This window comes from Lepidochelys olivacea (assembly GCF_965140295.1).
Source record: "Lepidochelys olivacea isolate rLepOli2 genome assembly, chromosome: 6".
NCBI lineage: Eukaryota > Metazoa > Chordata > Testudines > Cheloniidae > Lepidochelys > Lepidochelys olivacea.
In genome coordinates, this window is record NC_140416.1 from 69,536,141 (window position 1) to 69,608,229 (window position 72,089).

At 43.1% G+C, this 72,089-nt stretch overlaps 1 protein-coding gene across 2 annotated transcripts; it reads right to left on the minus strand.

Annotated features, from left to right (window-relative positions):
- Window positions 1-8,224: 8,224 nt before the first annotated feature.
- Window positions 8,225-53,671, minus strand: BUB1B (BUB1 mitotic checkpoint serine/threonine kinase B). Of its 2 annotated transcripts, none has more exons than XM_084631459.1 (23): window positions 53,580-53,671; window positions 50,536-50,686; window positions 49,383-49,442; window positions 48,968-49,112; window positions 46,465-46,661; window positions 46,182-46,360; window positions 44,948-45,147; window positions 41,398-41,492; window positions 38,591-38,817; window positions 36,261-36,373; window positions 34,936-35,081; window positions 34,556-34,608; window positions 33,666-33,750; window positions 33,138-33,240; window positions 29,711-29,997; window positions 29,007-29,185; window positions 24,511-24,654; window positions 23,494-23,606; window positions 23,062-23,223; window positions 21,817-21,959; window positions 14,407-14,578; window positions 13,720-13,826; window positions 8,225-8,797 (listed from the first exon to the last, which is right to left on the minus strand). In XM_084631459.1, exons 1-23 carry the CDS (start codon window positions 53,635-53,637, stop codon window positions 8,608-8,610), a joined length of 3,309 nt encoding a protein of 1,102 aa, XP_084487585.1. In that variant the 5' UTR covers window positions 53,638-53,671; the 3' UTR covers window positions 8,225-8,607. The 2 variants fall into 2 exon arrangements, with proteins under 2 accessions (XP_084487585.1, XP_084487586.1); XM_084631460.1 differs by lacking the exon at window positions 53,580-53,671 and adding an exon at window positions 51,886-52,023.
- Window positions 53,672-72,089: the final 18,418 nt, after the last annotated feature.

Sequence of the window (72,089 nt, forward strand, 5' to 3'; positions counted from 1 at the left end):
GAGCTGCTAGAGGTGCTCACCAAGCTGGGCAATCAGGAAAAGAAATTTCAAAAATTCACAGGGCTTTAAATGGAGTGGGGGGGCTTCCAGTCTCTGAGAGCCCTGGGGGCTGTGGGGTTCTGTGACCAGAGCGGTCAGTGTAGGGCACTGTAGCATAGCTGCTGGAAGACAGGGCGCCATAACTAACCTTGTGTTTACACTCACACTGCATCAACCTAAGTACATTGACCATGGCATTACTACGTGGGCATAGCGGGGTGGTTACAGCACTGGGAGACCAATGAGTGTCGGCACATGCACAGCTAGGTTGACGTAAGCTGCCTTGTGTTGACCTAACCACGTAGTGTAGGCCAGGTCTTAGTGTTGTAGCATAGAGTGCTACGCATCAAAGGTTGGAGCTTAGCCCAAAGCCAGTTAGGCCTATTTATTATTTGGGAAATCAGCTGTAGCGCTGAGGATAGGCTTAGAATCTTTAGATAGTTGCACAGGCAGGGACAGAAGAGCATTGCATGGGAGGTAAAGCCCCCGCCCCATTTTATAGTTTTCATAATTTTATAAACTAAAGAAACCATTTGATTTAGGTCCTATGGTTAGATTTTTTTTTGGTATTTTTTTTTAATATATTCATAGTAGGGTTTTGTTTTGTTTTTTTAAATTTCAGGGAAACCATATTATTGTAAACACACCGTGATAGTGTAATGAACCAAAACAGAGCAGTGCTAACGCATGAGAAATGGAGGTTACTTACTTGTAACCAGTCTGCTTCAAGATGGGCTCTGCTGCCTAAGCCGTGGAACATTCTTGTAGCAGTGCCTGTTAAGAGTGCTCATGCATCCCTCCTGCTCCTTCCTTTGGCATTCCTCAACGCCCTGACAGCAAAGCTATAAGAAGCGCTGTGATGCTCCCTGACACCTCAGTTCCTTTCACCACTTCCTCAGTCAGGATTTTAAAGAACTCTGAATAAAAGAGAAGGTGAGCAGGGGAGTGGGAATATGCAGAATTCATCTTAAAGAACTCTGGTTACAAGCAAGTAACCTCCAGCTTTTCTTCAAGTACCTTCTGCGTATTCCTACTCCTGGGATGGTTTGGCAAGCAGTACTCCACCATCTAGTCATGGGGCATAGACAGCCCCATTCCCCAACTTAGGAAAGCATCCAGTGTGGACTAAGCGTCTCTATCCCCCAAAGTAAAAAATAGAGACACTTCACATTCTATGTGGTTGTGAAGAGTTCTATGTCCAGAAACCCACACAGGATGAAAGTGTTTTATATCACTGACTCCTTTAGAGACCATACATGTAATTGTAGGAGATCTCTGATGACATGATCTACTATGTTGTCCTTGCCCGCTAAATGCAGGACAATTGGGATGATAGTGTAGTGGATACTCTAATTCCATATAGCTATTGCTTCCTTGCACAGCTGGGATGAGTGAGCTCCTTCCTGCTTGTTTAGGTAGTGCCCACTGCAACCATGTTGTCTGTGATGACCTGCACTGCTTTGTTCTGAATGTGAAATAGGAAATATTTAAGAGCTAGGGAGACCACTCAACTCTGGTACATTCATATATAGTGCCTTTCTTAGAAAATGTCAATGATCTCAAACAGATAGACTGTTCAGATACACTCTTCACCCCTTCTTGGAAGCATACTAAGCTAAGGCACTACTAAGCAAAGGATAAGATCTAAACAGGCTTGTGCCCATGTGCTGTTGTGGTTGGAAGGAAGTGAGATGACAGGGAGTGCTATGCTGACACTCCCTTTTATAGCTACACTCTCAGAATGGAGGGGTAAGAGGTGTGAGTGAGTGTTCTAACAGCACTACTATAAGAATGTTCCCTTATGTAGGCTGCACATCCCATGAATGGAAATATGCAGAGGGCATGCAAACCACCACCACAATTAAAAGGGCCAGTCTAGTTTCATTGACCAAACTGAGTGACATGCAAAATGTAAATAGACAGTGTAATGGATGAAAAGTAAATTTTACAATTGGTTTTAGCTTTAATCTAAAAATGAGACTAGTAACCCACCTAATTTTTTTTAAAGGTTTTTATCTTTACTGTATCCCTGCAATTAAGATAGCAAAAATTCAGTGGTGCTGATGAATAGACTGTGCTCATACAAAAAGACAATTATTGTACAGTTTGCAAAAAGAAAAGGAGTACTTGTGGCACCTTAGAGACTAACCAATTTATTTGAGCATAAGCTTTTGTGAGCTACAGCTCACTTCATCGGATGCATACCGTGGAAACTGCAGTAGACATTATATACACACAGAGACCATGAAACAATACCCCCTCCCACCCCACTGTCCTGCTGGTAATAGCTTATCTGGGTAAATGAAACTCAATAGGTAGGAAATGGAAAAATAAGGAACCAATTAATAGTTAGAGATATAAAATTGTTGTCTTAGAGAGAATAATGTCTTTCTATTGAACTCAAAACCTTTTTACCACACAGACTCAAATAAGTACCAGTATTTGTGATATCCAGAATGTGTCTCTTTTAAAACAATAGAAAGCTGCCTCTAGTAGATTTATCCAAAAGGTACTCATTGAGGCCCTGATCCTGCTAAGTCTTAAATGTGTGTAAAGTTACACAGGTTCTTCAATCTTTGCAGGATTGAGGCCTGAGAGAACAATGAGCATAGCAGTCATCTTTGGTTCTTGGCTTGAAATGATTTTACTGATCACCTTCGTATATTTCATAAGTATATATGTATATTTCGTATATATATTTCGTATATTCTTACAATTTAGTCAACCGAATTAAATTAAGTTAGCAACAGATAAAGGTATTTTAAATTTTTACTGAATAGACTACTGGAGTTACAAGAATCTGTAACAGAGTGTATACAATTACATCATTCTATAAAAAGACTGTACATATGTGACATGGGATTTTATGCATCAACCCTCATAAAATGCCGTCTCCTTATCCATCAATAGAATTTATATACTAGGCAACGATTTAGGTAACATAGGCGAATAGGCACTGAGTCTAGTTTTCCTAACCTTTTCTAAAGCTTGTTTGGTAACTAATCTGATTTATTCCACAATACCAAGCATGGTCACACCTGACGGAGGGATAGCTCAGTGGTTTGAGCATTGGCCTGCCAAACCCATTGTTGTGAGTTCAATCCTTGAAGGGGCCATTTAGGGATCTGGGGCAAAAATTGGGGATTGGTCCTGCTTCAAGCAGGGGGTTGGACTAGATGACCTCCTGAGGTCCCTTCCAACCCTAACCTTCTATGACTGAATTTTCTATAACTGACAAAGTACCAAGCAATAGCTGCATGTTTCTGCTGCTGAATTGCTTCATTACCTTATACTCCTACTGAAGATCTCAAACACCAATGCTTTTAGATCACTGAGTTTGTGCATATGACAGAGGGACAGAATTTGCAGCTTTATCGAGATCTGAGTTTTTGGTGTGTGTATTACACATTTGAACTATACAATCTCTTTTCAAACCATGCAACAGATGAGTACTACTAGCTAAACAAGATTTTTCTGTTTGAAGGCTTCTGGGATATGAAGTATTAACTATCTAGTTTCTGGGGTTGCTTGCAGGCTGTCTTTGAAAAGATCCATTTCAGCGCTCTTATAAGCAAACTTTCTGTTAGACGATTTCTAAGCTCTCCCACCCTGTTGGCTTAATACAGCTCCTTTTAATCTCTTTTCTGTTCTGCTCCTCAGTAACTGTCCGTGTTTTTACTCATTCATACTGAGATTATCAGTTGGAAGTCATAAATACATAATACCATACTGGGATTTTCTGCAATATTTTATGTTGGCAAGCTAATCTTTTCAACATCATTTCACCTGGTTGCAAATACAAGGCTATAACCTTGATAGGTCCTAGAAAGGGTGAAAGCAGCACCTTTTAACTCAGTTGCAACTGCCTAAATTTAGGACCAACTCTTAAACAATAGCTGAGCAGATTCAGAGCACAGAGTCCAAATCAGTTTTCAAGAGGAAGCAACAGCTGCAAGACAACTAGCTCAGCGATACGGTATCGAGACTGTGGCAGTCATGTAGTTTCAAGGACCTTACTAAAGCATCAAAGTTCCAGGAAAGAACAAACATCCTTGTGGTTTTAAATACTGAAGTTATTTTGTACTCTTTCTTAAAGACTTGGCACCAGCTCTTTAAAGCCTTGTTCAAATCCACCAAAGAAGAAAGTTTTGAAGAACAGTTTTTGCCTTGCAATAACAGTTGGAGGTGTTTTGTCTATGTGGATCCGACTTATGGGGCATATATGCTTTAGGCACTCTCGATAGGAATCTTTTGAACTGCAGTGCCTATTGGGGCTGTGCCTGCCTCTGCCTGTCCTTGTGCCCTCCCACTAAGGACATAAAGGGTAGAATGGCTCCAATTTAGTTCCCTCATTAATTCAGAATCACTGCAGAGAGGGACTCTGAAGGAACAGGGATGGAGGGTGGGTCATGGGATCCACATGGACAAAACGTCTCAGAGAGCCATGATTACTGAGGAGTAAATGTTTTCTTCGGTCTTTGTCTATGTGGATCCCACTTTGGGTGACTAGCTAGCAGTTCCCTAATCAACAAAGGGGTTGAGCTACAATTAGCTAAATATGGACTGCAAAAGTGCTCTCCTGAATTTGGTCGCCAAACTCGTCACCAAATCCAGGGCATAATGCTTGATAAAGGTATGGTCTGAGCTCCAAGTGGCTGCCCTGCAGATCTCTGATACAAGAATATTTCTTCAGCATGCTGCAGAAGCTGACTGGGTTCTCATTGAGGAATAGTTGGGAGCACATTGCAATGCATTGAGTGATCTATTTGAAGAACTGCGAGGAAGGGATGGCTTATCCTTTCACAGCCTTCCCTAATATGGCAAACAGGATGATTTCCTGAATGGCCTTGTCTTGCCTAAGTAATAAAGGAAGGCTCTGGAGGCATCTAAAGGAGCTTGGGTTTCTCCAGGTTTGTGTGTGATTTGGGAAAGAAAATAGGGAGTTTGGTTTGAGTGGAAAAAAAACAAATACTATTTGGTGAGGAATGTGGTCTCAGCATCATCTTATTCCTGTGGAAGACAGTTTGAAGTGGGGGGAGGGGGAGGAGAATTGATGTTTGCCATTAGTACTTGAATTTCACAAACTCTCCTGGCTGAGGCGATAACCATCATGAAGGCAGTTTTGCTTGCAATATGCAGAAGTGCACTTAGAGAAGAGATCAAAGAGGGACTCCATGAAGGCCCAGGAAGAACTACAGTAAGGTTTCAGGATGGGGGAGGTTCCTGAACAGGGAAAGGCACCAACCAATTCTTTTAGAAATTTAAAAAAAAAAGTCAGATGAGAACACACTGTATACATTTGAATAAGAGGGTGGCAAGATGAAATGGCATCTAAATTGAGGCTGATAGAACTGATGGTGAAGCCTGATAGCTAGAGCTGGAGGACGTAATCCAGAATCTCGGGGATAGAAGCTTGCAATGAGTCAAGACCTTGTGAAGCCCAGGCGGAAAAATCTCTTCCACTTTGATCTGTATCAGGATCTCTCTGGAACAACCCCCCTGTTGTGCTCAGCCAGCCAAATTCTAGGTCGTCAGATATGAAGTTTGGGTGAAGAATTTGTCTTTAATTCTGATAGAGTAAATCTTGCAGATTGGGTAGAGAAGTTGGCAGCTGTGTAAAGAAAAGCCAGAATGCACCCAGGAATTACTTTGTGAGAGAACAAACAGCCTAAATGCTCCTCTAACATCAATTCCTTAGTCAGAGATTAGGGCTTCTGCTTCCCTTTGGGCTCTGGCTGATTCCTGCATGCAATATGGTGCAAGTTTATAGTGGACATGTACCTAGGCTGCTCCCTAGGGCTGTCTCCCAACCCAATAGTTCAGGTTCTATGCCTGCTGCATTCCTGCAGTACCAACACATGTCCTTTCCCTGACCCTGTGAAGTCTCCTCAGTAGCATTCCCAACCTCTAAAGGAGAAGAGCTGGCAGCAGGAAGTAAGGGTGGGATTTCCTGCTTACCAACCAGCACAGTGGAAGGGGAAACCTAGCTTCTATCTGTCCAACCTCTAACTAATCAGGGCTCTGCAGGTAGGGCCGGCATTAACAGCACTGCTACAGACATGTGGAGTAAGGATTCAGCATGAGAAATCCACTTGTCATTGCTCTTTCCACCATTGCAAATAATTCCATAGCACTAACCTGTTATGTCAAACACTTATTATATTGCTGAAAGACTTCGGGAAGTATAACAAGAAAGCTATGTGTAAATATATAACTTTATCATTGGCTAGCAAGGTAAACAGAAAAATGCATTAGTTAACTAGAATTTAATATACTACTATTCCAAATGCAATGTTTTGTAGGCTGCTCAAAATTTCTTCATATTGAAGAGTTCCAACTCACCTTCTGGTACTTAGCACAAATTCACTTGGACTATATTCAACCTAGTAAATTCAATAAAGAAAATTTGTTTTTTAGTATTCCACCTATTGGCACAAGTGCCCACACAAGAGCACAACTGTCTGAGGCCAGGTGTATATTTGTGGTATATAAAATCAACTTAATGAACAAGCGAAAATATTAAGATATTTATTGTAAAGTAAGCTAAGAAGCAGACAATTGCTACGGCTAGACTCTCAGGCAGACAACAACTTATTTTTCTGCAAACAACTCAAAGGAATTTTGCCAATTTTAAGCAATATTTTTGGAGGACCTTTAAAGAGTCAAAAATGTTACTTATTTTCCAATAAACTCAAACATTAGCATTGCTTCCATCAGCCTGTACTTACTGTGCAAGACCACAGACCACACAGAAGTCTTCAGATTCTGAAATTTTACCACAAATTTACCAGATCCAATGGATGACTTCTGCTTATGCAACCTTTCATCCAAGGGCCTCAAATCTGTTAAGCCTTACATCACATATATGCGCCTTGAGTGTGGCGGGGAAAGAGGAAGAGGAAGAGAGGTATTGTGAAATGAGTGACAGTGTCAATGACTTAGTTAAGATCATACAACGAGTCAGTCAGTGGTAGAAATGGAAATAGACCCAGAATCACTTTGAACACTATTTCACTTTCATGTGCAGCATACAATTCGTAGCTGGAGAACCCAACACATTACATTAAAACTCTCCCACGGAGTAGTAGACTAATTTACTTAACTAGGTTAGCATTAAGATGATTCCAACTCGGCTTGGTACTATTTTTTTTATTAGATTTTGAGGTCTTCACCTCACAGAGAAGGGTGGGACAGAACGAGGAATGAAGGGGAATGGTTGTGTCAGATTTACATTGTATGTTATTTTCCTGGGGTTATGAGTCAACTTTGCAACTCTAGTTGGAGGCCAATGGCATTAGTCACCAGTTTGCACATACTATTGAAGTATTTAGGTGGAAAAAGTTTATTCTTGCTGAGTGTGGCCAGACTGATCCACCTCCAATTCAGAGTCCTGAATCCTTGATTTGGACATTAGCCATTTTCTGCTATCTGATCCACTCAAGATCAAAACACAGCTGAGACCTTGGCCTCAGCGCCAGTCAAATGGGTCCTAAGTACTTCCAATCCCCAGGAGTTTGAGGCAGTCACCATAGTACTTTTAACTATTGATGGTGAAAGAGAGAACATGCCGGGATAGGTGCGTCACCAAGACACCACAGATCAACAATAGGGCTGGCTCAAAGCAAGAGAGCACCAGTTTTGCCAGTGATACCTTGGAGGCTGAGCAGGCCTCATACCTGCAAGGGGAGCAGTGGGGGGGTGGAGGAGCGGACCCAATGGAGCCAAGTGCCAAAGCAATAGCTGCAATGTCCAGGGAAGAGCAAAACATTTTAAAAGGAAACCTAACCATGAACTATATTAACTTTTAGATCATGGTAGGCCTCATTTTGCTGGGCATTCTACAAACATGATGAGAAGGAAGTGAGGCTGCTTTATAATAATTCATGAATTCTGTATTTTAACTTGGTTAGTGGGATGTTTACTATATGTGAGGCATTTCTTCTATTTCAATGATCCATGAGTGTTTCCGACTGGGATATCAGCTCAAGTTAAAAAATCCCTGGATGGTTGTAAAAGCCACCCAAAGGATAGCTATATGCATCTAGTAAAACCATGAACAATCCCCCAATTAGTCAGAAATGTCACTCAGACTCAGTCCTATGACTCCAGAAACCAAGTCAAATACGTTCTGAAGGCCACTTGGCAGTAAAATTTCACGAGATAGAGTTGATTACAAAAACATAGGTTTATTACTTAAGCAGTGATTAACAGCATGTGTAGAGAACAGAACAAAAAAACAGGACAAAAGTGGAGGAACTCATGAATGTGCTTTAGGTATTAAAACATACATTTAGCAGTCATACATGAGGCTGGCTGGCATAGAACAGTTTGGTAAAGAAAATGGATAAAACATCTTCTATATATATATCTAGTTAATGCACCAGGTTTAAGAGACATCTAGATATTATACAGAACTTGTTAAATGTTTATTATGAGTTAAAGTATTGAAGAAACAGTTGCAACCAATTTCCACGTTTAGCACTGAAGATATATTGCATACCCAGTATTAACAGCAAATTCCCCCTGAGATGGGTAAAAAGGGGCGGCTGGTTGCCTTTCTACATGGGATCAGAGGAAGTTCTTCAAGTTGAAAGTTTCTTCCAATTTCGCTAAGGCGCCACAAAACCATTCTTGCACAGAGCTGTTAAACATGCCACTCATTTCCTCTCTTAGTTCCCTCAGCATAGGCACTGTGGACTTACCATCTGCATTCAGAATCCTCCTAAAGAATTTATTCCACAAATCACTGTCAACAGTCCTAAAAACATACAAAACAGTTTTCAATGAGAACAGCATCCACCCAAATGACAGCTCCATCACGATTCCTGCTTCAATTCGGCTCTGCAAGCCCTGTGGAGGCTTAGCAGTCTAAAATAATATTCAGCTCCACTCTCCAATGAGCTTGTGTAAGGAAAAAGTGAGGGGTGCTGTGAAGCTTGTATATGCAGGCTCTTTACCCTTCACAAATGGACTTATGTGCAGGAACTAGACAGAGCCAACCTTAGCATTTCTGTGCATGTTAATGAAACACTTTCACCACCACCTACCCCAACATATCTAACACCTATTTACCATTTTACATAGGGCTAGCCTGAGGATTTTGGAAAAGGTTAGCAAGTAATTCCTTGATGCATCACCAAACTTAGCAGATCCCTTTCATGGAGACAGGCTGGATGTGGATATTGAAGACCCTTAAAATATTCCCCAGCTCTCAGTAACAGGAGCAGCAGAGCCCAGCTAGGTCTCTGTATGATTACCAGCATTTAAAAGAGAGCTTTGCAAGGGACAACTGTCCAAATAAGCTAATGGCTTGGTTGCTGCTAGAAGCCTCCATTCTGCCCATCTACCAGAACAATGTGTGTGCATTCTACGCAGCCAATTGTCTGTGAAACACTAGCTGTCAACTCCCCTATGGGGTAATTTCCCCATATGTAAAATAGATATTAAAAACAAAAAACAAAAGGCTGAGTGACTTTACTAAGGCCAAGAAGGATCAGTGTCAGAGCTATAATTCAAATAAAGGAATCCTTTGCTTCTCAGTCTTGTGAGGAAGTGAATTTTTATACCATGTTGTGGGGGACTCATGGGGATAAAAAACATATAAGGGCCCAGCGGGGGGGGGGCACCAAGGGGGGAGGAGGAGGAGGAGGAGGAAGAGAGAGCAGAGGAATGAACCCCCTGAAAAACTTAGAGCCCCAGTTAAGAACTGCTCTAGAGAATGCTGCCTCATGTGAAGCATTTCTTCCTTCAAGCTAGAAATTACATTGGCTGTTCAAAGGAGACGGCTCAGCCGCAAGCAGCTGGCTAGAAGAGAGTTTACAGCAAACATAGCAGCAGCAGCAGTCTGAACAGCACTATGTCATGCAACTGTGAATTGATATGGGGTCTTCCAAAACAAAAAAATCCATAGGCAGACTGAGCCCAGTAGGTAGGGCTGAGGAGATTAGATAACTTGGGATCTTTAGAAAAAGATCAGTGGCAAACATTCTACCCTAATGATCCATTTAACAGGTTTACACGACAACCAATATCAGCCTAGACATTTCCAGTTTCCCAGAATCCCATAGTGGGAGGACATGGTACACACAATTCTGTGAGATTCATGGGCCCCAAGGATAAGTTCCAGAACTAGAAATGCAATTGAAATATGCTTTTAATAAAAACAGCACCAACTGTGCTTACCATAAGGGCAGGAGATTTTAGTATGTTAATAGTCAGTTCAAGGGATTCTTAAAGATGACAGGAGAAGAAATGGTTTCAAGTCTATAACTCCTTATCTAGACAAACACTCTAGCAAAATAATAGATTCCAGCTTTTCCCATACCTTTGTTACCAAATCAAGTCAGCAAGTTAGGAATTCAAGTTGTCTAAGTTTTCAGAGATTTCTACTTTATGTTTCAATCTCATTTTTCCTCCAAATCTAAACTCTGCGTGTGGTCCTGGAATTTCAAACATCTCTGTACTTTGAGAAAGTAGCTCCATCAACTCAACATTTTTATCACCAGTCACTCACCCATTTATTCAGCCCAAAATTTTCTTCATCAAAATAGCTCTCACAGTGAATTTTTAAAAGAGAACTAAACTCTGAGATCTTGCAGGGCCAAGGTATCCAGCATTCACCACAAGCTTTTGTGTAGGTCATTTTCCCCTTTTACTTCCTACTCCCCTACATGCCCAGAGCACTTTTCCAGGAAAGCAATCCTCTAATTATTCCTCTCAAGTAGGTTCTAAAACCACTTATGGCACCTTTGGTAGGCAGGACAGAATAATGCCTTCTTCCTCAAAAAGCCACATGCAACTGGTAAAAAAGCACTAGCATAAGCTCTCTCCTCACAGGAATTACAAGTATCACTACCACAATGCTCCTGACCCATGCTTGAATGGGCACATGGGACCATACTGAACACTAACCAATATCCCTCTGCTGAAACTTACTAAATGGAAGTTTTTCCATCTGTGCAATATCTTCTGAGGGCAAAGGGTCCCTGCAGTGGGAAACTGGTGTTGTCAACAGCAGTCTGCAACCATAGGATGTGTTGAATGGCCCAAATAACCAGAGAAAGACTTACACAGTCTGTAAGAGCAGACTGTATGCAAGAGCAGGACACACTAAAAGCTGAGTCTGCCTTCTTTGGCAGATCCTAATATCCAGACTCACTGCAGATTCCTCACTCCCACACTATGAGCCACACTCCTGAAGGTATGCTGCTGCTACTGATTTAATATTTCATGTTAAAAATATATAGTTATACTAGTATGGTTTACAAAAATATTACTGTAATTCTTGTTCTTGGAAGATACATAAATGCAACAGAGCACTTGTCCACAAGTCTCTCATGGCAGGTCAGATTTAATTAGCTCAAAGATCTGAACTGCCAGAATGTCTGACAGCAGAGAGCAAAAGTCAACCTGCATCAATGATTCAGTCAGTAACTCCCTTTTGGTTCCTTTTGAAACTAAAGCACTCAAAGAAGTGAATTCCTCTCCACCTGAAGGAGCAGTGGGTGGGTAAGTGGCACCCATAGGTCCACAGTATGTCTCTCTCTTCAGAGAGCAAGAATTCCAAGTAATAGTCTCATATGAAAACTGGTGCAATAAATTGCCACTCAAGATTAAATAACTTCAGGAGTACAATGTGAAAACACTAAACACAATATATAGGAAAACAGAAGAAGTGTTTGAAATGTATCAATCTATTGACAAATCACTATATACAAAGTAAAGAAAAAACTTTTTTTCTGCTGTACAACTCAAAGGACAGATTTTTCAATGTACACTAAGAGGCATCACAAACAGAATCTAGGTGGGTAGAGGCAACTCCCAACCTGTGAACAGGTACTGCAGTTCCTGTAGACTAGATATCAATTGGCATGACAATACTGCATCTAAGCAATGGTTGTATAAACATATGCAGAAGCCCAAAATATAACTGATGCAATGAGCAAAGATGTACTTTCAGAACAGAGAAAGTGGGCAGATGAAGGAATAGCAGTCTGCCCACAGAAGTAACTTCTCCAAACTAGTCATTAAAATAATGTCCGGGAGAATGAGATATTAGGAGGGGGAAACTCAGTTCACCAAAATTTGTGGCATACTGGTATGAATGGCTACCTCTAGTCATCTTTGGAGTGCCCTTTGAAGATGCCCAGAAAAGGACACAATCAAGGTATAGCAGAAAAAATCCTTTCTGGATCCATTTTAGTGGAAAAAGTCAAGAATTCCAAGTGGATAGCTGCTTATCAGCAAGATCTGTAGAGGAGATAGTAGAATCTAAGGAAAAAGTTAGACTTAGACATCAGGCAATAATTTAAGTGTACACTTCAGTTACAGAAAACATTGTTCTGTTGCTGATTAGTTACAAGCAGTGGCAGTAGGGACATTAAGTCTTCTGCCCACCTGTGCCCAATTCTCATTAACAATTTCTAAAGCAGCAGGGAGATAAGAAAAAAGGGAACAACCATTACTGGTGGCACTACAGAAACAGAAAAAAAGAAACTTTGGGTCAAGTTGAAATTCAAACCCCAGACACGAGGAGGTTCAAATAAAGAAGACTCACTGTGAGCTGTGCATGAGGATCTATAGCTCCTCAGTGCTGATTAATTCATCTAATTCTTTGAAGGGTCAGATGGATTAGAATTCCACCAAAGGTCGGAGACCAAACAGTGACAAACTAGATGTTTACAGTATGGGAAACAAACTGTGTGTCTAATAGTAACCAGGCCCAATGTAGGAGGAGCAGGACAAGTCACTGAAGAACACAGACTAAAGAAAAACCATTATGGACTTTAGTTCAAAATGTTGAGAAATCTCTACTCAGAGACAGTACCTAGGCAGGAAACCATAGCTGATGCAGAAGATTGGAAGTGACAGCCTGGGACCAGCTCCAATGCCCATAAGACTGAATGGCTGGCTCAGCAAGTTGGAAACTCCCCTGAAGGATTGAAGGCCTTAGCATAAGCTGCCCCTTTCCCAAGACACTGGACTACAGGAGGTGAGGAGGAAAGCAGGTTCTTGCTGCCTGGAAGTTAACAGGTTAGTGTGCAAAGGGGAGCTGCCCATGCAACCTTAATTCTGCCCCTTTTGTGTATGCATGATGCAATCTTTAAATTTAATTATACTATTTCCCGCCCTGACAGGACCCCTGAATCAGTCTCTTTCATCCTGCCCACACTACAGCATAGCACACAGCACAGTGTGAAAAGCTGAAAAATGAAATGATTACAACACAGAATCATGCCCACTTATTAATGTGCAATCCCCTCCTGCCCCCCCCAGCTCCAAATTTGCCTGCTGACTCAGAGGGAGTCTAAGACGGTGTAACTCATATTAAGAGGACAGAAAAGGGGTATAAAATTATGTAACAAATTAGGCCACACTCTAATTTACACATTCTTTCAGCTCTTTGGTGAATAAGTTACTAATGTGTGAGGGAGTCTAAAGTGTAAGGGGGTGTAAATAGATGTAAGGGAGTCAAGAAAGCATCAATGAGTCCATCTAGTTCTATTACAATAAACAAGTCCACTAGATTCAAAACTGAATTCTCAATATAATGTAGCACTGCTGTTACCAACTAATAGCATTGAATTTATGCTCCAGCTTTGACAAAAGCTGCAACACAGAGGTGAGGGAGAAAGCTACAGCTGCCTTTACCTACCCAGAGATTCCTGATGAAACACTTACTTGGAGAAATTCTGACTGATTTTCCAGAGGGAATCTTCTTGATAAACCTGGAGGTGCTCCCCAAACAGCATCAAATGCACTATTTCTGCAATACCAACCAAGTCTACCTGAAACCACAACAATCAGTGTTAGAAAACTGCTTCTGCTGATCTCTGCAGCCATTTCGCCATTCCTCCACATCCATTCAATACAGCACTAAAGCATTTTTAATAGCAATAGTGCCACTGGAGATGTCCTACAACACCTTCTGTACCCATTAACCCTGTATTGTGGTGTTTGTGAGGATTTTCCAGCAAGCTAAATTAAGCTAATCAAAGGAAAGCAAAGCGAACTGCTATAGGAAGCAAAATCCTTGTTTAGCATTTCAGATTGAGACACAGTCTAGCCATTTATAATGAACTCTAACTGTCAGATGAATGTAGGTACACAACTGCCCCAAATTAACAATGCCAGTTTCTTCAGCTAATGTAGAATACACAGGGTCCAGCTGAAGGGTTTTTGTTGAAGAGTTATGGCAGTTGTGAAAGATGTTGCTTAATTAGATAAGATCTATAAACACAGGACACATATCCAACAACATTCAGCTTAAAATATTAACTCTCTCAGTCTCCATCTCGTTTCTTCAGATAAGGAAGACACTTGCCAAGGGGCATTCATAACAATCACCCTGGGTTAATATGTACTTACCTGATAAGGAAGAGAGCACTTGGCTAGGATCTGTTGTCCATGCTGGGTCTGAGCTATTGGGAAGCTGCTGAGTAAACTCACTCTAGGCTGCAACCTCACATCCAGGCTGTAAGAGAAGTCCACTATCTTCAAAGCAGTGGTAATCTCATTATTAGCAAATGGATCACAGATCCTAAGGAAAGAATTCCAAGGAAACATAAAAGACAAAGAAGCAGTACAATTTCCTTTTATTATCTTGTGCAGCAGGTAAGAATCTTAGCCATGCCAATGGCTCCCTCTAATGGTTAGTTTAGGAATGGCTACTAAAAAAGGCTCACCCTGATAATATTGGCCTCTCCAAGCTTTGCTACAGGGGAAAATTGCTTTACCGAGATAATCCTATCTTGATATATGTGCATCGCAGCTAGAGGGTCTGAAATAAGAGGTGCTGTGACAAGAGGAAAATTTAATATAATGCTTTGAACTTCTTTATCTCATTCTCTCCAAGGATCTCAAAACAATTCAAACATGAATGGGGTATTGTGAAGTTTAATCCATTAGATATATTCTCTGTTTTACAGTTAGAGAGAGACAGACACCGAGAGGTGACAGATTAAGTGATTTATCCAAGCTAACAATATGTAGCAATGCCAGGAATAGAATCCAGATCAAGATCCCTAGTCATTCTATTTCAATACTTGTACATTGTGGGCCTACTTCATAATTATGAGTCCCTTTTCTTTTTAACTTTTAATATTAATGCTGTTGTTTTAGCATTAAAAGGGGATCAGTATTTTCCCTCTAAAATCATGGATTATTCTGTGTTTTATATGCCGACAATATTGTTCTACTATCACAAACATCAGTGGATTGAGGTGTTTATTAAATGTGTTTGGTTTATACTGTCAACAGGAGGGCCTTTCGATAAATTACTCCAAAACTTTAGTCAAAGACTGAGGTTGCACAAATGCAGGATTTATGGGCAATATATTGAACAAGTTAGTTCTTTCCTCTACCTGAGTATCCGGTTCTCATAAAACAAGGGCTGTGAGATAAACATATTCAGGTAGCAAAAGAGAAGTCTTCAAATCAGTGTTACATTTCACCTGGCTCATGAAAACAACTTAATTGCACCAGCCCTTAGAGTGTTTGAGCCTAAGGTATGCGCTCAAATTCTATATGGTGTGGAAATATGGAAATGGAATGATACCACAGGAATAGAAGTGATTCCAAAGAGATTTCTTGGTTCTCTCAAACAACATTCCAGCTGCTCTCATAGAATATCAGGGTTGGAAGGGACCTCAGGAGGTCATCTAGTCCAACCCCCTGCTCAAAGCAGGGCCAATCCCCAGTTTTTACCCCAGATCCCTAAATGGCCCCTCAAGGATTGAACTCACAACCCTGGGTTTAGCAGGCCAATGCTCAAACCATTGAGCTATCCCTCCCTTAGAACAGAGACCTGCATAAATTCTATTCTGTCCAAAGTGCAATACTGTAGTATCAATTTTTGACTTAGTATTTATAGTATGCCAATGTTTGCCAAGGCTATGCCTAGAGAAATAGCTCAGAAGGGCTTTTTCAGTAAGTTTCATTGGTTAAAATTCCATCTATTCTCTCTAGGCTTCTCAGAATTGGAAACAGATTTAAATCCCTAATCAAGTTGAGATTAGGGGACATTAATAAGTAGCTAGACACAGCAGTTGTTTCCACTATAGATATGTCAATTTGGTTTCCCCTTGTTAAAAAGACTCACCAGGTACACCAGGTATTTAGAAAGATTTTCCAATAACAAGTTAAGGAAGGCTTTTACGTGCTCTGATTTCCATCTATTGTGACAGGGTCGGGCCAGATGGCTACAGGAGAGTTTTTTTTGTTTGTTTATTTGTTTTGGGTTTTTTTATGCCAGTAAGACTTTATTTTTCCTATTAATAAAGAAAGATAAAAAGACGACATGCTCGTCAACAAAGACTGGAAATGGTATTGATCATTATCTTAATCAAATGTTCCAAACAGTTATCCTTAATGAAAACAGAGAATAAAAATATAAGTTTAAATAATTGATTTTAAATCCTGTGCTTAACTGCCGCTTGCTAGTCAATCTTCTGTAGCTAAGCAAATACAGTAAGAATATAATCTTAAATTATTATACAAAAGACTGTTTCTTTGAGAAACAAGTTATAATCTACAAAGACAGTGAGAGAAAGCAGATATATTAGCTCCAGGTTAAGTAGGTCCCTTTCCCTTGGGTAAGGTAACAGGGAAGGTTCCAGAACAATTAGGAACTTTCTGGAAACAGTTAAGGCAGACAGGCTGATTAGAACACCTGCAGCCAATCACGAAGCTGCTAGAATCAATTAAGGCAAGCTAATCAGGGCACTTGGGTTTAAAAAGGAGCTCACTTCAGTTTGTGGTGCGTGTGTGCGGAGCTGGGAGCAAGAGGTACAAGAAGTGAGAGAGAGAGAGAGTGTGAGAAGGCATACTACTGGAAGACTAAGAAGTACAAGCATTATCAAACAGGAGGAAGGTCCTGTGGTGAGAATAAAGAAGGTGTTGGGAGGAAGCCATGGGGAAGTAGCCCAGGGAGTTGTAGCTGTCACAGGAGTCACTGCAGAAAGCTGCAATCCACAGAGCCCTGGGCTGGAACCCGGATAAGAGGGCGGGCCTGGGTTCCCCCCATCTCCCTACTTGATACTGGAGGAGTTGAACTGGACTGTGGGTTCCACCAGAGGGGAAGGTCTCTGGCCTGTTCCCCGATCCACTAGGTGGATCAGCGGAGGCTGTGGGGATTGTTCTTCTTCCTTTCCCCATGCTGGCCAGTGATGAGGATAACTGAGTGAACGGCAGATTTGAGCCACGAAAGTGGCCAAACTGAGGGCTGCCGTGAACCTCTGAGGTGAGAAATAAGTGCAGAACCCACCAAAGCAGAGGAGGAACTTTGTCACACTATGCAGACAGCTTACTTAGAAGACACATTACTGGCATTGAGAAATGTAACCCCCTCTTTCCCTGTGGCTCTGGGAAAGTGGAAGACCTACCCCACTGTTATATTGTAATTGCAAATGCCACTTGAAGGTCAAAAAGGCTTTCTGTGTTTTTGTCCTGGATATCTTTTTCCGATGACCGCTCAGAAAATAGAATATTTAAATATTTATTAGGAACTGACAGCATATTTGTGACCTAAGCAATTGCCCTGTTTGCATGGCCAGCCACTAAAATAAGGAAAAGGCAAGAGACAGTGATTATATGGTTTAATTGGTTTGGTTTTTTTTAATTTGCATTTGTGTATTTTAATAAAACTAAATCCAGAATTTTGAAGTAAGTTTTATTGTAATATATTGTGGTTTTGCCACATTGGCCTATGGCAATGTTACTATTAATAAACATGACTAGTAATTATGAGCTCACACACTTATCTTAGTGACTTATCAGTTGGAAGTGACAGTGGAGGAGAAAAACCTGGGTGTATTGATTGATCACAGGATGACTAAACCACCAGTGTGATGCATCAGGCGAGGTATTTCCAGTAGAAACAGGGAAGTGTTCGTACCATTACAGAAGGCACTGGTGGGACCTCATCTGGAATACTGTGTGCAGTTCTGGTCTCCCATGTTTAAGAAAGATAAATTTAAACTGAAACAGATGAAGAGAAGGGCTACTAGGATGAGCAGGGGAATGGAAAAACTACCTTATCAGAGGAGACTCAAAGAGCTTGGCTTCTTTAGCCTAACCAAAAGAAGGCTGAGGGGAGATATGATTGCTCTCTATAAATATATCAGAGGGATAAATACCAGGGAGAGAGAGGGGTTATTTAAGTTAAGCGGCAATGTGGACACAAGAACAAATGAATATAAATTGGCCATCAATAAGTTTAGGCTTGAAATTAGGTAAAGGTTTCTAACCATCTGAGGAGTGAAGTTCTGGAACATCCTTGCAAAGGGAGCAGAGAGGGCAAAAACTTAAGTGGCTTCGAGACTCAGCTTGATAAGTTTATGTAGGGGACGGTATGATGAGTCTGCCAACAATGGCATGTAGCTGATCTGCGACTGCTAGCAGCAAATATTTCCAATGGCTGGTGATAAGACACTAGATGGGGAGGTTGTGACACTCTGTACCCCATAGCAACACCCTGGCACCCCCAAATTAATCACTGTTATATAAATTAGGTCATTGAGGTGTCAATGGAAAAGCTATGGTTTGCTAAATATGATTATCCTATTTGTATGCAAGTATCATTTTTGTATCTGAAGTTATGAATATTGACTACATACCTGTATTTCAAATGTGTTCGCTCCTGTGGTAACTCCCACAAGGTAGTTTATATCAGGTCTAGCCAGCATATTGTGAATGGACTAATCAAGTTGACGGCCCATCAGTGAACACAACTGGCCATGGAAGAAGCTTATCCCCACCTGATGGACTTTCCTGTGGATGTTCTAGCCAGAATATGGATAATGGCTAAGGCTACGTTTCAGTCATAGGTATTTTTAGCAAAAGTCATGGACAGGTCACGGGCAGTAAACAAAAATTCATGACCCGTGACCTGTCCATGACTTGTACTATATACCCTTGATTAAAACTTGAGTGCTCTGGGGCAGAGGGTGGCCCAGGGGCACCGTGGGTGCTCTGGGGCAGGGGGCAGCCTGGGGGCGCTGCAGGGGCATGTGGCCCAGGACCTGTGCTGCTGCTGGATGCGGGGGGAGGGGAGCCAGTAGGCTCCCCACCTGGCTCTGCATGGCTCCTGGAATCTGCCAGCATGTCCCTGTGGCCCCTACCTAGGTGGACACGGAGGCGTGGTCAGGGGGCTCTGCACGCTACCCCCATCCCCGAGCACCCGCTCTGCAGCTCCCATTGGCCAGGAACCACGGCCAGTGGGAGCTGTGGGGGCCATGCCTGCAGGCAGATGCAGCGCGCAGAACTGCCTGGCCATGCCTCTGCCTAGGAGCTGAGGAAAGGATACGTTGATGCTTCTGGAGAGCCCCCCCGAGGAAAGCGCTCCCGAGAGCCCTCGCCCCCTCCTACACCCCAACCCTCTGCTTCAGCTCTTAGCCCTCTCCTGCACCCAAACTCCTGCTGCTGCTGCATCAGGGAGAGAAACTGCTTGATTCAAATCCTGTCTAGTTTATAGAACTCAGATTGCAATTTTGTTTCATTTTAGGTAATTACATATAATCACTTAATCTATTTTTCTGTAATTAAAATAGTTTGTTTTTTACCTAAAACAGCGTGGTTCAAAAGGGAAATCTGCTCAGAAACAGGGGCTGGTGCATTGTCCTCTCCATATTGAGAGGGATGGACTGGATAATAAACTTACACTGGTCAAGCTTCTGACCAGGGCAAGATGGTACACCTCTGGGGTCCTAGGCTGGGGAGCTGTGGGGAATTGGCTGGAGCCTATTGTTGGTATATGAATGCTCTCACGAGCCACTCATGAAACTCAGCTTGGGGTGTCCCTGCCTGTGAATGTTTGCGTGAGTGCAGGACCTAGAGGGGTTTTCAACTTGTCACAATCACAGTGTGAGAGGGAGCCCAGACTGGTAAAACAGAAGCCTCAGTGGTATCCTAGTTCCAGGTTGTACCCCAGGGAACCCATCATAGAGGATTCTGAGTTACTACAGAGAATTCTTTCCCAGGTGTCTGGCTGGTGGGTGTTGCCCATGTGCTCAAGGTCTAACTGATTGCCATACTTGGGGTCGGGAAGGAATTTTCCCCAAAATCCAATTGGCAGAGACCCTGGGTTTTTTTTACCTTCCTCTGTAGCACAGGGCACTTGCATGTTTAAACTAGTGTAAATAGTGGACTCTTTGTAATTTGAAGTCTTTAAATCATGATTTGAGGATTTCAGTAACTCAGCCAGAGGTTAGGGGTCTATTACAGGAGTGGGTGGGTGATGTTCTTTGGCCAGCAATGTGCAGGAGCTCAGATTAGGTGATCACATGGTCCCTTCTGACATGAAAGTCCATGAGACTTGACAATGGTGGGGTGTTTTGGGGTTTTTTCTGGACCTAAATTTGTTTTGCCACTAAGGAGGTTTTAAAAAACAAAAATTAGTTGCATTTATGGGGTTATTAGTCATTGGGCGAATCTGATCTCCATTATATCAGTGTACATCCAGAATAACTCCACTGAAGTTGATGGAGTTACCTTCTTATTAGTAAAAAGAAAAGGAGTACTTGTGGCACCTTAGAGACTAACCAATTTATTTGAGCATGAGCTTTCCGATGAAGTGAGCTGTAGCTCACGAAAGCTCATGCTCAAATAAATTGGTTAGTCTCTAAGGTGCCACAAGTACGCCTTTTCTTTTTGCGAATACAGACTAATACGGCTGCTACTCTGAAAACTTTATTAGTGTAGCTCCAGAGTTACTTCAGTGCGTTGGTGAGCCTATTCAGGATTTATGCTAATGCAGACATCATTATCTGCAACCAAAAAAAAAAAAAGTTCCACCAGTTCACAGGTGAACTTGTGTTTAGGCAAGGACACAATCCTAAAGAAGCTGGGGAGGAGAGAAAGGGACAAGGACTGAAGTAGCTTGTATGAGTCATTATAAAAGTACAGATGTTGCTCCTTAGCTCCCTGCTTCTGAGTTTCATGTGGGATCTAGACAGCAAGGCCATTGAGGGGGATGAGCTGAGCAATGTGCAAGAAAGTAACCTCAGCAACAATGTGAAGGAGCTATACATTTGGAAAGAGAGGCTTCCTTCATCAAGAGCCTAAGGAGGAAAACTGATGTCCTCTGAATCAATGTCTGCATACTACAGTGGCACAGTTTACAACTCTGCTGCTGTAGCATTGTGGTATAGATACTTCCTACATCATTGGAAGGGGTTTTTCCACTGACTTAGGTAAATCCACCTCTCCGAGAGGCAGGTAGTCAGGTCAACTGAAGAATTCTTCCACTGACCTAGCTGCATCTATGTGGTGGTTAGGTCAACCTAACTACATTGCACTATGTGCAAAATTTTTCACACCGCTAAGCGATATAGCTAGGTTAATCTAATTTTAGGTGTAGGCCAGGCTTTAGAAGTTGGCTGCAAAGAGAACTGACTAATCTATTTCCAGACTAGAATATTCATGTTTTTAAACCTCAGCCTTCTACATTTCTTTTCAGATATTTAATCTCAATGGCAAGTTACTTTACTTTCACATAATTTGATTTGTTGTAGCGTTCTAATACATTTGTATGTGAACTTGCTAATTTTAAAATAGTAACTATATAATGGAGTATTTTCTTCAGGAATACCCCCTTCCTTCATATATGCCTTTTATAGATTTCCACATCAACTTTCCGAGCCTGCTGCCCTCCTATTCCTGAAATAGTGAGCCATGTCACTATTCACTTGCATAGGAAAAAAGGAGTTACAACAGCACAAGGTTCAGGACAGAGCTTGAATATAATGCATTTTTCCAGGTCTCTGAAAAGAGGCTACCAACCTGTCTCCCAGGAAGAGAGCCTCTGGACACAAGTTTCCATGGACAATCTCCGCTTTGTGTAGCTTCTGCACCACATCCAGGATATTGTAAACAACCAGCATAATCACTTCCTCAGGGATGTCTTTACAGCACTGGATCATATCCTGAAGACAGAGAGAACAAATATAAACCACTGAGGAACCATTCTTCTGCCAAGAGACAGAGCAGCACACAGGAACAATCCTATGATACAAGCTTTCACTTTTTCTAGACAGCTCTAAGGAGAAGCCAGGAAGCTTCTCCAGTTCAGCCCTCCTTGGTCAGACACATACATGATCAGTTTTCCAACCAGACAACAAACCCAGCAGACTTTAAGTGAGTGCAAAAGTTCTCAGCAGATTCTACTGATAAATAGCTGAAGAATCTGTATGGAAAAAAGTTTCATTGAAGGCTGAAGTTGGCCTTTATTTTTTAAGCCCAGTATATGCTAAAGCTCAAACTGTGTAAGTCAAAACTGAATTTAAACATGCGTCCTTCCAGCAAGATGCTAACACTACTCCCCCAGGCATAGCAGACTGGAAATCTAGATGAGAGTTCTCAGGGCTGCAGTTAAAAGACGTGGATGACACTAGTTCTGGGGGGTGGGGTGGGGTGATTCATGCCTCAAGTCACTACTGATGCCTCTAGCAACCAAAAAGTTTTAGGCCACATCTACACAGGGACATTCAGGAAAGTTAAGGAAAGGTCAACTAAAGCCATGAAATTAATGTGCATAAATTAAAGTGTGATAAACCTTTGTGTAGATGCTCTGATTCAGGAGCAAAGTGGCCTTTGCAGGGTTAAGCTACAGCAAAACCCCTGGCCACTTTACTTTTGAATGAGAGCATCCACCCAAGAGTTTAATACACACTTTAATTTATGCACATTAGCGTCACACCTTTAGCTGACCTGGCCTTTACTTTCCTGAGTGTCCCTATGTAGGCAAGCCCTTTGAAGTTGTGGAACTCCTTGTCTCATACTGAAAAGCACAAAACCCAGGAGTGAGAATGCAGCTTAGATACCACCTTTATAAACTAAGAATTTTTATAGCAAACATACTTCTTGCTAACATACATCAAAATTGCATTTAGATAGGGCTCTATGTTTAATCTAACATTCCAGGCCCCTTGAATCTGCTTCACATCCAGCAAGAACCAACATCTCTAACTGCTAGTATCTATGCTACAGTTCATCTTCCTATATCATACATAGATTGTTTGCACTGACCCAGAGAGTAAAGCGATTTATCTCCCTATGCAGAATAGCACAGCCATCCAGGTATAAGAAACAGCTGCAGTTCTCACTGAAGCTTTGGTCAAAGTCAGTACTCAGACGCTCCTGCAACTGGAGTGCGATATAGAAATCCCAAGGCACAGGCTGAGAATACACCTATAAAAAGGTACATTTAAAAAAAAAAAAAGTTATTGTTGGAGTAAACCTAAATGCTTATCCTCACATACAGCTCAGGAAGCTCTTCCCATTTTACTGAGAAATCAGACTACACAGGGCCAGAACTGCTATTCTATTGCAAGAGCAAGGTGCAAGATCTTAAATAATTCTATACTCCAAATTCATTCAACTGCCATGACCAGATTTTACCCTGATGAGCTGATAGTTTTAACTCTAAGGTTCAGATGTGCATATGGTGACAAGTCTTACCTTTATTGCAAACCCCTTTGCATCCAGTTCAGCAAAGCTGGATAGAATACCAAAGAACATCTTGTAGTCTTCATTGGTCCAGTATTCCCGTTTGATGCAGTAAATCTCATTCCCTATTGTGAATGTTTACGTTTAGAAGAGATCACAGGAAGTACATATATGGAGAATGTGACAAATTTCTGTATCATCTTTATGAAAAACATGCATATTGGTTTCCCCACTCACTTTTGAGTTTTGACCTAATGGGAGTGAAGAGATTGGCCAGACTGGTGTTGGCCATGTAGGCATATCTGGGTTGGTGTGAAAAAACTGAACATATGAATGGGAGTTACAATGGAAGACCAGTGACAGGACATTAACCAAGGAAGGAAGAAAAATTCTTCCAAGCTCTAATTATGATGTTTTGGGTTGTCTAAACTGTATTTATAATTCTGCTGCCCAGTGAAGTGGGAGAGTTTTGAATCCTGGATGCTTGGGCAAGAAAGGCAGTTTGGACTGCCAGCAGAGACATGCACATATGTTTTGCTTTTTCATTTGAATTTAAGGACCCTAAAATACTGTATTGCAGTTGACTAATAAATATTGGCTTATTTTGAAAAGTGCCTTGCATTGCTGAAAATATCTGCTGGTTACATAGCTCCAACAGGGATAAGCCTCTGATAGTAGTCTAAACTCATTTAGACCTGCTGGAGGAGCAATGGTGACAAAGAGGTGTTGAAGGCAGAGGGCCCAGTCTAGATCTGTGGGTCTCTCTCTCGCAAAAAAGTGGGGGTGTAGAGGCTAGTGATAATGGGGCACTCTTCCAGAGAGACTGCACAAAGGACAGAAGCAAGCTTGCCCTTTGGATCCGTGGCATGTCCAAATTAAGATCTCTGGAAGCAACATGCTATTACATTAACTGCAATATCTAACTGCCAGGTTATTTTTCAAAATTTACAGTTTGGAGTCCATTCTGAAGGAAAAAACTTAAGCCAGTTTGAATAGAATGCCAGCACGCTAGGGTCTCTTACTGCTTACCCAGCTCTATTTCTTTCTCCAGCTCCATCACAGGCAAGGGCCCATTCTCTGAATAAAAACCTGGAGAATTACTCAATGAATCTGGCAGAGGGTCCAACAGCCTTCTGCGCTGCTCTGCACTCCATAACATTTGAGGTGGGTCATCTAGAAACAAAAAAGTAAGAGTTACAGATAGGCAGGATTCAGATGTGGATTCCGTCTGTGAAGCCAGCATGTGTGATTAGATTAGCATGTGGATATCATGAGACCTTGCTTGTATTCCCATTCTGCTACTGATCTTCTGCAATATCACTTTGGGCAAGTCCATTAACCTCTTACTTATGGTTTCTTCTTTTGCTAAGTTTTTACAGAGTAACATTTACTCACCTTTGAAGATTCATCCCAGAATCTGAAAGTAAGGTACTGAATAAGTGCAGACCATTTAAATTAAGGCTTAGTCAAGTTTTGTACTTCTTAAAAACCAAGATTTAAACTATAGGTATTTGGATTTAGGTGTATTTATCTAAATACTACAAAATCCAGTCAGGACATGTTCCAGTTTTGACCCATTTCTAGAGTAGATCAAACTTGTGAACTTTTTACTCAAAGACTTACTGGGAATGTAACCCCTCCTCCAGACCATGACAAAAATTAAAAGGTTACAGATGAACTCATCCAGCCACATTTACCCATAACAGCGTTAATCAGCTTATAGTAAAGTTGGGGCCACTAAACCACTTTGAATGGTCATAAATAAGGCTACGTTTTAGTCATGGGTATTTTTAGTAAAAGTCAGGGGTAGTAAACAAAAATTCACGGCCCGTGACCCGTCCATGACTTTTACTAAAAATACCAGTGAATAAAACTTGGGGTGGGGGACTTCTGGGTACTGGGGGAGGGCAGCCCAGGTGCTGGGGGCGGGGGAGAAGCTCCCTACCTGGCTCCATGCCTTCCCTCTCACCCCAGCAGCAGCAGAGCTTGGATGCAGGAGGGGGCAGGGGCATGCAACAGGGTGAGGTGGGCAATGGGAGCTACACATACAATATGATGGGGGCTAATTTAGCTACAACTAATCAGGAAAGATCTTGGAGTCATAGTGGATAGTTCTCTGAAGATGGCCACGCAGTTTGCAGTGGCAGTCAAAAAAGCAGACAGGATGTTAGGAATCATTAAAAAAGGGACAGAGAATATTTTATTGCCCTTATATAAATCCATGTACACCCACATTTTGAATACTGCGTACAGATGTGGTCTCCTCATCTCTAAAAAGATATACTGGCATTAGAAAAGGTTCACAGAAGGGCAACTAAAATGATTAGGGGTTTGGAACGGGTCCCATATGAGGGGAGATTAAAGAGACGAGGACTTTTCATCTTGGAAAAGAGGAGACTAAGGGGGGGGGGGATATGATAGAGTTATATAAGATCATGAGTGGTGTGGAGAAAGTGAATAAGGAAAAAAGTTATTTACTTGTTCCCTTAAGATAAGAACTAGGGGCCACCAAATGAAATTAATGGGCAGCAGGTTTAAAACAAATAAAGAAGTTGTTCTTGCACACAGCTCACAGTCAACCTGTGGAACTCCTTGCCTGATGAGGTTGTGAAGGCTAGGGCTAAAACAGGGTTTAAAAGAGAACTAGATAAATTCATGGAGGTTAAATCCATTAATGGCTATTAGCCAGGATGGGTAAGGAATGGTGTCCCTAGCCTCCGTTTGTCAGAGGGTGGAGATGGATGGCAGGAGAGAGACCACTTGATCATTACCTGTTAGGTTCACTCCCTCTGGGGCACCTGGCATTGGCCACCGTCAGTAAACAGGATACTGGGCTGGATGGACCTTTGGTCTGACCCAGTATGGCCATTCTTATGTTCTTATGAGCCTCCGCCTTGCCTAGCAGCTGAGCGAGGGGGATGTCGCCGCTTCTGGGGAGCCCCCCACGTAAGTGACGCCCAGAGCCCCAAACCCAAACTCTGCTGCTGGGGGGAAAGGGGAGGGCCACAGTGGCTTTAGACTACCCCAGCAGCTGCCGGTGCACCTGGAACAGTGGCTGCCTGAGTCTTAGTCATGAATCTTGACTTTTTCCATTCTACAGTGCAAGTATACAGGAGAAGTGCAAAGATATGGGCTGAGATTCCTCTACCCACTGCTATTTACTGGAATATAAAGAGTAAATTCTGAAGGAAAAAAAAAAGTCTATTCAATAGTTCTATTTAGCTGAAAGAGAGAGTTTTGAAACCATTTGAGAGAACGATGGAGAGAAAAATTGACCATCTGCAATTAGGAATAGTTCTATACAACAGAAGAACTAGACAGAACTAGACCGTTTTGAATACAGTTGTCTTTCCTGATAATCATGCATTGCCATACAGATCCAAACGGCCTCTGAAATATTACACTTCAGAAGGGCATTTAATATTTTGCAGTGCTCTACTGAGCTCACTGGCACCAATTCTAATTTATGCTTCCAAAAACAAACAAACAATCTTTGATCACTCTGAAATTAGAGTGTCATGAAGAAAACTATTGAGGCCCAATTTTATAGAAGTATTAAACTTCTATGGAAATGATTGGGTTTTTACTCAATAACTATTCAGCAATTAGTATAATTCAGGAGCTACCACACCTCAGTCATTTGGAGTAAAATTCACTTTTTGTACCTTCATTATAAGGCAGTTTTTCCAGTGGAAGATATAAAGATTTAGGCTCTGATCCTGCATACTGAATGTGCATGGATGAGCCCCTGTGCCAATTCAGAACCCCCGACTTCACCAGGGATTCCACACAAGTGGAAAGAACTGCTTGTGTGAATCTAATTTGTGAGTCTAATTTGCAGGACTGTGGCTTAAAACAGTATCTAGCTTTAAATTCTCAAGCAAGCCTTGCAACCTTTGCATTCCTGTTAATGTAAGTACAAAGGATTTCCTTACAAAAAGATTGGTATTTCATGGATCCATTTGAAACATTTCAAAAATATCTTATCTTGACAGGATTCTTTTCCCATCCACACTTTCATCTCACATCCTGGGGATACCTTTTAAACAGTGATGCCTAATTCTAGAAACGGACAGTTATCACAAAAGGCTTACTGGGAACAGATTTTAGGTATGCCTACGCTACAGTTAAAACCTGCAACTGGCCTGTGCCAACTGACTTAGGCTAAGGAGCTGTTTAATTGAGGCAGAGATGTTCGGGCTTGGGCTGGAACACTGGCTCAGAGACCCCACCAAACATACCCTAAATGACATATGCTAATGAAGTATCATTCCCAGTTTACAACTTAGCATGCTAGTAAATTTACTATCCACTAACTGAAGGGTAACAGTCAACGTACATGCTTCTTCCTGAAATTAAATGGGAGATATGGATGCTCAACACTTTTGAAAATATAGCCACTTAATATGGATTTAGGTACATAGCTCTACATACCCACAATATCGCAAATTTTGGCTTATTACAACATATGAGATTACTCTGACTCTAGAAGAAAAGTATAGTTGTAGACATGTTAGTCCCAGGATATACGAGAGACAAGGTGGATGAGGTAATATCTTTTAGTGGCCCAACTTCTATTGGTGTGGGCAGGGGAAGAGAGAGAAGATTTCGAGCCACACAGAGCTCTTCTTCAGGTCTGGGAAAGGTACCTGAAGAAGAGCTCTGTGTGGCTCGAAAGCTTGTCTCTCTCACCAAATAGAAGTTGGGCCACTGAAAGATATTACCTTATTCACCTTGTCTGTAGAAGAAAAATTTCTTTCAATTACAGCAGCCATTTCGACTAGAAGAGGAAAGCAATCGAAGTGACTCTATACAACCAGTCCTCATAGTTTGTGTTTTCCACACCAACAAGGGAGGAAAGACATTCAGAAAACAGGAAGTTGTGATTGCAAAAGCAAAAAGAAGTTGAAGCAGAACTTAAAGGGCAAGTTTAAGGCATTTCCAAAATCTGTTTAGATTTCAAGTTGGATGATGGCCTTTTCAATATCCCAAACTATGACACTTTGACTACTTTCCTGAGAAGACTGTTCTGCACCCATAAAGATCTTCCTGTAAGGAAGCTTTCCCTGCCATTCAAGCTAATGGTTGTCTACAGAGAGTTATTCCAGACTAAAAATGTCCACACAAGGAGTTAATCAGGAATAGTTAATGCGCTTTAAATTTAGACCCTATCTTATTCTGAATTAGTTTTGTGTGTGTAGAAGAGCCCTAATTTTTCCAATTTCTTAATTTCATCCAATTACTCTTAATTATATTCCATTATATTACCTTAAATGATCCCTCCATCCATTTAATATTAACATCCTTCAAATTTGTTTTATTTATATCCCTCACACTGTTGCTTAGCCTAGTTATAAGACAGGATATCACAGCTCACTGCATAGATTTAAGCATATAAAACCATAAAGCCAATAAGACGTTTACACAAAGTACAGAAGAATACAGGACATACATACTGAAGAGTCTGCAACTGAGCTCAAATCTAAGACACGTTGTCTCAAGTGAAATTCAGACTTGGTACTTACTAGTAGTGTCTTCACTGCCTCCAGTGTCACTAGCCATTTCAACAGGCAGGCTCTGAGCCAATTCCAGTTTCTCAGGAATATGCAGGTATTTAATAGTGGAGATGTGTGTAAGAGAGGAAGCTGAGGAAACAGATGAACCAGAGGAACGGGTGTCTTCCTGACTTGCTTCCATAATTGGGCTGTAAATGAGAAGACTATCAGCTACTCAACTTTCCAGCTGCTGTGGTGCCTGGATGCCAATCCCTTCACTACAAAAATATGCCAGACATCCCCAGTAAACACTGAATGAATTCACAATCCCCTTTTCATCCTGAAATGGAGACTGGACAAGTCCTCATGAGCCAAACCATTAATATATTAACAAGAGAGTAGGAAACCCTGAAATATAACAGGAATTGGTTATCCTCTCTAATCTTTTTGGCTAAAATTTTTACTCAGCTTTAATTTAGATACAGAGAGCATGAAGTTAAACATTTCAGCAATGCTGTGACTGATGGCTGAACACTGACTTCTATTTTATTGGTGTAACATCTCAAAGAATGGCAAAATGCAATCCAAATCCTGGACTGAGCTGGAAAAATGGTGTGCTAAGTACACCTGGCTCTACTAAGAATATTGTTACATCTAATCTTTGGAGAGAGACTCCCAGCAACCAAAGACTCAAACAGGAAAAAAGGGCATATGGTATTTCCACAGAGAATTACCTCAGCTTCTTAATGCAAAGAGTTTCATTGTAGATACCCTCACAAATAGGGATTTGCTGGCTCAGAGATGTGCTCTTAGGCTCTGGACACTCTTCCTTCAGGGTACTCTCTGGGTTGGTAGGAGGTTGGATTCTCTGTGCCACTACACCATGGAAGGGAGTGGATGCCAAGTGGGCAGCCCTAACAAAGTCACAGGTATCTTCTGGGCTGGGGCAAAGGGTTTTGTTCTTGTAGGAGCCAGTCAAAATTGCATCTTCAGCTAAGGGTTCAATTCCATGGAGCTCATCCTGAAACAAGTAGAAAGCAGAACAAATTAGGTGACAGCTACCACCCAGCCTCTGGATTTTGTTTTATTTTTGGTCTTGAACAGTTTCTATTAAAAAGCCTGTCACATATAAAAAACCTCTGAAGATATCTACCTCCCCCTACTCTCCAACACAAAAAGCACAAGAAGTAACATAACTTGTTACTCATTCTTAGCTTCCTTCCTGAAAACTTCCACATGGTAGACTACTGGATGTCCTTGGTATTTATGCTGATTAATAATGCAAATTGTATATCATTCTGCTTTCTGACAGTTTACAGTAGAACCTCAGAGTTACGAACTGACCAGGCAATCACACACCTCGTTTGGAACAAGTAGTACGAAAAATCAGACAGCAGCAGAGACCAAAAAAAAGCAAATACAGTACAGTACTGTGTTAAACTACTAAAAAAAAAATAAAAGGGAAAGCAGCATTTTTCTTCTGCACAGTAAAGTTTCAAAGTTTTGAAAGAATCACCGTAATGTTTTGTTCAGTTATGAATATTTCAGAGTTACGAACAACTTCCATTCCTGAGGTGTTCGTAATGGAGGTTATACTGTATACGCAAATTAAGATTAAAATTGGTCTTCACTTTTTAATTTTTAAACCCATGTTACTTCCTCCAGTGCTCTGTCCCCTTTCTCACTCCTTTTCCAGTTTATACTGTTCCCATAGCCAGTCGAATCATCTGATCATCCCCTTCTTCCCCCTGCACAATCATCAAAATTTGTACTTCTCTTCCCTTCTGGCTCTTCTGATCTTGGATAAAAGGTATCTCTCTGGCACAGGCTTCAGATGCTCCTCCTATATCATACTTTTAGTTTCAGTTGGGTAACTGAGTTCTGCCTACCTAGAATTATGTCATTTTCTTTCTGTCCTGAGCTATTGTTTAACATTGTGTTGCTGAGAACTATTTAAAGCTTACTACCATTCACCTGGGAAGCGGGTGAATTTCAGTGACTAGTAAGGTGATCATGGAATAAAATTTATTTCCATCTAAAGCTGTGTATGCTCTGTAGGCACATTATAAAAAGTTAAAAATCAAAAGTATGTCAAACATTAAAATCCTTCCCAACTCAAGACAGACAGCCCTCAAAGCCACTAATGACTTCCGCATTCCAAATCCCAAAGATCTCTTCTTAATAATCATTCACCTGCAACTCCCTGAACCTTTGACACAACCACTCTCCCCATTTCTCCTTGAGACCCTCAGTTTCTTTGGACTTCAGGACTGTCTATTCCCTGCTCTCCTACCTTGCTAACCAAGCCTTTGTAATTAGAATTGCCTCAGGAGAAAGATTTCCTCAGTCTTCACTTTTGGGCATGCCCTAAGGCAGCGGTTCCTAAACTTTTTAATAAAGGTGACCCAAATGCATTTTTGTCTTTTGAGGGCCCCCATTGCTCCTACTTCCTCATATCCCCTCCTCCTCCACCTTCCTTCACAGCCATCCAGCCCCTGCTCCCCCTCACAGCCCCTTACTCTCTTCATCCCTACCCCCTCCTGCAGCCCCTAGCTGGATCCCCTCTCTCCCATGGCCAGGCCACTGTTGCCACCAGGGTGTTGTCTGCTTGCTAGCTCCAGCTGCTTCCTCTGTACTGTTGCTGCTTCCCAGATCCTGCTCCCCACTCTGCTGCCCCTTGGAAGTGAGAACAGGATCCAGGCAGCAGCCACACGAAGGAAGCGGCCTCCAGGCAATGTGCAGGGCAGAGAAAGGCTGCTGACTGACTGCTCACTGGCTCTGGCTGCTGCCTCCATCTGGATCCTGCTGCCCTTGTCACTGCCTGCTGCTCAGGGTAAGCAGGAGCAGAAGAGGACACACATGACCCATGATGCAGGAAACACTGCCCTAAAGGCCAGTCTTTTCTCCTTTCCATTAGCCTTCTGGTTGCCTACATGTACAACCATTGTTATTTTTACCCTTCTACCTTTTCTGTACAGGCTCCCATACCTCCTCAGAGATGTCTCACCAGTTACACATGGCAAAAACTAAACTTCTCATCTTTCTTTTGAAGCTGCCCTGCCTACTTTCTCCATCACTGGGGACAAATCCAGTCTTATTCCTATCGCTCAAAGTTGCAACTTTGAGGATCTCTTTTACTCTTCCCTCCACATCTTGGCGCTCACCAAATCTAAATGCTTCTTTCTCTATCACACTGCCAAAAACACAAAAATGCTCCTACCTCATCCTCTCTTCAGCCAAGCCATGGTTCACATCATGATTATGTATCACATGAACTCCTGTAGTCATCTACTCCATTTTCACTGATATTCACCTTTCTCCTCTTCAATCTATCCAGCATTCACCCTTAATCACATCTCTGGCCATCCTAATTTATCTTCCTTTCTCAAATCCCTTCACTTGCTCATTACCTACTTCTGGATAAAGTTCAAACTCACCTTGACTGCTAAGATCCTGCTCAACTCTGCCCTCTGACTTGTTATCCCTCATTCCCCAATTTGTACCTTGTCTCTTCTTGCTTTTTTTTTTTTTATTACTGTTTCCCGTCTTGCCCTCTCACCTTAATGCCTTTTCCATTCTGTTTCTAACCACGCATCAGTTATCTTCACTATGCCCACTTTTATAGCCTTATTTTCTGTCACCAACTTCCATTTCTGTGCAGTGTCCTCCCCCCCACATCTCACTCCCTTCTTTAAAAATCAGAACTTTTATAATTTGCTTGCTATACAAGTGATTTTTGTTCACGTCAATCCTCCTTTCCTTTTGTCTGCATTCCATGTTTGTCCAACTAGACTGTAAATGCTGAAGCAAGGACCAGGTCTGTTAGAGTTGTATAAGAAATGGTCATTAACATGCCATAACTGCATGATGCTTTAGTGTTTTTTAAAGCATCCCTTCACCCCAAAAAAGCTGCACTCATCTCCTGATCAGCTACAACTTGAGAAAGCTAAAAAAACCCAAGTCTTGCAGTGTGACCTGAAAGTCACAGATGAAAATGGCTCGCAAACGAAAGAGAAAAGCTAGGGATCCCTTTCAGAAAAAAGTATGGTACTGCTTGTTTCCATCAAGGACTCATTAGTCCTTCTATCATACCATCACCAAGTTTGGCAATATTGCATTCTACAACTCCTTCTCGAGCTGACAGAGGAAATTTCTCCTTACGCAGACTTCTGGCGGTATGTTTTCCTTGGCGGTGATACTATCTGAAGGTTTACGAACAGCAAGGGGACGTCGGGCACTTTTCTGTGGGTGGCCTGCAGGATGACTAAACAAAAGTGACATTACATTAAATATTGATAAAAATAATTTTTCTCCTCAAGAAACTTAATTCACTCAACACTTCAAGACCACTTTGCTTCCTTTTTAGGTTAGAACTACAAACCAACACAATAAACTACTTACCAAGAATGGAGACAATCTTGTTAAGGTAGTAGGGGTGGGGGTATGGACAGAAGATGCACCGTGAGAAGAGAAGAGAATAATTGTGTGAAATCAATAAAAGAAAGATTTAGGATGAATATTGGGGAATTGTTTTCCTGAACATGAGGCTGTGGAGTCTCCCAAGAGCAGTGAGACAAAACTAGACAATACATAAAAAGGAATACTGTCATGAATAATTGTGCTATAGAGGAAGTGGTATGGGGGTAGAATAGGCAATTTACTATGTATATGTTTCAGTGATTCTATAACCTGACATTCTGGTTTTCTGAAGCAGACGATTCATCAAATATGGAGAAAAATGTAGTAGGATCCAGTGAAGGAGGGAGATCTGCATCTGGAATTAAAAACAAAGACTGGGTAATAGACAAATACTCCTGCACAGCACATACAATGGTGCTTCAGACCCATATAAGACAGCTCAAAGTGCCTGTCCTAGCAGGAAGTATTTGGACTCATGCTTAAAAGCATCCCATTTAACACACAATAGTGGCTTATAGCGTTAAGATCGTTTGGTTTTGCCATTTTAAAGAAACTCAGAGAGTAAAAGCATGGTTCTTCACGAGCCAGTGTGCTCTGTCTGGAATTTTCTTTATAGCTTGTACCTTTTTTCTTAAGTGTGATCTCAACTTTCTGCTCATCCTGGTCATCGAAAAACACATTGTCTCTCTAGATTTCTGAGCGCCCAGCTAGAGGCTGGGTTATTTCTGTCAATAAGGAATAGTAATCTCATACCTGACCATCAAGAAGATAATTTAGTCAGCCTACGCCCTTTCAGGAACAAGTAGAGTACACAAGGTCTGAGAAAAAGCATTCTCACCTACAGCAGTCCAACTATAGAATACTACCAGCTCCTCCAGAAGGCACTCTAAACTGATATCAGTCTCAAAGAGAGTATGAAACTCTAGAACTGTACTCAGGAAAAGAAGAAAGGATCCTCAGCTATTAAAATTATTAGATTTGAAAGTCTCTTTAAATAATCAACAGCACAATGAGCGTGTGAGACTCCTGAACAAGACCAATGCCAGTTAAGCATGTTCTTTTCGCTATTCTAATCCACACAATTCAGCTATTCATTTGAATGACTACTTCCTATCAGCATAGCCGTCTCTCAAAATGGTATCAATGCAAACAGAACTTACCCTTAGAGCACAGCTGTTCGTGCTGCTGAGCATTTTCTGCCAACTGGGACTCACTGTGAACAAAATATAGGCAAGTTTTTAATACATGCATGCAGCCCCCCAACTATACTTAGTAGATGAGCAAGCTGAACTCAGCTATAACGCTAAACATTACTCTTCTCAGAAAAATTATTAAAATCCTCTGAAGACAGATACCTGATTCTGTTCAGAGGCCAATACCGAGATCAGGGTATATTTTGAGGTATGATGTTTTTGGAAAAAACATGAAGAAAAACTAAAAACAGGCTTCCCAGAAAGTGACACGTACTAAAAAAAGCGAAGAAAACCACACTGAGGCAGAGACTCTCCACCTCCTGCTCCCAAAGCAAATCCCGCACTACCTTGGCAATCCAGTCAGTTTTTTCACAAGAGATTCTGCAGTGAGTGCTACTGCGCTGGGGAAAGCAACTTCTCCTTCTGCTTCAAGAGGCTCTGAAGCTCCCACCAAAACAGATTCCATTCTTGCAGGCTCCCTCTCTTCTGTTGGCTTTGACCATGAAAGTGGGAGTGGCAGAGGGGAGAGAGACAGCACTCAGTGAGTAACTCGCAAGCCATACTACCGACTTCCAAAACACAGCACTCTGTGTGTAGTTAAAGTCAGGGTAGATTGATCACCGATTTAAATCACCGATTTTAATGATGATTTAAATCAGAAAGCAGATAACTTATTTGAAACAAATTTCAATCATGCTTCCTGTATGCACTTTATTTTTCTCAAGAAAGGTTCATTCTCATTGGTTGGTACAATAACGATGTGCTGATTTTATTATTTACAATTACATCTAGTTTTTACACTAAATTTGGTACTTGGTTAGCCAGGAGAATACAGCCTAACTACACACATTTATTTGAGCAATTACATAGCTTAGTATAGAAATTAAGTGTGTGAATAAATGTAATAAAGTGCATGGTTAGAAAGTGTATTTACTAGATAATTAACTGTTTATTCATAATTTGTGTCTCGCTGTATTTAGATGGACATTAGAATTCTGTTTGGGCATTTTTAAACAGCATTTTTATTTCTAGTTAAAAACTACCTTAATGCATTGGATACATAAGAAAAGTATTTCAGCTAAACTTTCCAGCAAATTACTAATATTTGGAAAAAAGTTAACACCCCAACATTCACTTCACTTTTAGGACTGAAAATTATATAGAAATTTAGCGCAGCATATGACAGACTGTGCCACATTTACAAGGGTTGACATCAGAAGTGAAAAATGTTTTCTTCCAATTCTATATGTAAAAAGAAGCCTTTAAGTAAATAAGTTTGAGGTGGGCTCTTGCATTTAGTATATTTTTATTTACACAAATTTTAATAGAAGCTCGGGCCTTAACGTAGGTTGTCAAATTTAGTTTTAAAAGGGGAAAAAATAAAAAAATCAGATTTAAATAAGAGTCAGATTTTTTTAAAGCCATTAATTTTTATCCATCGTAGTTAAAATAAACTGAAAAAAAAATAGAAAACAATATTTCTCTCATCTTTCAGTTATTAGGGTGGTGGCCTTATGAGTTATTTATACCAAACATTTAAATATCCCTTCAGAGTAAGAGGGAGGAAACTGTACTAGCAAGATAAAAAACAGAGGGGTCACTATTCCATTAGAGCTTTCATCTGCCTTCATACAGGTAGGCCATCAGCACAAATGAACAAGGAAGAAGATACCTGCTCAGATCTTCTCTTCTGCTGGTCATCATCTTTCTCCTTTAGCTTCTTCTCCAGCTCTTCAATCCGCCTCTGCATCTCTGCGGTTTGCTGTGCTATGGCATGAAACTCGTCTAAAGAAGGAAAGCTTAATTAAAGTATTATGTATTCCTTATGAGTAACCCTGTAGCCAAGCCCAAACTCTGCACGCCCCCAGTAACAGACACCAGATCCTCTTGTAAAGGAAAAGTTTCCCCATCCTACTTCCTGGGGAGTGGTATTTATTTAGGCTACTAACTAGGGCTGTCAAGCGATTAAAAAAATTAACCATGACTAATTGCACTGTTAAACAATAATAAAATACCATTTATTTAAATATTTTGGGTGTTTTCTACACTTTCAAATATATTGATTTTAATTACAACACAGAATACAAAGTGTACAGTGCTCACTTTATTTCTTGTTTTTTTACTGTGGAAATACTTGTAATCAAAAATACAGTATTTTTCAATTTACCTAATACAAGTACTGTAGTGCAATCTCTATCGTGAAAGCTGAACTTACAAATGTAGAGTTATGTACAGAAAAACTGCATTCAAAAATAAAATATAAAATTTTAGAGCCTACAACTGCACTCAGTCCTACTTCTTATTCAGCCAATTGCTCAGACAAATAAGTTTGTTTACATTTGCAGGAGATAATGAAGCCTGCTTCTTGTTTACCATGTCATCTGAAAGTGAGAACAGGCAGGCACTCTCATGGCACTGTTGTAGCAAGCGTTGCAACATATTTACACGCCAGATGCGCTAAAGATTCTCATGTCCGTTCATGCTTCAACCACCATTCCAGAGGACATGCGACCATGCTGATGATGGGTTCTGCGCGATAACAATATAAAGTAGTGCAAACCGACGCATGTTCATTTTCATTATCTGAGTCAGATGCCACCAGCAGATTTTCTTTTCTGAGGGTTCAGGTTCTGTAGTTTCCGCATTGGAGTGTTGCTCTTTTAAGATTTCTGAAAGCATGCTCCACACCTTGTCCCGCTCAGATTTTGGAAGGCGCTTCAGATTCTTAAACCTTGTGTCCAGTGCTGTAGCTATTTTTAGAAATCTCACATTTGTACCTTCTTTGTGTTTTGTCAAATCTGCAGTGAAAGTGTTTTTAAAATGAACATGTGCTGGGTCATCAGCCGAGACTGCTATAACATGAAATATATGGCAGAATGCAGGTAAAACAGAGCAGGGGACATACAATTCTCCCCCCAGGAGTTCAGTCACAAATATAATTAACAGTTTTTCTTTTTCCCTCTTAAAACGAGAGAGTCATCAGCATGAAAGCATGTCCTCTGGAATGATGGCCAAAGCATGAAGGGGCATACGAATGTTTAGCATATCTGGCATGTAAATACTTTGCAATGCCAGCTACAGAAGTGCCATGCAAATGTCTGTTCTCACTTGCTGGTGCCACAGTAAATAAGAAGAGGGCAGCATTATCTCCTGTAAATGTAAACAAACTTGTTTGTCTTAGCGATTGGCTGAACAAGAAGCTGGACGGAGTGGTCTTCTAGGCTCTAAAGTTTTACATTGTTTTGGTTTTGAGTGCAGTTATGTTACCAAATAAATAAATAATCAAAAATCTACATTTGTAAGTTGCACTTTCAGGAGGAAGAGGTTGCACTACACTACTTGTATAAGGTGACTTGAAAAATACTATTTCTTTTAAATTTTTACAGTGCTAATATTTGTAATCAAAAATATACATTTTGGATTCAATTACAACATAAAATATATATGAAAATGTAGAAAAACATCCAAAATATTTCAATTGGTATGCTATTGTTTAACAGTGCAATTAAAACAGCGATTTTTTTAATCACGATTAATTTTTTTGAGTTAATCGCAATTAATCGACAGCCCTACTATTAACAGAACCAAAGAGGATCAGGTAGGGTAAAAAGGCCCATTCATCAAACAGACCCAGTTTAATCCCTGCTGTTCCTGGATAAACCCCTATAGTCGAGGCAGACAGCACACATTCCTTTCTAGGAACAGCTTAAGGAGGAGTGCTCTCATCCACAATGGTTCACCTGTTAACACTGATGAGCCAGTGAACCTCTTTTTCCCCTCCTCACTGCCCTTCCCATTATAGACTTCCACATAAGTCTTCTCAGTCCCTGGTTGCTGGTTTTCTACTCTTAGTATCAACAGGTGCGAAGCAACAGTCCTAACCTGATGCTTTGCCTTCTTCACCAGTGGCAATAAGGAAGGCTGCCACACCTAATGGGAACTGCAAGTGTAGTTTTCTGAATCAATCTGAAGAAACTTCAGGTCATCCCTTTTGATGCATACCTTCCCTTCTCTTTTTTGCTTTCTTTCTATATATTTCAGCTCGGATCTCTTCCAAGGAGAACTCCTCTACTCCAGCATAAACTCTCTCTTTACAATACATTGCAACCTCTTTCTTCTCCTGAGCGTCCTGTTGATGGTTTTGCACCCGTTGTAGTGGATCCACTTCCTTCCCAGGCTTCCGAGCACTTAAAACATGATTTATGCTGGACTCAATTTTGCAGGGAGTACTAAGAGAACAAAAGATAATTAACATTCAGCACATAGTCCCCAGAGATGGGAGCATGGGTGGAAGTATGGATAATCTCAAAGGATCCATTTAAATTCAGGACAGCCTATGGGCAACATAAATCAGCTCCTGAAACAGGAAAGGCAACAGAAAGGAATGGAATGTCAGAAAATTTATAAGTAGACACCTATGGGTAAGTGGTAATGAACACAAGCCCCAGTCAAATAGTATACACCTGCTATGTAACACATGTTCTAGAGTGCGAGTTTTTGCCTTTAGCCCCCAAGACCCTTATAGATGCATTTGCCATCTGCATCTTCTTGTCACCAATCACCTCCCACCACTCTCATTTTATTATCCAAGCAAGAAAAGCCAGCCTTAGGACAACAGTTCCAACTGTCACCACACAGTCAATGAAGACTTGTGAACAACTGAATTTGTGAAACCTGTTTAACTCTGTGTAAAATGATGCTATTGAAATTCTAGTGAAGAGTTCTGTGGAAAAGATCCTAATGCGGAAAGTTAAAACTTACGTTTTCACATTAAGAAAGTACTAAACTGAGAGAATCCTGAGGCCAGCATGAAGATTTTGAAGCATGAAAGATATAGGCTTCACAGTTGGGTTTGGCCAATTTTTTAAAAAAAGAGTCACCTAAACCTATTTAGGACCCTTCTACCCCAAGCTTTCACATTCTATTTTTCACTCTGTAAACATCGTTCCAGTTAAACTCTTTCAAGCATAGTTTGGGGCGGGCCAATGCCCACAGCATGGACAAGACAGACTTTTCTAAACTGTTCCCATAAGGTATAGCCTCATCCAGACTGACTGGCCAAACCACTCAAAAAGCTAATTTAGGTGGAACCATATTTAAAATATTTCTCTGTTCCCTTTAAGTGTAGGCAGGACCATACTGTGCAAACAGCAAAGATTCAACCTATACTATAGAAAACAATGTCAGGGGACCCAACTATATAGTACCAGGAGACTCCCATAACAGGTAAGATATGTTTAGGTCTTTAGCATAGACAGGACCTTGCCTTGTTATAAACGTGTTCCTGGATTAGGATACACTTTTGGACACAGCTAGGTAGTATGGTTCCAGGGCATGGCTTAGATTCCATACACAATATACAAAACTATGGGCTTAGCTACACAGTGCAGTAATGCACAACAGTGGGGTGTGAATTCTAATGTGCATCAACATTTTGTGCATGGAATCTAAGTGGCCCGTATAGACTCTGATGGAGGACACTAGAAGTTCCCTAGAGAGCATTAATGCAGCATTGTTCACATCGTGTAGACAAGCCCTTTGAATTAGGGAAAAGCTGTGCTGCAATCAAGCCCTTGATGCTCTTGCTTTTGTATTTTATACATAGTCAAAAAGAAGCAATGTTCCACTCACTTTCCCCACTGCAAGATAGCTGTGGGCAAGCATAACTAACACCAGTCACCTTCTCCAGAAAGAGGTAAGCAACCTCAACATTTTTTTTATTTTTTTCCTGATTTATGAAGTGAGAAAAGCAGAGCAATTTACAGGCATTTTAGTGAGCAATGCACAAGCAGGAAGCTAGATTCAAGCCAAGTAACATACTCCTCCATACCTGTCATGCAAACTTTTTAAAAGCTTTTCTCAAAAGAAAACTCCCTTTTAAGCTGACTCTAAAGTTCCAAAAAACACTAGGAAACATAGCTACAAACCTGAATCAGACTTGGCTGCTCCCTACCACCACACAGACAAAAAGGCCATAGACTTATGAAGCAGACTTTTGAGAATTCAAGGCAGCTGTGTCCTTCTCCCTAACTCTGCCAGCTCCCATTACAGTAATTCCTCACTTAAAGTCGTCCCTGATCAATTAGGGAACATGCTCATTTAAAATTGTGCAATGCTCCCTTATAATGTTTTTTGGCAGCCACCTGCTTTGTCCACTGCTTGCAGAAAGAGCAGCCCTTTGCAGCTAGCTGGTGGGGGCTTGGAACCACAGTGGACCAGCAGCCCCCGTATCAGCTCCCCGCTGCCCTAAGTTCCCTGTGTCTCAACTTCCTGATCTACTTAAAAAGGCAGTATACTTAGAGTGGGGTCAGCATACTTTAAGGGGCAATGCACATCTCTCTCTCTCTCACACACACAGGGTGTGTGTCTCTGTCTCTGCCATGCTGTCTCCCCTCCCTCCATTGGTGCTGCCTTGCAGAGCATGAGGTTACATTAACAACAATATGTTAACCCTTGAGGACTCAGCTGAGTTCTAGTTCATCATTTAGCAGTAAGGCATCCCCTGGGAAATATCTTCCACCCTCTGACTCCACCACCTCAATCAAGCTTCACAATCATCATTGCTGTGTACAGTATTAAATTGTTTAAAACATATACTGTGTATACATATATTATATTATAATCTAATATAATCTTTTGTCTGGTGAAAAAAAATTCTCTGGAACCTAACCCCCCTATTTACATTAATTCTTATGGGGAAATTGGATTCGCTTAACATCGTTTCACTTAAAGTCGCATTTTTCAGGAACATAACTACAATGCTAAGCGAGGAGTTACTGTACAAGCCTTCTGAGGAGATAGAAACTCACATGACTTGATGCTGTGCAGACTCTTCCACATATGGGGTAAAACCGGGCAGCATACAGGGCACCTCTATACCAGAGTTCATGTTACTGCGAGGACGCTGAGGGAGCAGAAACCCAATGTTAGCAGCTTAAAGATTCATTCTTAAACACCCCCACAGGCTGATTTGTTCTCCTTCTCTGCCCAGACTTTTTGATGTCCGCAATGACAACTCATTCCTTAGTCATTAAAAATCCTGCCTCCATAAAACTCCATATTTCTCCAGCACTTCAATTTCCTTCTGCTATGCAGTCAAGTTACAAAATTTCCAAATGGCCATCAATGCCTTGAAAAACAATGACACATGCCCTTTCTTTTCTACTCCTATCTCATTTCCAGAGATGCTGAGAATCCTCACTACCCAGTCAGTATCTTATTTTTTTCCTCCTCTTCCACCCACTTTTCGCTTAAGATTGCCCCAATACTTCAACAGCATAATCTCTACTCTCATCTGAGTGCTTCCTGTCTTCCCCATTTTCCTTCCTTGCAGATTATGAACAGGAAGTCAAAGAAAGCATCAAGTTAGCAACCCTTCTTCCTTCTCATTTCCCTTGACAATTAAGAATAGGGCTGTCAAGCAATTAAAAAAATTAATCGCTATTAATCATGCTGTTAAGTATTTAAATAAACAGTATTCTATTGTTTATTTAAATACTTTCAGATGTTTTCTATATTTTCAAATATATTGATTTGTAGTACTATAGTGTACAATACACCCTTTGTTTTTTATTACAAATATTTGCACTGTAAAAAAAATGAAATAGTATTTTTCAAATCACTTAAGTACTGTACTGCAATTTCTATCATGAAAGTTGAACTTACAAATGTAGAATTATGTACAAAAAAACCTGCATTCAAAAATAAAGCTTTAGCACCTACAATACCTCTCAGTCGCACTTCTTGTTTATGTCACTGGACAGTGAGAAGAGGCGGTCGCATGGCACTGTTGTAGCCGGCATTGCAAGATATTTACGTGCCAGATGCGCTAAACATTCACATGCCCCTTCCTGCTTCAGTCACAATTCCAGAGGACATGCATCCATGCTGATGATGGGTTCTGGTCGATAACAATCCAAAGCAGAGCAGACTGATGCATGTTCGTTTTCATCATCTGAGTCAGATACCACCAGCAGAAGGTTGATTTTCCTTTTTGGTGGTTTGGTTTCTCTAGTTTCCGCATTGGAGTATTGCTCTTTTAAGACTTCTGAAAGCATGCTCCACACCTCCTCCCTCTCAGATTTTGGAAGGCACTTCAGATTCTTAAACCTTGGGTCGAGTGCTATAGCTATCTTTAGAAATCTCACATTGGTACCTTCTTTGGTCAACTCTGCACTGAAAGTGTTCTGAAAACTATCATGTGCTGGGTCAGACTGCTATAACATGAAATATATGGCAGAATGCGGGTAAAACAGAGCAGGAGACATACAATTCTCCCCCAAGGAGTTCATTTACAAATTTGTTACAAACAAGTTACAAATTTAATTAATGCATTTTTTTTTTTAAACGAGCATCAGCATGGAAGCATGACCTCTGGAATTGTGACTGAAGCAGGAAGGGGCATACGAATGTTTAGCATCACTGGCACATAAATACCTTGCAATGCTGGCTGCAAAAGTGACATGCGAAAGCCTGTTCTCACTTTCAGGTGATATTGTAAAAAGAAGCAGGCAGCAGTATCTCCCATAAATGTAAACAAACTTATTTGTCTTAGTGATTGGCTGAAAAAGAAGTAGGACTGAGTAGACTTGTAGGCACTAAAGTTTTACATTGTTTTGGTTTTGAGTGCAGTTATGTAACAAAAAACAAAACAAAAAAATCTACATTTGTAAATTACACTTTCAGGATAAAGAGATTGCACTGCAGTACTTGTATGAGGTGAATTGAAAAATACTTTGTCTTTTGTTTATCATTTTTACAATGTAAATATTTGTAATAAAAAATAATAAAGTGAGCACTGTACACTTTGTATTCTGTGTTGTAATAGAAATAAATATATTTGAAAATGTAGAAAAACATCCAAAAATATTAAATACATTTCAATTGTTATTCTTTGTTTAACAGTGCAATTAATTTTTTTGAGTTAATCGCATGAGTTAACTGTGATTAACCAACAGCCCTAATTAAAAACTTCAGATACTGTAAACCACACTCCATTCACTTGGACCATCATGCTAGCTATGCAAGCACATTTCATTCTCTTAATCAAATTGCCCTTTAACTAGTGGCAATTCTTTTCTCAGGGTTCCCATAAGTTGTGTCATTTGCTCTTTCCTACTTTTCCTTCTCAGTTGTTTGATTTCTAACCACTTTCACTCTGATGATACTCAGGTGATCATATTCTCTACTGCCCTTTGACTCTTCCACATCTATTCTCTCCATCTGCTCTGATCAAGTCACTCTGGTATTTGACGGGTTTCAGAGTAACAGCCGTGTTAGTCTGTATTCTCAAAAAGAAAAGGAGTACTTGTGGCACCTTAGAGACTAACCAATTTATTTCAGCATAAGCTTTCGTGAGCTACAGCTCACTTCATCGGATGCTGTAGCTCATGAAAGCTTATGCTCAAATAAATTGGTTAGCCTCTAAGGTGCCACAAGTACTCCTTTTCTTACTCGTATTGGAGCGGAGGAGGCCATAAGTACCTATATAAACAAACTTTTGACTTCATTTCAGCTGCTCTCAGCTAACATCTGAGACTAAACTGCTTCTTTTCAAAGAGGAGCAGCCTGAAGCACAACCCCTTTTCCACCCACCTCTCCCTGTCTGTCTAGCAATGTAGGGAGGCTTGCAGAGTACTGCCTCGATGCAACTTCTCCTCAATACCTTCTTGATGCTTTTGGTGCAAACTCTTGACTGTCACCACTCTAAGTCTCAGGTCTCAAGACACCAGACCTGTGGAATGTTTCTGACCACCTTCCCATGTATATAAGGCTGCACAACTACATCCTCAAGCTGTTCCACAGGTTGTGCTGCACTAAGCCAATTTAGCTGCAGCTAATTAATCTTCTGCTTTACTCTCATCTCATACACTGGACTAACCAAAATTTGTGTGTATACACACACACACACACAAAAAAAAAACTTTCCTCCCATCCCTTTTCCTACCCCACCCTTGGCCAGCTTCTCTCTCTCTCTCCTTTCCACACCGCCCTAGCTCCATAATAGGGTACCAGGTCTCTTCTGTTGCACCTTCTTATTAGCAAGGATTAGACTCAGCAGATATCTATTGACTTCACAGTGGCAAGGGGAGCTTCTTATAAATCAGTGGAGTTAACGGGCTGGAAGCAGAGATGTGGCGATAGGAAGTTATAGAAATAGCCTGGCTTAGGAAGAAATCTTAGGTTGAGACTTTTGTTATTGTTATGCGAGTTACAATAAAGCTAAATCCTAAAGAAGGGAGGTAAGTTTGACTTCATATATAGCATGTGTAGACTTAATTTGAAAGAAACTGGGAAAAATCACCTGCTCTTATACCCTCCCTCCTCCTTTTTTAGCCAACAAGTCTTGCCACTCCTTACCCTGCCTGAGTTCCACGGTCCTGCCTTCAGTTCGTTTTCTTTGGCCCTTCCTGTTGGGGGTGCTGCCCATGGCTGTGGTGTAAGTATAGGAAGCTCAGCTCTGGAGACTGAGGCTGTGTTTTCATCAAACACAGCAAAATTTGGGCCATTTGACACCTGTTGAGATGTTGAGTTCTGGAAGCTTCGGCCTCGGTTTGCAGCTAGATGTAAAAAGGAGACAAGTTGTATATGAATAATGTTAGGAATGTTGGATCATATTAAAGAAGTTCTGTATTAAAATCACAAATTAGTTTGATTCCCCATTGTTTAAATTCCAGGCTATTGCTAATTAAGAGGTCTCTTGGTTTTTGGTACTGTTTCTCTCCCTCTGTGTGTGAAACTTGCAAGCTGCTAATTGTGTTGAAGGCCGAGAAGAGTCTATTCTCAAAGAAATTTTTTGTAACAACTACTCACACAGAGAGAGACTCAAAGCAATACTCTGTAACAACAGGAACAGCACCCAGAGACTCCCCGCCCTTTTGTTGTATTCATCTCGCTTTGTTAACAATTGTGATTAAAATAGAGATAGAGGATGTATGTGGATGGATGCTTGGTGTGGATAATAACTGAATGATCAGGGAGGTGCCAGCCTAAGAATTCAGTGTCCATCGGCTGAAGAAGGTGTCAAGTGGAAATAACCAGAGGACCCCCGGAGGGCAGACTGGAATCCACCCAACAGCCTCAAGAATGGGAGAACCAAAGAACAAGATAACATCTGGCAGCATGGAGCCGTCAGGAATGTGCCATCTGCTGATTGATTCAGCAACAGCATGATGAAGCAATTCCTATAAAAATGGACTCTAGAAAGTGACAACTTTGGGGTGTGATTCTGCAAACCAACTTCCAGGAGCATCAGATGAGCATCTGACAAGGCCCTGCTCAACTCTAAGGCTGGTAACTATGATAACAACCTTGCAGAACGTGTGTGTGTGTGTGTGTGTGTGTGTGTGTGATGAAATTGAATGGAATGTTATAGCTATAACAAACTGCTTTCTAGGATTCTTTCTGTATTCACAAGAAATATGGCATTTTGCTTTTTCCCCTTTAATAAGATCCTGCTGGTTTTTATTTTATTGGTATAACAGGAACACTTAACTACCAGTGTCAGCTATTTGCATACTATACTCAAGTGTATTTTTGACATCACAAGATTACTGTTTTTCAATAAACATAAGGATTGACCAGCCGAACTTACCTTTCAGAGCATCTCCTACTCGACTGATTGGGGCTCTCACATTTTTCTTCCCCTTGCCTTTCAGTTCTGCCAGTGAGCTCCTTTGGGTTTCAGTGATAGCAGGAAGATCCAACTCCTCCTCCTCCTCATCTTGCTCAAGTCCCAGCAGGGTCTGTCGAGAGACCCGGGCCTGAAACTGCCTGAAGAAATGCAAAAAAGTCAGTGTGAATTTCCCTATGCAGGTTGCCTATCCAGAGCCATACAAAACAAATCCATTTCTCTTCATTCCAGGGGCAAGTTTTACCTGTGATGGGACTGTAGTTTGTCTTGAGGCTCAGCCCTGCGCTGAAGCCCTTCCTGGAATATTAAATCTGCTTTCTTATAACTACCTCTCGCCTCAAGCGCCTCTGCCCATTTGATGTAGAATAACGCCAGCGATGTGCCAATTTCCTGGCTGTGTAGATAACTGTAGAGGTCCAATGGTTCACTACAGTAGTTTCCCTGCAATAGCCCAGAAGTTTCAGTGATTTACTGCACCAAGTTAAAAAATAAAATAAAAAATAAAGACTCTGGGTCAATTGCTGCCCTTTGATGCACCTGCAAGGCTTCCATTGTTTTCAATTCAAATTCCACAGGAGCAGACCCAAGGTTAGACATAACTCTTCACATTTAAGAGAAATATCAAAGTTCACAAGATGAGGAAAGCAATTGCTAGAAGATTCAGATATAGTGCTACAAAGCATGACTCCTTACCTATGACTCCATACATATACTTCATGGGTGATAGTACTGTTCAATTAATTCCAGCCCATAAACTTACATATGGGCATTTTTTCTCTTTAATTTTTCTTTATAATAGCATTTAAGAATGGTGGTCAGTGCCAGACTAATGGCCCTGGAGGAAAAAGTCCTGTTAATCCTCAGAACAGGAGCACACTACCCTGTCAACAGCCTGACATTTGGGGAATGGGAAGAGAAGCAAGAATAAGGACTAACTAGCATCCAGAAGGGAATTTAGGGTTTAGGGAATTCAGTTGGTACCAAACTCAATTTGGTACCAACTAAGATGCAAATTAGTGGTAGTTTTGATGTGTAATTGAATGGACATCCTATAGCATTAACTTTAAAATCACTCCTGCACCAGGCTAGATTCAGATTGGTGACCTACAAGCCATCATTACTAACTTCAAGCTGTCCAGATGCAGTCACTGCAACAAATGCACCTTGTAAAACCAGCAGAGCAGTGCTAATCAACATTTATTTTGTTAAATTATTTCAGGTCTCATATTTTGTAACTTGGGTTAGAGAAGTTACACTAAAATTAGAGCCCTTCCTTCTGCCTCAGAAGCAAGCAAAGCTTTTTACTGGTCTGATCTTCACTGGAAGGAAAGCAGAGTTGTTAGTATTACTGTAATACCTAGGAGACCTAACTATGGACCAAGCCCCCACTGTTTTAGCCACTGTAGTTACAGAACAACCAAAAAAGAAAAAAGAAAAAGAAATAGTCCCTGCCATAAAGATCTGACATTAGTTTTGGAATTAGCTACTTTTCATTGTAACGCAGGTGAATGGCAGCCAATGACAATGCAGGATTCTCACTTCATCTTAACTATAGATGTTGGACAGTCCAGGATCACTCATTTTCCTACTTGAAGGGACATTGAAATCATCACTCTGAGGGACAAGGAACAGAATATGAACTTTATGAAGTGTCCATGTGTGGTAGGAGCTAGAGGACATTGTGTGTCTTCCAGGAGTAAGGATCTTGCGTAACAGAAGACTTAGTCTCCCCCTACTGGGGTGATACAGGAGAGAGGATACTACGCAGAAGGAACCTGGTTCTGGGAAGCAGCAAGCAGTTCAAAGTACACCAGACCCTCGCTAGAACGCGCATCTATATAGTGTGAATTCGCATAATGCGGTCGCGGCCATGGATCCCAAATGTAATTACTTTAATTGGACTTCATTTTAACTCGGTCCCGCGTTAATGCGGTACCGCGCATGGATCCCAAATCCCGTGTTCTAGCAAGAGTCCGGTGTATGTGCTGCCTCTTGGCAACACACAGGGCATATGCAGCGGAAAAATGAGCCATCTAGAGAAGCACGTGGACTGCTGTTGCATACAGTGCACTTGTGCCTTTAAAAAAAAAAACAAAATATTTTTGAAATGTTTTTGCCTGCTATTGTTTTAAGTGACATTTAAGAGGACTAGAAAAAGATTACAGGAGAAAATTTTCTTCTTTCCATTTATTCTGTGTATTCAGTTTCACCGTCAGTTTCCTCTGTGTGTGCCTTCCATGCAGCAACAGAGGAGAGAAGAAAAACATCAAAGGTTTGATGAGTCATTCTGAGGCTTAGGGGCAGATATAGTAGCTGACACTTCATTTACCCCTCACCTTTTTTTTTTTTTAATTGACTAGATTTCAAGTCAGCTGCAATCCTTGAAGCTTCTTCTGCTCTGTTTAACTGATCAGAAAATCAAGCTGCATCAGTCTAAAGAAATATGTAGTTTTTCAAATGAATACTTCTGAAGAAAGTAAGGTACAATTTCTGTCCAGGCTGAATGACACCAGAAAACTCCTGAAGATTCCATCGGAAGAGCAGTCTTTGAATGATAGATTAGTATATGAATCCTACATTGTGAACAGCTGTCATGTGCCTGACAGAAGTGTGAAGAGCTAATCCTAAATTTGCACTGGTAGCAGAGTCACAGAATGCACTGTACAAAGAAAAGCAGTTCAGGGACATCCAAAAGCTTCAGAAAATGCTTAAGAAAGTACCTAAGAGAACATCAAAGAGATACTTACAAATTTGAGCCAGAGACTGAGATAGCGAGGGTCTTTGTAGTATCTCTGCTGCTCATTCAGTGCTTTTACAGCTCTCTCCAGCACTGCTGAGAGGTTGCTTTCTTTTCCACCTTGAGGGAATGTTTGCTCTGTCCATTTGATGTACCTGGAGGTGGCATAAAAAGAGAGGCATCTTAATTTCTGTATAGTATGAGGAGAAAAGAAAAATTAAGTTTATAATACTGAGAAAAGACAGACCATAGATTATTACAACAAAAAACATCTCTTTGTACACCTTACCCCCTCATCAATGGGTTTTCTGTTAACAAAATGAAAGCACTTTTTTCACTTCTTGTGACATTCCTACGTGAAACTCTACAATTTCCAACTATTAGAGATTTTACTGCCCCATTCTAGCAAAATAAAGATAGCCTACCTGTCCCAGACATCCAGTGGATCATCTCCAGAGTAAAAGCGGATTTCAGATTCAAATTCCCTAGAAAAGATATAACATGATACGTAAACAGTAGCTCAGTAACTATAAAGATATTGTTAACTTGGTAGAAAACAAGATCTTCACTCCTATTCAGATCACTATGAATATTTCTTCAGAGACAAACTTGTTTATTTCTCCTGCAGCAGGACCCAATCCTGCTCCCACTGGTGTCAAAGGAACCAAATTAGGATCTTAAACCACCCTTGCACACAAAAAGATTGAGTACTCTGACATTTAACAACAAGGAGGCATTGGAACAGCCTTTCAGTGTGCATTTCCAAAAGTTACTATCCTGAGAGTCATATGGTCCCATCAAAGAGAATTCTTGTACCCTGTTATAGGAAGTTACTAGGGAGGGAAAGATAATGAACTGATAGGTAGCCCATTTCGATGGATTATTATAGTGACAGGTATTTTTCCCTGACAAGTAGCTTTCCCCACTAGATTATGGTAGGAGTTGCGCCTTCCCTGTTCAGTACTTTCATTTGGAAGATTAGTATAAAGCAGAGGGGGGGTGGGGAGGGGAAGGAAGGACATCCTCCTGTAATTTTTGTATATTCCTCTTTAGAAGAATATTCAGACACAAGAGATTCTCCTTAGTGCAGTGTTCTCAAACCTTTTTTACTGGTGACCCCTTTCACACAGCAAGCCTCTGAGTGTGACCCCCCCCATATAAATTTTAAAAATCTTGTGTATATATTTAACACCATTATAAATGTTGGAAGCAAAGCACTATTATAAATGCTGGGGTGGAGACTGACAGCTCGCAACCCCCATGTAATAACCTCACGACCCCCTGAGGGGTCCTGACCCCCAGAGTTTTAAACTGCAAGCACTAAGACAGGGGTTCTCCATGTTCTACTATTGAACCCTGAAACGAATTTCCTCTGGCACCAGCCCTTCATCTATACATTGCATAAAAGGCAAATTGCCTTTGACAGCTTTAGTGTGATACAACCATACATGGCAGCATTAGTAAAGATTCGGATTGTACTTCTGCTCCCTACGCTCTTCTTATAGCCAGGAGACTAATAGTGGAAACCCAACAGAAGGTACAGAAACACTGATGAAAATAGGTCAACATTTTACTCACTGTTTTTGCTGCTGAATAGCTGTGTGGCTGGAAGTCTCCTGCTGAGCCAAGACTTCCTGCAGGGTAGACATGATTCGCCCCTGCCTCAGGGGCTGCACATTCTCTTTACTCAGTTCCCACTCATTCCACTCCTGCGACATGGTGACCTCTCCTGAAACACAGCACAAGAGAGTAAACAATAGAGAAAGGATGGTCCAGGGCTTCGGGTGCTAGCCTGGGACTTACTTTACACACCTAATTCTCTACTCTGCCACAGACTTCCCACAACCTCAGGCAAGTCACTTACTTCTCTCTGTGCCTCAGTTTCCCAGGTGTAAAACGGGGATAACAGCACTTTCCTGCATTGCAGAGGCGTCATGAGGATAACTGCATTAAAGATTGTGAGGCACTTAGATGCTACAGTAAAAGGGGGTGGGCCAGACAGATAGAATACCATGGACTCCTGTTATTTTAAAGCTGCAACTTGAGAAAAGTGATTATGAGATAGAGGATCTTGATGGGGTATTAACTAAATGAATCACCAATCTTAAGTGTTGGCTGCAACAGCACAGCCACTGTGGCTCTTTCATAGACTTGGCAGAATCCCATGTTTTATCATTTTGATGGATAATATAGATGCTTATTTTAAGCATTTTTCCTATTTAAATGTTCACAGTAGCATTAAATTATGCGTTTTAAGCATTTTGATTTTTATCAATTTACATTTTCACAGTTGCAGGAAATGATGGGGGGGGGAGTGACAGTCAGGACAATAAGTACTGAGTGACTGCAGAGATGGAGGTTTAAAAAGGTAAAGCTTTATAACCGTTAAAACACAATCTCTCAACATCAGAGGACAAAACTATACAAACTAAACATCCTTGCATCAGAAGCTCTCGGGTTGTGTTTTTCTTCCTTTGCCTATCCCGTTCGGGGCAGGAATGATCGAGAGAAAGAGGTTTCTGTGGGTTGGCCGGTGTAGGGTGAAATCCAGGCGAGTTGATATTTACCCTTAACAACCTAATCCTGCCAGGCCAAAAAAAGGGGGCCGGGAGGGAGGCTCAGCAGCCGCCCCCATTGCGCGGGGCGGGCGGGGCCGTGTCTGCGCTGGTGCATCTGCCACAAGGTGGTTTGTAGCCCCCGCAGGGAGGAGGGAGACCGAGGCGCTGAGATCCCTGTGGCACGTCCGAAGGCCCAGCCCTTCCCGACGGCCCCGGGACACCCCGCTGACCCAGCAATGGCGGAGCCGCCCCGGAGCCGTTCTGCCTTCAGCGCTCCCCGGGCCGCCCAGACCCTCCTCCCCTAGGCTGCCGCCGCCCCGCCGAGCCCAGCCCAGCCAGGACATCCTCCGCTCCAGCCGCGCTCACCCACCCAGTGCGGCAACCGCAGGCCCGCGCAGGCCACGGCCACCGGCTCCGCTCCTCCGTATCTAAGTCCCAACAGCCGCCAGCTCGCCCGCTCCGTTCGAGAGTTTAAACTTCAACCGCCACCAGCCTCGGCCCCATTGGCCAGTCCCTAGTACCACGGCCGCGTGTGATTGGTCCCGCGGCCCGCCGGAAGCTGCGTGGGTAAAAGCGTAGTTTCCGCTGGGCCTGTTTCCTAGGGCTGGGCTCCAGCTCCCGGAGTCCGAGTCGGGGTGATGTATGGCTGCTGCTGGCCCAGCGTCACGGCGCTCAGGCTGACCTCGGCCCGTAACTTAGCCCACAAAATCGCTGGTCACGCTCTGGCCCTCAACCAGCAGGGACAGCATTAGGGTTGGCAACCATCTAATCGCACAGACACCCTTACCCTGCCCCTTCTCCAAGGCCCTCGCCCTCTCCATTTCCCTACTGTCCCTGCCTTGCTTCCCTCCACCGTCATGCACTTTCACCGGGCTGGGGCAGGCGGGTGGGGTGCAGGAGGGGGTGTGGGCTCTGTGAGGGAGTTTGGGTGCGGGTGGGAGCTCAAGGCTGGGGCAGGGGGTTCGGATGGAGGAGGGGGTGAGGCATCTGGACTCCTACCTGGCGGTGGTTACCTTGGCTGGCTACCAGAAGTGAAAATGGGAGAGACTCCAGAGGACTGGAAAAGGGTAAATATAGTGCCCATCTGTAAAATGGGAAGTAAGGACAACCCAGGGAATTACAGACCAGTCATCTTAACTTCAGTACTCAGAAAGATAATGGAGCAAATAATTAAGCAACCAATTACAAGGGACACCAAAGAATCCACAAGCACAGGAACATTTATCCAGCCTTCAACACAAAAACAATATTTGGACATTCAGAAAAGCTTGGTTAAGGTTACCCACCCAAAGAATGTCTCAAGGTGAACCTACATCCTCCAACCATACTTTTACTCTTCTTCCCTGCAGTGGCAAACCTTGAGGGGAAAGAGGAAGGAGTAGGTCTAGGGAACAACCATACACCTAGTGTTTGGTTGATTCTCAGAGTCTGACTGAGTAACCAGTTCCCTTCGTTCATGCTCGAAATTAACTTCTGAGAGTTGCGTTCAAATCCCTCCCACCATGACAGAACCATTACGCTCTCCTTATACAAAAGTGCCACGCTATTTCTCCAACAGTGCTGCATTGTGCAACAGTGCTACTACAGCGTGTAGGGTAACTACTCAGTAGAATACTGTCAGGTTTTTTTTAAGTGAGGGCAAAAGGGAAATTTAGAGAGAGGGGGATCTTATGTGGTTGATGTTAAGATATAGATATTCAGGCCTGTCTGTAAAGGCCTATACTCTAAGAATTTAGGTGTATTCTTATCACTTGGCTAGTTAGAGGTATAAAAGAAAGAATCAAAATCACTGTCTGCCAGTGTAAGGTCCTTCTCTTACTGTGACAGTCTGAGGCCCTGTTCTTAGGCTATGATCTTTGGCTAAGCAACAGAGGCAGCCGTAAGCTGGGAAGCGACAGGTCACATCCTCACATTCCAAACTAGTCACATTGAAATAAAGTGCTATTGGGCTGTTAGGAATACACTCCTATCCGGATAATGCCTATCACCTCCAGAGAAAGGGAAGTGCCTACAAAATGTAAAAGGAAACTTAGTTGGATAGCATCCTGTCTGGTAAGAACTCACTTATCAATAGCTGGGATGTGGAATCCTCATTTCTTTGTTCTATCACTGTAGTCCCCATTTCCCTATTTTTTGTCTGTATAATCTCTGTCTGGTTCTGTGATTGTTTCTGTCTGCTTCAAAAAAATTAATTTTGCTGGGTGTAAACTAATTAAGGTGGTGGAATATAATTGGTTACATAATCATGTTACAATATGTTAGGATTGGTCAGTTAAATTTCAGGAAAATGATTGGTTAAGGTATAGCTAAGCAGAACTCAAGTTTTACCATATAGTCTGCAGTCAATCAGGAAGTGGGGGTGGGGAAATTGGAATCATGTTTTGCTAAAGGGGGAATTGGGAACAGGGAATGGGGGTGGGGAAATTGGAATCATGTTTGGCTAAGGGCAGGAATGGGAACAGGGACGCAGGTGTAAGGCTCTGTGGTGTCAGAGCTGGGAAGGGGGACACTAAGGAAGGAAACTGGAATCATGCTTGCTGGAAGTTCACCCCAATAAACATTGAATTGTTTGCACCTTTGGACTTTGGGTATTGTTGCTCTCTGTGCATGTGAGAAGGATCAGGGAAGTAAGTGAGTGAAGGAATAAGCCCCCTAACAGTTGAGGTTTTCACGTTACTACACAGCCTTTTATATTAAAAAGTATCAGATCAAAAAAAGCCACCCGGGGTGCTGCTGCATCAGAGCCGGCCAGTCATCCCCAGCTGATGAGTACTGATTGGACTGCAGGAGAAACAAACTGCTTGGCTAAGCCCAAGAGAACTGGGTCCCTCAGCTGGGGAGTGAGACATCTCTTCCTGCCACAACCCCAGAGCTGGGAGAGAGGTGTCTGTCCCCACCACAGCCCTGGGCTGATGGGAGTCCTCTCCCCCCGCTGCAACCCAAGCTGGGGGAGAGCCCTCTCTCCCTGCTGCAGCCCCGAGGCTGCGGGAGTGATGACTCTCCCCACTTCAGTCCCAGAGCTGGGGAAGAGGAGTCTCTCGCAACCACAGCTTTGCATGCCCCAAGCTTCCCCATCACTGTCCCCCCACCTCACCCCACTGATCTACCTACCTACATATTCTCCAGGCCCATCTGTGGCTACAACCCTATGTGCACGCCTGTACTAATCAGCTGCACAGCCCCTGATGACCTCTTGTGTGGCCGCACAGGAACACAGTTTAGAGGGAACACAGGTTGTAAGTGCTTTGGAGGATAGGATCAAAATTCAAAATGACATGGACAAACTGGAGAAATGGCCTGAAGTAAATAGGATGAAATTCAACAAGGGCAAATGCAAAGTATTCCACTTAGGAAGAAATAATCAGTTGCATACATACAAAATGGGAAATGACTGTCTAGGAAGGAGTACTGCAGAATGGGATCTGTGGGTCATAGTGAATCACAAGCTAAATATGATTCAACAGTGTAACACTATTGCAAAAAACTTCGTTCTGGGATGTATTAGAAATGTTGTAAACAAGACACAAGAAGTAATTCTTCCACTCTACTCTGTGCTGATTAGGCCTCAACTGGAGTATTGTGTCCAGTTCTGGGTGCCACATTTCAGGAAAGATGTGGACAAATTGGAGAAAGTCCAGAGGTGAGCAACAAAAATGATTAAAGGTGTAGATGACATGACCTATGAGGGAAGATTGAAAGAATTGGTTTTGTTTAGTCTGGAGAAGAGAAGACTGAGAGGGGACAGGTATAATAGTTTTCAAGCTGTTGCAAGGAGGAGGCAGAAAATTTGTTCTCGTTAACCTCTGAGGATAGGACAAAAGCAATGGGCTTAACTTTAACAAGGACAGTTTAGGTTGGACATTAGGAAAAACTTCCTAACTGTCAAGGAGGTGGTTAAGCACTGGAATAAATTGCCTAGGGAGGTTGTGGAATATCCATCATTGGAGGTTTTTAGGAGCTAGTTAGACAAACATCTGTCAGGGATGGTCTAGACAATACTTAGTCCTGCCATGAGTGCAGGGCACTGGACTAGAGGACCTCTCAAGGCCCCTTGCAGTCCTATGCTTCTAACACTCAAAACAGACAGCTTCATCCTTCTCCCCCATACTGCCTGTGTGCCAGCAGGAGGAGCACTGAGCACCGGAGAGCGAGTCACCCTGCTCTTAGTTCCAGTCCACAGCAGCTGGGAGGAACAAAAGGAAAGTTCTGATCAGCACCTGCAGCCTTGTGGAGTATGCTCAGTCACACTGTGGGGAGGCAGCCGCATGCATAGGCTGATCAGCACGGAGCACTATAAGGGAATGGAGCACTCTCAGTGCAGATGGAATCTGTGGAGAATGTAGCTGCCAAACTCTAAGAAGTCTCTACTTCATACATGCAAATTGAGGGATTTTTTTTTTTTTTTGAGGCTTATGACTTGGCCAAACGTAGGTGAAATTTCACTGGGGCAGCAAAAGGCACATACCTGACATCAACTGCCCTGCCAAATTTCAAGACCCTGATCCAAATCCTGGAGTCACTAAAGCTTCTCACCAAAGCAGTAGTAAGAATATTTTAACATGGGCAAATACTGTATTTTTCTCCAACCTCATTCTTGGCAATGGCTGTATCATTTGTAGCTGAAACTTTCCAAAAAAAATTCAGGCTTTGGCAGACACTTGGCATGTAGAATGTCAGCCCAAACATTTTAAGTTCGGCAAAGTTGTAAGCAGCTGAAAGCAAGTTCTTATCATGGAAAGTGTTCAGGAATCTAAACTAGAGGTGTCGCTACCTGCTCTGCCTATAAAAATAAGTGGTCAGATTAAATCAGATAAAGTTGGGAATTGAGAGAAGCACACAGAAGAGCTTGCAATTATGGTCCTGATTCATCACTGTGTTAATCCATTTTTGCACTGGTGTAGCCCAACATAAAACTGGAGTAATATAGTGGAGAGTCAGGCCCTCTATCAGCACCTTTTGTGCTGGGAATGTGACTTCCATTTGGATCATTAATTTGACCTTTGGATGCCTTATTAGATATTGGGTTCTTCTGGGTTTCTAACTAGCAATTGGTGCCAAGGGCCCTTTGCTCCGGCTGGCATAAAGAGTGCAGCTTTTCTTGACAGAGGTGGAACCTTGCTACAATTATCGAGACCTTTGTCACCTTGAATTTAATTTATTTTAATGCACTCTACATGGGGCTAGTGTATAGTGGGGCTGCCTGCTAATTAAGCATTATGCACACAGAGAGTGCTTCACACTGGTGCTTTCAATGGAGGTACATGTGTTTCTACCAGCTAGGAATCAGTCCCAGTTTCTCCTGCTTTTGCATTCACATAGCCCAGTATCTCAACTTTTCATTATTTCCCAAATTTTACTGCCATTTTACTGATTTGCCCATAAGACCCAGCAAAGCACACTTGGCTATCATTCTATCTAACCTCCTGTCCCCACCATCCATACTGTCCATCATGGGGAGCAATTAAAAATATGTACATTGGGCTTCCTTATGTTATCCTGAACTAGGTGTCTCCACTGCCATTCCTCTGTACAGTAACTGTGTGGGGAAAATGAAAATCAAAGTCTCATGTTCCCTTTATATTCATGAGACAAAGGAGCAATGGCAAGACAGTTTGCCTGTGATGTGAATTCACTAGGATTATTAGGAAGGCCATTCAGTTTAATTTTGGAGAAGATTACAACACAGAGATGGTTCCCTGGATTTGGTTTGCTGACCTTAGTCTCTATTCTTAGCATAACAGGTAGCTCAGACTACCACAGTGATCCCCAACCTTCTCTGATTGGCTCCTCCCCTTTGTGACAGGTTGCCACCCAAGCCCAGCCAGATCTACCCATATCCCACCAATCCCACATGCTCTGCTTTGATGAAGTTGTTGTATCTCATTTACTTTTTCCTGCATTTCCTCTTGACTTTTTCTGTATATTCTCCTTTTACTTCTTGTCCCATGTTTCTTTTCTGCTTAAAATTTGACTGTACTTTCTTCTACCAGTCTGGCTGTGCTCAGGGCCAGCCCTAGTCCAAATGGCGTCCCCAACCCCATTTGTTAAAACTTTTGAATACTTTATTTTTTATTGCATTTGTAGCCCATTTCACGACTTGGATGCATGATTTGCATGCATGATTTATCTCTATCATATAAGACAATAAATTTGCATGCTAGGATTTGTAAATCTGTATTTATTCATGCCATATATAAGCAAATACAGAATGCCTGAACCATGTTACTTCAAATATTCTATTTTCCCTTTTGTCGCTAACAACATAAACAGCACCCCAAGCCCAGCGCTCCCCAAGCCTGGCACCCCAGGTGGTTGTCTAGGTCACCTGCCCCTCAATCTAGCCCTGGCTGTGCTAATCCACCAAGAAGTAGACTGCAAGGTCACATAATACTGTATGCCAGACCCAAACATTCGGCCCTATTCTGCAAATGCTTACTTGTGAGTAGTATTATTAGCCCAGATCAGGGGTAGGCAACCTATGGCATGCGTGCCAAAGGCAGCACGCTAGCTGATTTTCAGCGGCGCTCACACTGCCCGGGTCCTGGCCACTGGTCCAGGGGGCTCTGCATTTTAATTTAATTTTAAATGAACCTTCTTAAACATTTTAAAAACCTTATTTACTTTACATGCAACAATAGTTTAGTTAGATATGATAGACTTGTGGAAAGAGACCTTCTAGAAATGTTAAAATGTATTACTCTGGCACGTGAAACCTTAAATTAGAGTGAATAAATGAAGACTCAGCACACCACTTCCGAAAGGTTGCCGACCCCTGGCCCAGATCCTCAGGTCTGTCCAAAACACTGAGGCACCAGGCTGCTTGCTTCTTACACCCTCTGCATGACCCCTTTATACACCCTTGATGATATTTACCCCTCTCCCCCATGATATAGGGACCCAGCACAAAGCTCTCCAGACCCTTATATGCAATAGAATAAGCCTCCACATCCTCTGGGGTAGAAGGCTGGAAGGGTAGGAGGCACAAGCCGGCCATTGGAGGGCCCATGTGATCCATGTTTACATGGATCCAGTGGCCCCAACACTCCATGGGATTGGTGTGGAAGGGTCGTTGGGGTTGCTACTCCAGTATAGCTGAGGGAGGAGGGGCAGGGTAACAAGGACCCACTCACTGGATCTGGATTAGGATGGTAGAATTCTTCTTCCCAGCTGCCCTACGCTCCCCCATGCAGAACCTACTTATTGTGGCTTTCTGTGGATGGAGTGGATTTGACCATCCCCATTAATATTCCCAGTCAAGCACCTCTCAGAGAACAGTGCCCATGATAAACCCCATGTGAGTGTGCCCAGCAGCTTGTAATATTTTTCAAACTACTGAATAACGTACTGTTAATTACACAGGCAGCAGGACCTGTAATCAGTGGGAGGAAAAGTCTAACCTCAAATGTGGGAGAGCTCTTCTAGGGCCTTTTTAGCTCAGGTATTTTTTACTGTATCAGTTGTCTCTACTCAGTAGGATGGACCCATTAATTTACCCAAATATATATCAAAGAATGAGTTTGAGTGGTGTGAGGTAATCCCAAGAACCCTAACATGCAGAGATCAAAGCAGCTGGAAATGTTGCAACTAAAAGACGAAAGCTGCTGCCTCTTTGGAATGGAAAAGAATCTAATGGGGCTGGAGGAAGCAACTATAAAGTTCATAGTTGTGGGGGAAGAGGATGGTTTATTTAATTGCTTCTCAATGACATGCCTATCTTAGGTGTTTCTAGAATGCCCATCCCACTCATATCTGAGCTCCATCTCAGCTGTCTGGGAGCTAGTAACAGAAAACTGCTATTTGATCTCACTTCTTCTCCTTTATCTAATCTCATCTATCAATAGCATGCGCAGCAGCATGGTATCTGAGTGCCTCACAGAAATTACACGAAGTCAACAACCTTCCTTGGAATCTTCTTTCTGTGTGAAATAAAAGTTAGGGTTTAAAGAAAAAAGAAATCCAAATGGGTACTTTGTGATTCACCTATACCCACCCCTGCAGCTGGCCAGATGGTGGATGGCATATCCTGTGTGCAGAAAAGGAACACTGTTTTATGTGCAAGAGTTCTAATGCTCATAAAATAATAATTCATTAATAATAATAATAGCATTTATATAGGGCTCAGCATGTTCAAATCTCTGTGCAAATACTAATTAATCCTTACAGAACCCTTGTGGGACAGTGTGATGAGGTAGACAAATCCCACATTGGAGAGCAAGGGGTTAAGGAACAGCTCTGGGCTTGCGCAGCCCTGCCCAGACACACCTGCCAAACCTGCACAAGCTGAAGGCAGGGCTTTAAAAAGGAGAGAAAAGCTCAAAGTGGGGGCAGGTGGGTGGAAAGGAGCAGATGGCCGCTCTGAGGTGAAAGTGCTGCCCAGGAGCTCATTGCCTGAGACTTGACACCACAGACCTGTACCAACCTACAGATGAGAGGCCCAGGACTCAGTGTGTAGGTCAGAAACTAGACTGAAATGATTTACTCTGGAGGCTGGGGCAGGAAGTGGTCCATGGGATGGCTGATTAGCACCCCAGTGTGTCAATTGGAGACACCCACACATTGGGCTCTGGACCAGAACCTAGTGGAGAAGGCAGCCTGGGCTCCCCTACCCATTCCAAGAGGACATTACAACAACAAAGAGCCTTCACCTAGGCTGAGAGGCCAGCTGGAAAAGACTGACTGTTCAAGGGCCCAGTCCCTCAAATTCCTGTGCTATAGGGGAGGACTAGAAACCCTTGGGGTTGACAAGTTGCTAGAAAAACTGGGAGTGGCCAAGTATATCTCCACCCTAGACCTCATGAAGGGGTGTGGCAGATCCCTCTGATGTCAGAGTCTCTGGAGAAGACAGTTTTCTCCATCCCATTAGGTCTGTGCCAGTTCTGCACTATGCCATTTAGCCTCTATGGGGCAGCAGCCACTTTCCAGAAAGTCATGGACCAAGTGCTGTGGCCACATAGCCAAAATGTGGCAACATACATAGATGACATAGTGATTTACAATCATAATTGGGATGACCATGTACGTCATGTTATGTCCACCCTCCAAGCCTTTGAGCGTGCAGGACTCACGGTGAACTTGGCCAAGTGTAGGATGGCGAACCAGGAAGTCACATACCTTGGCTACACCATGGGGCAGGGCAGATTCCGACCATTAATTGCAAAGTTCAGGCCTTATAACTTTTCCCACCCCAATAACCAGAAAACAGGTATGGAGCTTTTTGCATCTAGTGCGCTATTATAGAAGATTCATAGCAGACTTTGACGCTATTGCAATGCCCCACACAGATCTTGTGAAGGTACTAGTCCCAAAAAGATCATTTGGTTGGAAGAGTGCAACTGGGCATTCAGGACTCTAAAGAACTGTGTGTGTCAGGACCTGGTACTTTTTCACCCAGACTTTGAAAAAAAGTTTATGTTGCAAACTGATGCCTCTGCAGGAGGACTTGGAGGAATCCCTTCTTAGGAAGTTGAAGGAGAGGAGCAACTTGTCCTCTATAAATGCAGGAAACTGTTCCCCTGGGAGAACTCATAGAAAAAGAAGCTTTGGCTGTGAAATGGGATATAGATATTATTTAGTGGAAAATCCCTTCTCATTAGTGATGGACTATGACCTTCTGTGTTGGCTGAAGGACATCAACCTCTGGATTATGCAGTAGTACCTTTCATTACAACTGTATAGTTTTCAGGTACTTCACTGTGCTGGGAGGACCCACCAGAATATAGATTCCTTTTCCCACAAGGGTGGGGTCGCAGGGCTGGAGAACAAGATGCCAGGTCCTGTTTTGAGGGGGTCTATATGTGATGGGGTATACAAATCCCACACTGGAGAGCAAGGGGTTAAGAAACAGCTCTGGGCTCAGGCAGCCCCACTCAGACACACCTGTCAAGCCTGCACAAGCTGGAGGCAGGGCTTTAAAAAGGGGAGAAAAGCTCAAAAAGAGGAAGGGGGTGGAATGGACCAGACAGCTATTCTGAGGGGAAAGTGCTCCCAGAAGCTGATTGCTTGAGGCCTGACACCACAGACCTATACCAATTTACAAAGGAGAGACCGGGGACTGAGTGTACAGGTCAGAGACTAGACTAAAGTGATTTACTCTGGGAAGCTAAAAGAGGAAGTAGTCCAGGGGAGAGGCTGCTTAGCACCCCAGTATGCTGATTGGAGCCACCCACCCACTGGGTCCTGGACCGTAGGCCAGTGGAGAGGGTAGCCTGGGCTCCCCTACCCATTCCAAGAGGACATTACAACAACAAAGAGCCTTTACCTAGGGTGAGAGGCCAGCTGGAAAAGACTGACTGTTCGATAGCCCAGTCCCCCAAATCCCTTTGCTAAAGGGGAGGACTGGAAACCCTTTAGGTGAGGCACTGAAGGACAGGACTGTGTTTCCACAGGGAGATGACCAACCAACCCCTGCATGATCACTAAGCAGCACTGTTGGTGGCTGTGCACCTCCTACAGGCAGGTAGGTAAGTATCATCCCTATTGAACAGATCGAGTAACTGAACTACAGGCCAAATGACTTGCCAAAGTCCTTAACCAGTCAGTAGCAGAGCCAGGGCCCCAGTCCTTGGGCCTGGATGAGCTGTTGTCAGTACAGGCCCTGAGGGGAGAAGGCAACATGGTTTTATGCTATCTTGGCACTTCCTCAATCCCCAAGGTTGCTACAGAGGCCAGTTTGGCCCACCACATAAGTTACAGAAGTCTCAGTGTTACTCTGATGGCCACGTGTAATAGCCCCGAAGGGGAACTGTGAATCACCAGAGAGGAGAGCACTCCCCATGTATCCTCTACACCAGCAACTGTGAGGGTTGTGGCGGCCTAGAGCCAGGGAAATCTCCAGCTGCCTGCTTAGCCTAACTCCATGTTGCTGGAAGGGCATGTTGCTGGAAGGGCACAAAGGAGCTGTCAGGGGGCTCAGGATCTGGTTCCAGGGCTCCCATATACTGATGTGCATTGGGATGCCTGTTTGTTTCATCTCCTGTTGCAGCTTCCTTAACCTGGCCTTCTTGTTGGCCAAGGAAGGGGTCACTCGCCAGGCAGTGTCCCTCCATTTTCATGGTTCAGATTCATTTTAAGCTCTTCCATGGTAGTGCAGTGGCAGACCCCAATGTGTTTAAGCCTCATAAGAAATAATAAAACCCTGGGTGTATACCCTTAGTATTCCCTTTAAAAGCGGTCAAAGGATTTGAAGACGGGCTCTCATTGGCAGAAGCTTCAGTACAGCTTCAGGTCCATACTTCATATCACATAAACTTGACCATTTCTCTTTCTGAAATGGGTTGATCAATATTTCTGTGGTGTTACTTACTTCATAACTTGCTGGCTCCAGGCCCCTTTGGCTGACGCTGCAGCACTACAATATCTCAAGTCAGGCTAAACTAACAGTGCCTGCAATTAATAGGGGATCATGTGCCCAAGTCCTATAAATAAATTAAAGGGACAGAGTCATCCTTCGGAGGCTCGTCACCTTTTAGGCACTCATGCATACCTTAGACGCACTGGGCCAGCACGACAGCTCAGGAACAAAATGAGCAATTAATTAAACAAATGTACGGTAATGGAGTAACTATCTACACAGTGGGAAAGTTTCCCAGAGCCATGTCATCTGACTAGAGAAGGCTGAAAGAGGAAAGGAAAGAATAAAAAAGAAAAGAGGCTCTAATGAGTTGAGAAAAGACCAATATGGTTATGTCTCAAACACAGGAGGGCCTGATTTTGATCTCACTTACATCCGTAAGCAGCTGGGGATACTGTTTTGGGTTCTACTACATAGATCACTGGTCATTTTTTGTCTGACTTGATGGCAGTTGTATTGGTGACCTGAACTCTGTACCTCAGCAGCAGTATCTTCATGCCAAACAAATCCTGATATTTAGCATGATGTGCTTTAGTTCAGCCACAAGTTATTGGCCTAGAGACAGGAATCACTGGGAGAAATTCCCTGGCCCATGTTATGCTGGAGGTCAGATTAGATGATCATAATGGTCCCTTCTGGCCCTAAAAACTACAAATCTGTGCATTTTATACTGATGTCGCTCCATTGACTTCAGTGGAATTGCTGCTGAGTTGCACCAGATTGAGATCAGAATCAGGGCCCATAACTTCAGCCCTGCAGCCCAGGTCTAAAGTACTGAGGTGTATGTGTGAAGAAATGACAACTGAACCCCTTTCTACATTGCTTTCAGGGGCATGGATTAACAACATTTTTGCTTGCAAGAAAATACCCAAGGCCTCTTGCAACACTTGGGCCTTTCCCACAGTGGGAAATCGGCAGTGTTTGGAAACAGGTTTCAACACTGATTCTTAAAAATGGTCAGTCCCTGGATTGATGATGCAGGCAGAGCTCAGTAAGCAAGAGAATCATCTCTATTACTGGCAGAGGATAGAAAGGCAGTTCACCACCCAGGACTGTCCTTAGGATTTATGGGGCCCTACGCAGTATTATTAAACTGGTGCCCCTATGCTCCACTGAAGACGGTCCCCAGCTGGTGCTGCTGACCTCAGTGTGTCAATGGGACACAACCACCACCCCCTCCCGCGGACCCCCAGAACCTTCGCCCATTGCTAACACACTCCGAGCTTCGTACGCAGCAAATGCTGCGGCACTGGCTCAAGGCTGGCTTTGCGCTGTCACAAGGGGGCTGCATCCTGCCAGAGCCCATGGCCCTCCTGGAGCCCCTAGCCATTCCTGGCTCACCACGAGCATTTTGACAGGAAGTACCAAACAGTAACAACAACAATAATACAAGTGTGTTGTGTGTATGCGTGAGAGTGTGTGTGTGTGAGAGAGAGAGAGAGCGCGCCAGTGTGTGTGACTGTGTGACAGCGTGTGTGTTGGGGAGTGTGAGACTGTGTACGTGTGACAATCTGTATGGGGAACTGTGACTCGTGAGAGGCAGAGTGTATTGGGTGTGAGAAACAGTGTGTGTGTGTTGGGAAGTGTAAGAGACAGTGAGCAGACTGTTATTTTAAGTCCCCCTCACCTCCATTCCCCCCCGCAGACTCATGTGGAAGTTTTGCTCCTCCTGTCTTGGCCCCAGCCTGGCGCCTGCTGGAGATCAAGTGATGTAGGCAGGCAGGGTACAGGGAGGGACTCTGCTCTGGGTGGCAGTGGGTTGGGCTGCTGCGCCACCAGTGACCGGCTGCGCCACTCTGGGCTCCCTGGGACTGGGGCAGCAGAGCCAGAGGCTGGAGCCATCTGCTGGTGGGCTGAGGAGAGAGGGGGTGGGGTTGGGGGCAGGAAGAAGCCTGCCAGCCCAGTGTGGGGGTGGGGCCAAAGAAGAGAGAATTCCAGCCGCGGCCAGCAAGGGGAATGGTGCCCCAAATTTTTGGGTGCCCTATGCAGCCGTATATGCTGCGTATGCCTAAGGACGGCCCTGTCCCCTCCTGCTGCTAGTAGTACTGCTATACCAGCAATTCCTCTTTCTGCACATGCAGGAAGCACATACCCCCGCAAACATCCTCTCAGAGGTACTTCCCTCTGCCAGCAGGGAGGTGCCACACCTTTAGGGGACAAAGAAACAGCTGCTCCCCCAACCAGCACAGCAATTCCATTACAATAATAAGGCCCCCAACCACCCCAGAGTACTGCAGAGCTCTATTTCATAGTTGTATAGCATGGGTATCTGTCACATTTTAATCTGTGTGTAGCAGGATGCAGGCATTTCCAATGCCGTGTCAGCTAACCCTGCTCAAGGTATGTTCAGATGTTCGGGGGGTGTAAGAGGAGATTACAGGATTCTCATGTCTCCTGTGCCATCCCTGTCTCAGAAATCCTGGCATCCTTTCCTCAGAGGGAAGCTTTCTTGCTGCCCTTGGCATCACCGAACAATCGCTTTGTGAGGTTGTGTTTAGGCCTTGGACTGGTGCCTGGTTTTCAAATCCCATATACTTGCTGTGCTACTAAGGGGTGCCTCCCCTGACCTTGGCATCTCTATTCCACAGTGGACTGAGACTACAGAGCTTTGGGCCAGCAACTTCTCCATTACCTCTCAGGTAACAGTCAGTTCTTCTGATCAGATGCAGTCTCCAGAACTCCCCAATAAGATGGTGTGCATTCCAGATTCCACTTCAATTATTCACACTGGGATTGTACTGCAGTATATTTCCCTCAGATAGTTTCTCTCTCACTTCTCTTTTAAATAAGACCTGGTCTAACCACAGAGAAAGGTTTCCAAGACTGACATGTATTTACTCTAAGGGTACGTCTACAGTACGAAATTATTTCGAATTGATTCTATTCAAATTTTCGGAAGTGACTTTATACATTCGGTCTTCTGTGCCCCACTAAAGCGCGTGAATTCGTTGGAGTGCATCCACAGTACCGAGGCTAGCATCGAATGTCGGAGCGGTGCACTGTGGGTAGCTATCCCACAGTTCCCACAGTCCCCGCCGCCCATTGGAATTCTGGGTTAAGGTCCCAGAGCATGATGGGGCAAAAACATTCTCGCAGGTGTTTCTGGGTGTGTGTCTTCAGTCACTCCTCCTTTCTTGAAAGCTATGGCAGACAATCATTTCGCGCCTTTTTGGCATGCAGATGCGATACTGCTTTCAGCAGACGGGCACCGCTGCTCTCCTGCTACTATGAATCCACCTCACATTTCCCCTCGTCTTCCTATGTAATATCTAGTATCTACTCTTTCTCCTCATCGAACGCTTCCGCTGCCAACTCTGCTTGGCCATCGTGAACCAAGCAGTACAGCTTCCGCCACCAACTCTGCTCTCCCGCTCTTGCCGTGCTACCGAGCTTCTCCATGTTGTCTGTCCTGGGCTCCTGCCTCCATGAAAACTACAGAAGACAACCATTTCTGGCCTTTTTTCGGCTACCGTGAACCAAACAGCACCTCTTCCGCCGCCACTTTGCTGTCCTACGTTTCGTGCCCTTTTTCCAGGATTACCCATGCAGGTGCCATAGCCATGGAGCCCGCTCAGATCTCTGCTGCAGTTCTGACCATTGTAAATACCTCGTGCATTATCCAGCAGTATGTGCAGTACCTGCAAAACCGGGCGAGGAAGCGACGACAGCACGATTATATACTGATGAGGACATAGACACAGACGTTCCTAGAAGCATGGCATGTGGCGATTGGGAGATCATGGTGGTGTTGGCCAGATTCATGCCGTGGAACGCCAAATCTGGGCCTGGGAAACAAGCATAGACTGGTGGGACCGCATAGTGTAGCAGGTATGGGATGATTCCCAGTGGCTGCGAAACTTTAGTATGTGTAGGACCACTTTCATGGAACTTTGTGACTTGCTGTTCCCTGTCCTGAAGCTCAAAGACACCAAAATGAGAGCAGCCCTCACAGTTGAGAAGCGAGTGGCCATAGCCCTGTGGAAGCTTGCAACGCCCGAAGCCTGCAGCTACCGGTCAGTCGGGAATCAGTTTGGAGTGGACAAATCTACTGTGGGGGCTGCTGTGCTCCAAGTAGCCAGCGCAATCATTGACCAGCTGCTATCAAGGGTAGTGACTTTGGAAAATGTGCAGACCATTGTGGATGGCTTTAATGCGCTGGGGTTCCCTAACTGCGGCGGGGTGATAGACGGAACGCATATCCTATAGATGGGGCGGCCAGTACGTAAACCGCAAGGGGTACTTTTCCATGGTGCTGCAAGCACTGGTGAATCACAAGGGACATTTCACTGACGTCAGCGTGGGATGGCCAGGAAAAGTGCATGATGCTCACATCTTCAGGAACTCTGGTCTGTTTGAACAGCTGCAGGAAGGGACTTACTTCCCAGACCAGAAAATTATTGTTGGGGATGTTGAAATGCCTATAGTTGTCCTCAGGGACCCAGCCTACCCCTTAATTCCGTGGCTTATGAAGCCGTACACAGGCACCCTGGACAGTAGTAAGGAGCAGCCCAACTATGGGCTCAGCAAGTGCAGAAAGGTGGTAGAATGTGCTTTTGGACGTTTCAAAGCGCGCTGGCGCAGTTTACTGACTCGGTTAGATCTCAGCACAAGCAATATTCCAATTGTAATTGCTGCTTGTTGTGTGCTCCACAATATCTGTGAGAGTAATGGGGAAACGTTTATGGTGGGGTGGGAGGTTGAGGCAACTTGCCTGGCAGCCAGTTTCACACAGCCAGACAACAGGGCGATTAGAAGAGCGCAGCAGGGCGCACTGTATATCAGAGAAGCTTTGAAAGCCAGTTTCATGACTGGCCAGGGTACGGTGTGACAGTTGTGTTTGTTTCTCTTAAAGTTACCCGCCCCCTATATATATTAAAGGAAATAAAGTCACAATTGTTTAAAAAACGTTCTTTATTAATTGTTGCACAAAACATTGAGAGAAATCAGAAGCTAGACGGGGCTTGGGGGGCATTGGTTAGGGGGGTGGAAGAGGAGGGAAGGACAAGTCCAGAAACCAAATCAAAATTTCAGATATGCCAGCTTTCTGCTGCTTGTGCCATCCTCTGGGGTTGACTGGGTGGGTCCCCGTAGCCTCCCCCCGACCCATGTTCTTGGGTGTCTGGATGAGGAGGCTATGGAACTTGGGGAGGAGTGAGGGCAGTTATACAGGGGCTGCAGCGGCAGTCTGTGGTCTTGCTGCCTTTCCCGCATTAGATCCACAATACAGCGGAGCATGTCAGTTTGCTCCCCCATGAGCTTGACCATACCATCCTGCTTGCTCTCATCATGTGCGTCCCTCCTCTCTTCATATTCATGTAATGCTTTACGCGACTCCACAATTGTTTGCCTCCATGCATTCAGCGGGGCCCTATCAGTGTGGGAGGACTGCATGAGCTCGGTGAACATGTCGTCCCGAGTTCGTTTTTTCCACCTTCTAATCTGGACCAGCCTCTGGGACGGAGTAGATAGGGGCCACGTTGAAACATTTGCACCTGCGGGAGGAGAAAAAGGTAGGGTAGTATTTTAAAAGATACATTTTAGAGTACAAAGGGGACACTCTTTCTCAGTGAAACAGGCAATTCATAGTACACAGCACATGTTCTTTCTGTACAAGGTTGCATGTTGCCTCTTAAACTGACGTGCCTGCCACTTTGGTGTGAGTAAGCCATCACATGCTGCCGGGCAACAGAATTCAACTTGCAGGCAGCCATAGTAAGCCCTAGGGGCACACATTCATTTCAATGCTTTCAAACTGCCGGGGTCTCTGGGATGATTGCTTCACACAACACCCTCCCCCCGCCCCCCACCCACCGCATGGCTCCGATGAGGCTCTGAGCAGGGATGAGCCCTTTAAACTAAACATGAACAGCCCAGCACAGCTGGGTTCCCCCCACCCCCCACCACATGGCTCCAATCAAGCTCTCACTCACCAGAAGTGCCTTCTCCAGGGTCATGGTCCGGGAGCATGTCTTGGGAGTGGGGGGAGGCTATTGTCTCCAGCGTTCAGAATAGTTCCTGGCTAGGGGGCAAAATGGATTTCCCACTTGCCGCCTGTGCACTGTCGTCCTCCTCTTCGTCCTCCAAAAACTCATCCTCCTCGCTCCGTGCTACTCCCCTCTTGCAGGTATCCACGGACAATAGTTGGGTTGTGGTGGTGTCACCCTGCATAATTGCATGCATCTCACGGTAGAAGCGGCATGTATGGGGCTGTGACCCAGAGTGCCCGTTCACCTCCCTGGCTTTTTGGTACGCTCGCCTGAGCTCCTTGATTTTTGTACGACACTGCTTTGTGTCCCTGGAGTAGCCTCTTTCCATCATGGCCTTGGAGACTTTAGCGTACGTATTTGCATTTCTTTTTTTGGAACATAGTTCTGCCATAACAGATTCATCTCCCCAATATGTGATGAGATCCAGTACCTCCCATTCGGACCATGCTGGAGCTCATCTGCAAATCCAGGACTGCATGGTCTCTTGTGATGGTGGACTCTGCATGGTCACTTGTGATGGTGGACTGTGCTGATGGTCACCTGTGCTGATGGTGACCAAACAGGAAATTCAAAAGTTCCCGGGGCTTTTACTGCCTACCTGGCTAATGCATTGGAGTTGAGAGTGTTGTCAGAGCGGTCACAAGGGAGCATTCTGGGATAGCTCCCAGAGGCCAATAACGTCGAATTGTGTCCACAGTACCTGTAACCTGGAACTGCAATCTCGATTTTAGCACTACTCCACTTGCTGAGGTGGAGTACAGAAATTGGATTAAAGAGCCCTTTAAATCGAAAAAACTGGTTTGGTCGTGTGGACGGAATCAGTTTTATTTCGAAGTAACGCGGCTAATTCTGAAATAACCGCGTACTGTAGACCAGGCCTCAGTGGGACTCTGTTTCCTACCCCTTTTCAAAAATACCTCCTGGAACTGTAAGGGATCAGAGACAATTCCTATAAAATTCCTAAGGATGGTTTTGTTAAAGAATAGCAAGAGAAGAGACTTGCTCCATTTCACAGTATTTAGCAGTTAAATGGGAGTAAATCTTCAGCTCTCTATAACCCCAACCTTTGGGGACATTAGGCTCCAGATCTGAGCTTTGAGGCTTGGGCCCAGCTCTACATTTAAAATAATAGTATAAAATCCTATGTCCATAAAGCTTTGTTTTAGATATGAAGGATTAATCTTCATTTACCTGAAGATTCCTAACAGAACTATTCAAAGTTCTTTTTCAGCACCCTGAGGATTACTTCTGAACCACCATAAAAGTGTCACACTCATGCTCACACAGAACAAGCAAACATTCCCCAGACCAGAGAGGATCCATAACTCATATTGCTGATTCTAAACCAGAAGTAGCAGATTCCCCAAACCTAGGCTCTGAGTAACACTGATGGCAGACAGAATTGGGGGTTTCTGAATGTATGAATAATCAGATTAGGACTCCTCCTTGACTACTAGATGCTGAAGGTCATAAGGATATATTAAAGGGGCAAGGTGGGTGAAGTAATATATTTTATTGGACCAACTAGGTCCAAGATATTACCTCACCCACCTTGTCTCTCTAATATCCTAGGACCAACATGGCTAAACAACACTGCATATAAGGATATATGACATTCAAAAGCGGATTTTCCGTGGACTCCCCGTAAAATCTCAGATTTGACCTACAGTATTCTTAGTTAGCTAACGTGACACTGAATGCAATTTGTCCAGGTCTATATTGATAATTCAGTCATGGACATCATCATGTCAGCTCACCTGATTCTTCACAATTGCATTCAAACACAAAAAACTGTAATGCAGACATGCCCCTAGCCCTTTCAGCTGTGCAAGTCTAATGGGTAAAAACTTTACTCCTGGGGGCATTCTGCACCAAAAAATTAAAAATTCTGCGCACAATATTTGAAAGTTCTGTAAAATTCTGCAAATTTTATTTGTCAAAATAACACTACATAATCAAGTCAGTTTCAATTATTTTGGTAATTTATTTCAAAATACCTGTCAGCAAGTATGTCTGTAACAATACACACACAAAAAAATCCCCCCAGGAGTAGAGAGTTCAAGAAACCCCTCTGACAACCCAGTTCCTCTTTCTCTGCCCCCTTTTCTCCCCAGAATCCAGCTGGGGGGCTAGACACCCACAACCCCTCCCCCACCCAGAGCCCACCTGTCGAGGGCCCCCCAGCCAATACACCCACACCCCTTCCACCCACAGCCCAGCTGCAGGCCCCCCAGCCCAGATACCCACATCCTCTCCCCATGAGAAGTCCGCTGCAGGGCCCCCCCTTGCCCAGACACTCCTCCCCCACTCCCAGAGCCCAGGGATCCAGAGGGAGAAACAGCCTGATGCTCAGTCCCAGGTTCGTACAGAGTTTCCTGCGTGTCGCCCTCTCCTTCCCTCAGGGCATGCTGGGAACCCTCTAATTCCCTCTCCCTCCCCACAGCAGTGTCTTCTATGTTCGGGCTGGGCTCTGCTGACTCCAGTGGCCCCTAGTGGCAGCTATCAACACTGCAGCTCATTTCTGTCGGGGGGGAAAAGGAAATTCTGCATGCACAATGTTAATTTCTGCAAAATTCTGCATTGCGCAGGGTCGCAGAATTCCCCCAGGACTAAAACTTGTTTTTGTCAGTGAAGTAAGGTCTCTCATGAAAACTGGGATCATATTCTGTAGACTAAGAAGGTGTATTTCTACACATACAAGCTCCAACTAGAACAGGGATCACTGAGAGAACTGATTCGATGGAATGCCCAGTTCTATTCTAGATGAAGTCGGCTGTTGAAGGAGAGCAGCAGTGGGACCAAGGGTCCACTTCAGATCAAATCACAGATGTCAATAAGAGGACAGCATTGTGGGAGCAGCTTGTGAGGTACAGAGAGGGTAAACTGAAGCACATGGTACAGTGTGCTTGAATCCCAGCAGCACACATCTGCTTCACAGATCTGGCACAGCCCTAGACCTCCAACCAAAGTTTGTTTTAGCTCCCATGAGAGTACCTCAGAGGAGAGTCCAATAAAAGTAGAGTTCACTTCAAAACTGTGTATAGACAATGATATTGGAATAACATGAGGTGGAGCAGGAATTTTCCTGTATTTGGAATAGAAGTTCTTGCTAACTCAGTTTTCCCAGACTAAGTAAAGCTCAACCCTCATATACACCTCCTGCCCAGCATTACTTGAACTTGCCCAATAACTGAAGGAATGTTGCTTTTGGTAGAAGCCTGGGATTTTTAGAGCAAC

What these genes read in the sequence shown, in the direction of transcription:
- BUB1B (XM_084631459.1), bottom strand. Translation starts at nt 53,637, where the DNA reads ATGGGGACTACAGTGATAGAACAAAGAAATGAGGATTCCACATCCCAG. An exon ending in CACATCCCAGCTATTGATAA is followed by an intron (nt 50,687 to 53,579) that starts GTGAGTTCTTAC and finishes GCTGTGTTTCAG; the next exon opens with GAGAGGTCACCATGTCGCAG. An exon ending in ACATACCGCCAGAAGTCTGC is followed by an intron (nt 29,998 to 33,137) that starts GTAAGGAGAAAT and finishes TACTTGTTTCAG; the next exon opens with GATGAGCTCCATGGAATTGA.